This window comes from Trachurus trachurus (assembly GCF_905171665.1).
Source record: "Trachurus trachurus genome assembly, chromosome: 5".
Taxonomy (NCBI): domain Eukaryota; kingdom Metazoa; phylum Chordata; class Actinopteri; order Carangiformes; family Carangidae; genus Trachurus; species Trachurus trachurus.
Window position 1 is genome coordinate 436,871 of NC_139896.1, and position 72,089 is coordinate 508,959.

The 72,089-nt window shown below is 43.5% G+C and overlaps 2 protein-coding genes across 2 annotated transcripts; one reads left to right on the forward strand and one right to left on the reverse strand.

The window, feature by feature from the left end:
• Positions 1 to 354: 354 nt before the first annotated feature.
• LOC310986456 (sodium-dependent neutral amino acid transporter SLC6A17-like) lies at positions 355 to 28,132 on the reverse strand (the record flags this gene model as incomplete). Its single annotated transcript, XM_083972370.1, has 11 exons — positions 355 to 780; positions 3,177 to 3,339; positions 5,461 to 5,620; positions 6,480 to 6,672; positions 8,185 to 8,377; positions 9,903 to 10,144; positions 10,654 to 10,764; positions 11,422 to 11,603; positions 13,167 to 13,293; positions 17,109 to 17,266; positions 27,841 to 28,132. The coding sequence occupies 11 exons, from the start codon at positions 28,130 to 28,132 to the stop codon at positions 355 to 357; spliced, it is 2,247 nt and encodes a 748-aa protein (XP_083828496.1).
• A 27,324-nt stretch (positions 28,133 to 55,456) lies between these two features.
• LOC310985566 (RNA-binding protein 15-like) lies at positions 55,457 to 61,829 on the forward strand. Its single transcript, XM_083971181.1, has 3 exons — positions 55,457 to 55,670; positions 59,181 to 60,865; positions 60,999 to 61,829. Exons 1-3 carry the CDS (start codon positions 55,576 to 55,578, stop codon positions 61,499 to 61,501), a joined length of 2,283 nt encoding a protein of 760 aa, XP_083827307.1. The 5' UTR covers positions 55,457 to 55,575; the 3' UTR covers positions 61,502 to 61,829.
• Positions 61,830 to 72,089: the final 10,260 nt, after the last annotated feature.

The following is a 72,089-nucleotide window of genomic DNA, read 5'->3' on the forward strand; positions in this document are numbered from 1 at the left end:
GAATTAAAGTCAGAGGTTGGAAGACGATCACATACCGTCGTAGTTCCCACCATAAACGGAGATTCGGCGGCGTTATTCTCATGACTCGCCACGAAACCGAAAGTAAAGAAACGCTGGTTGGCTCGCCCAGCATTTCCACCACCACTAATAATAACAAAATAACCATAGAGACAAAACCATAGATTTATCTAAAATGGACCATTAACAAGTGGTAACGGAGATTCATCCACATTAATATCAGACTTTTTATTGTCGCGGAATTTTTCGTTCTGCCGATGGAGAAACTCCTGGTTGTCCCTTTAAGGTAAACTGTGCTACAGGACTTGATGATGGGGGGTCGGGGGGGTCGGGGGGTTAGGAGTCAGACTGTGGTGTTGTCGGTGTTGTGGGGCTGACGGCAGCGTTCTGGTAGCTCGTACCGTAGCAGCTGTGTGGAGACAGAGAGTTTGGGTCCAGGACTTTGTTCCCTCCGGGAGTCAGGTTGGCTCGGTGGGGGGTCGCCCCTGACGACGGCCCTGACGACGGCCCTGACGACGGCCCTGACGGCGGCCCTGACGACGGCTTGGCGGCCAGGATGGAGCGGGCCTCGTCCTCCTCCAGGTTGGACATGTCCTTCATCATGGTCTTGCGGTACGACACCGACAGCTTGTTGGAGCCGTCGGACATCAGGTGGAAGTGGCGGGCGACGAAGACCACGGGCAGAGGAAGCATCGCCACGGCGATCAGAGCAAAGCACATGCCCAGCGCCCATGGAGGGTAACTCTGGAAACGCTCCTGAGCCTAGACACACACACACACACACACACACACATGGAATATATCACATCATATGATATTTATCTGCTAAACACTGTGTGACTTTGGGTGTTGCACTTCTCACGGACACATTTCCCTTGTGGGACAAATAAAGTTAATTTGTCAGATGCTACATGAACTGATGAAGCCTCTTGGATGAAGGTGAAACATCTTCTAGACAAATAACTAAGTCCAGTTGCTTTCGATTTAACCTCCTTTGAAATACTATGACCTGGACAAATGAGAATATGCACCGGCAAAGTTCATTTGATTTGATTTGACTTCACTACATCACTCAGCTGTTTCACTTTGTTGGTTAAAACTTTAAAGGGACATTGTGTAGGAATTCCTCCCATCTAGTGTTGTGGTTGTATATCTGAAGCAACTCAGTCGTATTTTTCATGCTGCATTCAGGTGAAATTGGGCAGACGGCAGAGTAACAGCATAAACAAGCCTCTATGTAAACAAGAGGTCTGTCAGCACCAGGCAAAACAATACACGTGACAACATGTTGTCATGGCGATGTGGTATTGTTTTTCCGTCTTTCTCTGGACTTCTGTGACTAAAATGACATCTGGTTTGTTAGCGACGGCCGTCTGTCTGACTGCAGGTGAATGCAGCATCAGTGTAACGCTCCATTCCTCCTCACTGCGTTACCGCGGTGACTGAGCCGACAGCTCCGGTGTCTCCGCTGAGTTTCCGTGGTTTCCTACCGTCACCATGGAGACACCACATGGCCGCAGCACCGAGCTTACCCGCTCCATGGAGATATGTAATTTAAATGTCCCTTTAAATTAAAAACACACGTCGAGTGGTGCAGGACGTTAGGCAGGCGCCCCGGGTCGAATCATAGGACCACAATGGAAACAAGTCTTTGGGCTGCATTGTGTTTTTTATCCCTTTGAACACTTGTCTAATGTTGTTCAATAAAGTTTTCAATCAATCAATCAATCAATCAATCAATCAATCACGCATCGGGCGGCCCTTTCCTGCAGGTCATTCCCCCTCTCTCTACCTTCCTGTTTCCTGTCTCTCTCAACTGTTCTATTTAATAAAAAGGTGTGAAAAGCCAAAAGAAAACACATCATTTTATAAAATATGATGCTTTGTCATAGATTTAACCAACAGTAAATAAAGTTACTAAAATAGAAACGTTGCTTTGATCTTCACACATCTGTAATTATCAAAAAAAATACCATATAGGCTACAATAATATAACAATACAGTAATATGTATTATCAGTTTATGATATTATGGTATTAATCTCAGTAAAAAGTCTCAGTCTCTGTTTCTCTCAGTAGCACCTCTACTTCCTCCTATGCAGCAGCTCACTCTGCCATGACTCCTTTCTGACAGCAGGGGGCGCAGCTCTGAGGCTCAATCTCCCATTAACCCTTTCTAAGCCTGTCCTCCAGCCTTAGGTCACAGTAAACAATGGCAACTGGAAAACAAAAGCTTTTATTCCTTTTACTCCTGCTAACATTTCCATATTTCGCACATTCTGTGTCATAAACTATAAACTGTTTTCTTGTCTGTAACAACATCTCCGTCCTGGGTGATGATCCCTCCTCTGTTGCTCACCCTGAGCTTTCTCCTGGTTTTCCCTGTTAAAAGGGTTTTCTATGGAGTTTTTCCTGAGTGGATGTGAGGGTCTAAGGACAGAGGATGTTGTTATGATGGGATGTAAAGCCCTTTGAGACAAACTGGTGGTAAAAACGGGCTATACAAATAAAATTGCCTGGCCTTGCCTTTTATTGCAAATGTTGAAGCGCAGGCGACGAAGAAGGCAAGGCAAGGCAGTTTTATTTTTATAGCCCGTTTTTACCACCAGTTTGTCTCAAAGGGCTTTACATCCCATTATAACAACATCCTCTGTCCTTAGACCCTCACATCCACTGAGGAGAAACTCCATGGAAAACCCTTTTAACAGGGAAAACCAGGAGAAAGCTCAGGGTGAGCAACAGAGGAGGGATCATCACCCAGGACGGACAGACGGGACAGAGATGTTGTTACAGACAAGACAACAGATTACAGACAGAAGACGTCTGTCCGACCACTAAACCAGTCGAGGCTGAGAACGGGTGAATTTACCACACTGACGGACCAATCACAGTCCTTGTGGTTAGCGCCAACGCGTCGATGCAACGCATAGTCAGGAATTTCTGGAGGTGCACGTCAGGCTACGGCGTAGGGGTCCGCGTTGACGTTGCCGTAGTCAACGCGACGCAGAACCATAAACCAGGCTCAATACCCATCGACATCAGTAAGATTTTAAATGCAGGGCTTTTTTTTTAATGCAATTACAATTTGAATGTGTGGTACTGCTTTTTGTTGCTCTTGGCAACACAGACACACACACACACACACAGACAGTAACTGACCAGGTCCTGGACCCAGGCGTTGTACCCGGGGGGGACGATGACCATCTCTATGACGGTGGCTGAGATGAGGACGATGAGGCAGAACGGAGAGACGTACTTCCACAGGTAGAAGTAGATCATGTTCGGTCTGAAGCCCAACATGTCCTCCAGGTCCTGCATGAACCTGGTGCAGACACACGGACACAAGTCAGTCAGCCTGGTAGAAAGCTTTTTTATTTTTAATATCACCGTCTGGTACGGGCACTTGACCCAAGTAAACAAAAATAAACTCAATAGGCTCATCAACACGGCTGGGAAGATAGTTGGCCGTCAACAAAGATCACTAGACCACTAGACAGCCTCTATAACACCGCTGCACAAAGGAAAGCCCTGTCAGTAATCAGAGATGAGACTCAGCCCTACACAGTGAAGTTGAACTACTTCCCTCAGGGCGGCGCTATAGAGTTCCTCTAGCAAAGAAAAAGATCTACAAGGGCTCCTTTATCCCCAATGCCATCTACATAATAAACAAGACACAGTAAAGGGTATTTTATTTTATTTTATTTTACTATCTGTATGTGATGTGACCACTGTTGACTTTGCTTTGTCTCATGTAAGCCTTGCTGGCAAGCGTTTGTGTTCTGACTGTTCTGTCTAGAAGTGAGACCAAAGATGAATTTCCTGCCTTGGCGGGACAATAAAGTTTTTCTAAATTCTAAGTAAATTCAATTTATATAGCACTTTTCATAGATAAAATCACAAAGTGCTTTACAACAAGGATAAAATGCAATAAAATACAGCACAGAGATCACAACAAAAATAACAGCACAATTACAGGTAAACTTTACAGAGGCCCCACAACATCAACATCATGAAAGCCTGTCTAAAAAGATTTTAAAGGTTTTAAGTTCTTTCTTAAAACCTTCAGTGGACTCTACGCTGCGTAAGGTCGATGGTAGAGCGATGGTAGAGCGATGGTAGAGCACTGCAGAGGCCGAGGAGCTCAGGCCTGGAAGGAGCAGTCACCTCGTGTTTTAAAACCATCAAGCGTTTCTGGTCTGATGACCTTAGTGAACGTGAGGGGGAAGAGGGTCTCAGCAGAGATGGTCAGAGTACTCGACCCCAGTACTTGAGTAAGAGTACAAATACTACTGGTCAACATTTACTCCGTTACAAGTAAAAGTAGCTCAGTCCACATGTTACTGCAGTAAGAGTAAAAAAGTACTTGATTTTAAAGGTACTTAAGTATCCAAAAGTACATGCTTTTAAATGTACTGTAAGTCAAAGTCAGAGTCAGAGTAAATGTCTTATTCTTCACATCAATTAATGACTCTAATTGTTTGTAAATGAATGTAAGGAGCTTTTAACTCTTGTTAGTTAGAATGAACTCTTTGAAAGCAGCTGCACTGATGTGCTGCTTTTAGGGGTTAGGGTTTCCTTCTCTGACAAACACAGCTTGTGTTCCTACTAATTAACTCCAGTAAAAGTACTAATATTTGTCTTGGAAATGTATTCAAGTAAGAGTAATAAGTACCAAAGTTATCTAATACTCAAGTAAAGTACAAATCCTCTGGATATGTACTTAAGTACTCAAGTAAATTTACTCTGTTACTGTCCACCACTGGGTCTCAGCAGCTCAGTGATGTACGAGGGAGCGTGTTCATGGAGGGCTCTAAAAACAAGAACTAAAATCTTACAATGAATCCTAAAATTAACTGGTAACCAATGTAAGGAATATAAAATTGGGGTGATATGATCCCCTTTCTTAGATCCAGTTATGAGCCTTGCAGCTGCGTTCTGCACGGTTTGAAGGCGATTTACAGCCTTTTTGTTAAAACACATAAAAAGAGCATAGTAGTCAATGCGAGATGAAATGAAGGCATGAATTGGACCTCAGTTTCGCTATATTTCGCAGATGATAGAAACAATTTTTCACCAATTGTTTACAGTGGTGGTCCAGGGACATGTCCTTGTCAAAAACAACACCTAGGTTGCGTAGGCTTGGTTGGACAGAAAGACCCAACTGACCTAAATGCTGCTTTATGGGGGGAATGGCACTATCTGGGGCAATAATCAGTGTTTCAGTTTTAGCAGAGTTTAGTTGAAGAAGATTGCCATTTAGCCGTTTTTTGATGGCAGTCAAACAGGCAGTTAAATCGTCTAATTTATGTAGCTCATTCTGCTTGAAAGAGCAGTAGAGCTGAACATCATCAGCATATAGATGATAAGAGACGTCACAGTGGTTACAACCCCGAATACAGTTAATACCATGAATAAAGTTTATGATTCAACTTTCAGGATCTACCTTTTAGTGCCATAAATCCAAGCCACAGACACGTTCTCCAGGATGACCACGACGGTGAGCGGCAGCCCGGCGGAGTAATCATCGAACATGGTGACAAAGTAGTTCCCTGAGCGCTGGACGAACAGCAGACCACACAGGAAGGCCACGACACAACAACACACTGGGAAAGGACAAAACAAGAGCTTTCAGTGCACTCAGAGCAATAACACAAAGTCTAATGCTTCCATTCCCAAATGTCCTTTAATCCCTTCCAAGTGCTGAGTAATTACTTTCAGCAATACACCGAGTCGGTAACCAAGGAAACGCCACTTCCGGTCAGAGCCGTGGGGGAAAACAAACCGATTCCCCCGTAGACATACGTGTGAAAACGCAGCATTTTAAACCTTTGTCTAACGCTTGTCCTCTGTCATGCCTTAGTCTGAATCACTTGTATCTGCTGACAAAGAGCTAGATATTAAAAAACGCATCACGATCCGGGTCGATTGTTGTCCGTACATTTTAAAATATTGTCTCTTTCCCAGTCGGTCACATCCGTCTGTCTATGGAGGAAGTGTTTGTCTGACGTTTAGGTGGCGTTCCCTTGGTCTAGACACTCTGAGACGATGCCTAAGAGTTGTTGTTACCATTTTGCACCGCAAATAAACTGAAAAACCACAACCTGAACTTTTATATCTTTACCCAACCGTGTAACGGCTCTGACCGGAAGTGACGTTGCCTTGGTTACCGACTCGGTGTAGGCGAGATGTGACTGACTGTGAAAGAGCCAATATTTTAAAATGTACGGACAACAATGGACCCGGATCGTGATGAGTTTTTAATCTCTAGCTCTTTGTCAGCAGATACAAGTGATTCAAACTAAGACATGACAGCGGACAAGCGTTAGACAAAGGGTTAAAATGCTGCGTTTTCACATGTATGTCTATGAGGGAATCGGTTTGTTTTCCCCCACGGCTCTGACCGGAAGTGACGTTTCCTAGGTTACCGACTCAGTGTATAGAGGCCTAGTGGGGGGGTTTCACCTGTGAAGAGCTCCTTCTGGACCTTGTAGGTGTCGAGGACCGGCGTGGTGATGCCGGTCATGGTGCCGATCATGCTGCCGAGGCCGAGGTTGATGAGCATGAAGAAGAACATGACGGACCAGAACGGAGACGCAGGGAAGTGAGTCATCGCTTCTGTGAAGGCGATGAAGGCCAGACCGGTCCCCTGGACCGCCTGCAGACAGACAGAGAGACAGAGAGACAGAGAGACGAGTCCAGAGTCAAACTCAACACTGAAGCCATTGGAAACGCTGTACAAGCAAACCCTTAGAGTTTTGGACCAGAAACCGAACAGCTCACATCATTGCACCATCTTACACAAACAGAAGCTTCTGAGCTGGGAGGATATCATAAAATATAGGAACATCTGTCTGGTCTTTAAAATCCTGCATGGTTTAGCTCCTCCACCATGGAACTCATTCATAAACCAACACAACAACACTGGTCAGATCACTAGAAGCGCCACTCGTGGCGACTCAACAGTCCCATTCAGGAAAAGTACATTTGGCCAGCTATCGTTTTCTGTTAAAGCATCACAACACTGGAACTCACTTCCCACCCATATTAAAGAAATACATACATACTGTACTTTTACATCCAAACTAAAAACATGGCTCGCTCATAACTACACCTGTACCCACTAAGATATTGTGCTATTTGCGTCATGATCATGCTGCCTGTTTGTGTCCTGTCTACGTGATGTCAGCATGCAGCCCTGTCTGTCTGCATCCCAGAATGTGTAGTACAGTATGTGCTGATGTAGCCTATTGTGTGTGATTACTGGTATGTTGCATGTGCTGCTCTTGTATGTTTCTATGTGCTGTCTCTGCATGACTGTACTGATGCCTACCTGTTCTATCCCTATGCCTACTAACCCTAACCCTACTGATGCCTACCTGTACTGATGCCTACTAACCCTAACCCTGTTCTATCCCTAGTGGTTCTTTTTAATCATTGTGTTGTAATATATTGTTGTTGTTGTTGTTTTTTAGGGTGCCCATTGTCATCTGGCCGGGGACTACAGCAGGATATTAGCCCTGCTGGCTGTAGGAGCCAATATTATGTTAAAGAAAGTTGAGAGTTTTACTGTAGATTACAGCGTGTTTTATATTGGTTTTGGTTGTGTTATGACATTATTGCCTTTTATTGCATAGATGTCAAATTTACCACAGCACCTGAAGTAGGCGCTGCTCATGCGCATTGTCTTGTTTTGAAGAACTTGTGAAAAGTACAAGACGTGGATTAGCAGAGTGGTAATAGGTAGTTTACAGGGAAAAAAGGTTTTTTGACCGTCACTTTCAGATGTTACCGTTACGTTAAGATGTTGTGGACCGTTGTGAAAACCAAGAGAAGCTTGGAATGGTGTGTATTAATGGAAATACCTGGATTCTGCAACGAGAAATAAAACAACGAAACTACGACCTGACTCTCCGCTGGTTTGTGAGTAGTTAAGGAACACAAGACAGTAACATACGAGTCGAGCCAGCTGTACCAGCCTACTGCTAACTTTGGAATTAAAATCTACGTTTGCCACTACACTGGCTAAAGCCCTTTTTACTGTATTTGATGCAGTTGATTAATTGGGACTGTCCACGTACAATAAAACAATAAAATAAAAAATAAAAAAATAAAAAACACAGAAGAGAAGACACTGCAGAGATCCACGTCTACAGAACCAAAGCTTTGCCTTGTTGAGTTCGTCCTCCAGGAGACACGGCTGCAGTCCCAGCTGGTCGAAGCCGTCCTCTTTCACCGTCTTGATGACGCCGTACAGCTCAGCGTAGTCTGACGTGCTGAGATCGGAGAAGTTCACGTGTGGAGGGATGAGATCGTGACTCAAGACGTTGGAGTTGAGGTATCCCACGATCTTCTCAGCGTTTCTACGTGGTTAAAACATTAGAAACTAGAATTACTGCCTCAAAGAATCATCGTGTGAAATCATCAAACAAGTGTCTATTGTCTATTGTTAGGGTGAAAACTGTCTTAACACTGAATATTTACCTTTACTGACTGAGTGTGATATTGTGCCTTACTGATTACCATACAAACCATATAGATTTGTGTTGAGCTTAATTCATAATGCAATGAATACCAGTAACCTGTTTGATCGTTCAGAGGCAAAGCTGACCAATAAGAATTAATTACACACACATAGAGCAAAGTATTAAGAATGAATGTAACGCTTTTGTTTTGAGCAGATGACAGAGAATTCTGGCTCTCTTGGGATGGTGGTTGATTGGGATGGTTGTTGATTGGGCTGGTGGTTGATTGGGATGGTGTTTGATTGGTGGTTGATTGGGGTGGTGGTTGATTGGGATGGTGTTTGATTGGGATGGTGGTTGATTGGGATGGTGTTTGATTGGTGGTTGATTGGGATGGTGGTTGATTGGGATGGTGTTTGATTGGTGGTTGATTGGGATGGTGGATGATTGGGATGGTGATTGATTGGTGGTTGATTAGGATGGTGGTTGATTGGGATGGGGGTTGATTGGGATGGTGGTTGATTGGGATGGTGGTTGATTGGTGGTTGATTGGGATGGTGGTTGATTGGTGGTTGATTGGGATAGTGGCTGATTGGGATGTTGGTTGATTGGGATGATGGTTAATTGGGATGGTGGTTGATTGGTGGTTGATTGGGATGGTGGTTGATAGGGATGGGGGTTGATTGGGATGGTGTTTGATTGGTGGTTGATTGGGATGGTGGTTGATTGGGATGATGGTTGATTGGGATGATGGTTGATTGGGATGATGGTTGATTGGGATGGTGGTTGATTGGGATGTTGGTTGATTGGGATGATGGTTGATAGGAATGGGGGTTGATTGGGATGGTGGTTGATTGGTGGTTGATTGGGATGGTGGTTGATAGGGATGGTGGTTGATTGGTGGTTGATTGGGATGGTGTTTGATTGGGATGGTGGTTGATTGGGATGGTGGTTGATTGGTGGTTGATTGGGATGGTGTTTGATTGGGATGGTGGTTGATAGGGATGGTGGTTGATTGGGATGGTGGTTGATTGGTGGTTGATTGGGATGGTGTTTGATTGGGATGGTGGTTGATAGGGATGGTGGTTGATTGGGATGGTGGTTGATTGGTGGTTGATTGGGATGGTGTTTGATTGGGATGGTGTTTGATTGGGATGGTGGTTGATAGGGATGGTGGTTGCAGCTAACTGCTTGCAGACTGCCATTTCCTGAACAGGAGAGTTTCTTGTATCTGATAGTTAACTGGAACGTCGTTGTTTGTCCTCTCTTGGAATAAACGAACACGCATGTCAGTTTTACTGTTTTTTCACCCTGACACTATTAAGATCAGTGTTTGTTCACATTCTTGTTTCCAGTTTTTGTTGAGAGATCGTATGATCCTCATGCAGCGACTGGCGCTTGAGGATAAAACTGTTGAACTCACTCAGTGACACACTTTTCATTCATGATGTTGGCTTTGAAGCCCAGCACGGCGAACACCACCAGCGTGGCCAGGATGGAGGTGAGGAAGTTGATGACGGAGACGAGCACGGCGTCGAAGTGACAGTTGTTGTCGATCTTATTGTAACTGGAGAAGGCGATGACTCCTCCAAAGCCCAGACCCAGAGCGAAGAAGACCTGCGTGGCCGCTTCCCTCCACACCTGAGGCTCCAGCATCTTCTCCAGCTGCAACACAATAGATTGGTGTTAGGTATATGATATTATACAGTTTATATATATACTGTATATATTTAAAGGGACAACGAGGAGTTTCTCCATCGGCAGAACGAAAAATTCCGTGACAATAAAAAAGTCTCATATTAATGTGGATGAATCTACGTCACCACTTGTTAATGGCTCCATTTTAGATAAATCTATGGTTTTGTCTCTATGGTTATTTTGTTATTATTAGTGGTGGTGGAAATGCTGGGCGAGCCGACCAGCGTTTCTTTACTTTCGGTTTCGTGGCGAGTCATGAGAATAACGCCGCCGAATCTCCGTTTATGGTGGGAACTACGACGGTATGTGATCGTCTTCCAACCTCTGACTTTAATTCTTGATGAATGAAAACATGAGTCTGTCTTGCACCGGTCAAAGAATTTCACGGTGCGGAGGCTCATAAATGTAGTGTGGAAACACTTCACTTTTACAAAACTCCTCGTTGTCCCTTTAATATTCAGCCTGATCAGTCTCACTTTGGGGGTGAACATGTGAGCGATACCGTCCACGGATCCTTTCAGCATTAACCCCCGCACCAGGAAACAGAACAGCACCACGTAGGGGAACAGAGAGCTGAAGTACATCACCTGTAGATGGAGGGAGGGAAAACTCATTTAGAAAACCACTACATTAAAACTTAAAGGGATAGTTCAACATTTAGTCAAACTGGCCCATTGCCATAATCCCTATAGTCATAGCAGTAGGTTCGTTACCTTTAATTGTCGGTGCAAGCTGGAAATTCATGCAAAACCACTGATGCACATTGCCTTCAGGGACAGTTTTTCATCAAGCAGTCTCTTGGTAGTGAGAGCAGGTAGTAGTAGGCGTTGTGGAGTTGTTGGATTGTGTATTTGATGAGTTTGATGAGGGAAACCAAGAAATCCCATAATGAGCCTCTGTAGCGTAGCTCTGAGCAGCTCACGGCTCTGCTCCACCGTTCTAAAAATAGCTTGCACCGACAATTGTGTGATGTGTAAAGTACAGTTACTGCCGTAGGCTATTTTATATATTTTTCTATCCTTGAAATGTTTTTTTATGTGTCATTATGTGTTCTGTTGCTGTGAGACATGTCTATGTTGGTGAAACCAAAGAGGAATTTCCACTCTGTGGATTATAAAGTTTTCGTATCGTAATTTAAAGCAACAAACCTACTGCTATGACTATAGGGATTATGGCAATGGGCCAGTTTGACTAAATGTTGAACTATCCCTTTAATCCCTTTCTTTCCTCGTATAACCCTGTACCTTCCCAGACGAAGCGATTCCTTTGATGACAGCCAGACAGACGATGATCCAGGCCACGAACAGCGACAGCGTCATCTTGAGGTTGAGGCCACCGCTCTCGCCGATGCTGCTGGTCGTGTTCAGAGTCTGACGGTACCAGAAGTACGTCGTGGCCGAGCTCTTCTCACACTCCGGCTCCACAACTGGAGGTTCACAGCCAGACAGACAGAGATGGATTAGTGTTTAGTCTGGGTGGTGGTGATGCTGTTGCATGAGGAGATGCAGCTGTGAGGTTTGGATGAAATCTAACGAGATCCAGAAGGCAAGACAAGGCAGTTTTATTATTTGTATATCCCGTTTTTACCACCAGTTTGTCTCAAAGGGCTTTACATCCCATCATAACAACATCCTCTGTCCTTAGACCCTCACATCCACTGAGGAAAAACTCCATGGAAAACCCTTTTAACAGGGAAAACCAGGAGAAAGCTCAGGGTGAGCAACAGAGGAGGGATCATCACCCAGGACAGAGATGTTGTTACAGACAAGAAAACAGTTTACAGAAGGTTTCTCTGTGTCGATGTCTCGGCTCTCAGCTGGTTTACACCCGTCAGACCGATGTCAGTGAGCTGAACGAGGTCGTCTGAGTCGTTGGTGTAATATATGCAGAGCGTCAACCTCCACTTCACACCACTGAGATGTTTATCACAGCACACAGTTCATTCTTCTGCTGCCTTGGGGAAATGATAAATACTGTGTGTGGCTGAGTTTAGACTTCACATTAAATCACAGGATGGTGCTGATTTACATAGATGTTTATAAATGTGTGAAAATCTAAAGTTGACACATCATCTGCTAAATTCAGTGTTAATGCATCAGGTTCCAGCTTTGCTCTGTCAGACTGGACGCAGGACGATGAGAAGCAGAGATGCAGCGTCTCTGCTGCTGTCCTTCAGGACTAACGACCTTCAGGCAGACAGGCTGAATCTCTTCTCTCTACAGCAGTTTCATAACGAGCCGTGCTGAGTCACACACACACACCCAGAGAGTCTGTTCTGCCCCGGGGGGTCACGCTGTTATCACCACTAATCAAACTCCAGAGGGTTTTAATCTGGATTATGTCTGTGAAGTTGTGGAGAAAGGTAACTCCATTTGTCTGATCTGCTGAGGTGAGTCATTATGGAGGTGGTGAGGCTGAAGAGATTAAAGAAGGTTGACTGTTTAGTTTTCTTGTGTTGTGTTACTGTATTACAGTAACTAAACCGTAATGTGACTCAATCAATCAATTTGTTTATTTCGGGCATGTCAATTAAATCATCATCATCACACTTCATCTTAGTTCAAATAATACAATAGGGTTGTGGGTTAAAATTGTCTGTTCTTATTTTGTTTGTCTGCGTCTGTTTTGCCTTGATATTGTCAGTCTGTGCTCTGACTTGTAATTGTCTATTGTATGACTTGTCATCACAAGGTTTTAAAGTCTTCTGTGTTATGTTTTTTAGAAACCTGCCTTGGGACTGCGGCTGAAATTTAGCAGTTGTGCTAAGTCCGGCACATTTACACTGATGCTTAATGCGTCAGTGTTGATGAATGTGCACTGTCCCAATTCAATAAATAAAGAAATGAAAATGAAAAAAATACACATGGCCGAAAGGGAAAGCGGGAGAAGCAAAAGCTGATCTAGTCCCGCCCCCGTTACCCACAGAATAAAATCTTTATCGTGATCTTTTCTTTTCTTTTGCTTTTTACATTTTGACATAAATACTCACTCGCCAGCGTCCCGTTCCTCCTGATGGGACATTCGCTCCAGGGAAGAGGGAACTGGAACGACTGGAAGAAGTAGAAGATGCTCCAACCGATGATCACGTTGTAGTACAGACCCACGAAGCCACACACCTGATTGATAGATAGATAGATAGATAGATAGATAGATAGATAGATAGATAGATAGATAGATAGATAGATAGATAGATAGATAGATAGATAGATAGATAGATAGATAGATAGATAGATGGATTTTAACATAAGCTCATGTTTTCTGTACAGAGTGCAGAGGGAAATGAGGCGACACGCTGTGTAGCTGTCGGTCTTGTGAGTCTCTTACGAGTCTCTGGACTTTCAGGATCTAAATCCGGTCGAGTTGATGAAAACATGAATAATTAACGTGTTCTCTTTTCAGCAGAGATCTTCTGTGAGATATTTATAGCTACTTCTGCGCCGACCGCACAAGAAAAGGCTGCATTTCACTCTGACACGTCGATACCTCCCATCCACCCAGGAGAACCTGAAGGTTGTCGTGACCTCATCTTCCATCCTGCATCATACCACTATATTTATATATGTTCACATACAACAGTGTTTAGGTCACAGAGAGACAGACAGGCTGCAGACAGACATGAGGACGAACGGTGGAATAATTCACCTCTTTCAGTTTGTTCTTCAGCCTCCATTAACATCTTCAAAACGCTTCAAACCCTCTCTTCTCCTCAGCATCTGATCAGACATAGGACTAATACTCCCTAGTCTTTATGTTATTATACCAACTGTTTTCAATTCTTCTATTATTATTCTATTGTTACTGTTGTTATTGAAGCCGGTGCATATTCTCATTTGTCCAGGTCATAGTATCTCAAAGGAGTTTAAGTCAAAAGCAACTGGACTTAGTTATTTGTCTAGGAAGACGTTTCACCTTCATCCAAGAGGCTTCATCAGTTCATGTAGCATCTGACCAGGCTGGGACTGGTCCAACTATCTGGTGTTGTTGTTCTTGTTTTTGCACATAATTGTAAAGCACTTTGGTCAACATTTGTTGTTTTTAAATGTGCTCTAAAACTAAAGCTGACTTGAGTTTTAGGGTGTATTCACACCAGGCTCGTTTGGTCCAATTCAAACAGACTTTTCCTCTGGTGCGGACCTTTTGGGGAGGTGTTAACAGGGGCGCAACTACCTACTTTCTGGGGGGTATGCAGACATATCACAGCCCCCCCCCCCCTCCGTGGGCGAACAATCTCTTGGCGCCCCACCAACAAACAAACACAAGAATATATTATATTATTTGTGTTATTTTATTATAAAGCCTACAATCAGTGTTGGGAGGATTACTTGTAAAATGTATTCCCCTACAGATTACTGATTACAGAATCTGTTATTTGGATGACTCAAAGTAATGTATTCTGAATAGGCTACTTATTGGATTACTTCTTACTTCAAAATCGCCTGCCTGGGCGCCAGGGCCGGTTCTAGGCAGGCATATATGAGGGGGCAGTCAGAAATGTGAAGGGGGCATCATGTGAACACATCATGCTCCAGCACTTTTTTTTCTCCGTGCTGATAGTAACAGTGTTTTCTTCATTGAATTGGGTTGTTGGCTATGTGTCCAACCTACATATCCTACATATACTGTACCTGAAGATGCATTGCAAACCCAGAGGGGGTGAAAAAGGTGAGTAGCTAAACCCCTGTAGGGGGGTCTGGGGGCATCCCCCCCCAGAAAAATTTTGTGATTTTAACATGTGAGTGAAGCATTCTGGTGTACTCTGAGATGGGGGGGGGGGGGGGTTCTACTATGGTCAAGATTTACAAAACGGAAAGCTAGTCTTACGAATACTAAAGGAAAAAAAAGAACAGAACATTTTAGAACAGGACAGTGTCCCTTTTTCGGCGGATTTTTGTGCTACTGCAGATAATTTTTGTCAACTTGTAATGTACACATTTTTTGAGTAGGCCTATATAAAAATGTGCTTTCTCAACTTCTAAAATTTGGATTTGAGTGGGCAAAAAAACATTTATTTGAGGGGGCGCTGCCCCCTCTTGCCCCTGCGTGAAGCCGGCCCTGCTGGGCGCCTTTAACACTGAATTTAATCTTACACATGATCTTGTAGGCTACAGTGGCTCCTTTAAATTAAATAATATTTAAATGATTTTTTAAATAGCCAATTAGGCTTAGGTTATTAAAGCTGGGCAGCTTTCTCTGCTCACAGTCTAGACTACAGCCTCTGAACCTCTAATACAAGAATAGGTCTACCCTAAAAAAAATACACAATTTAAAATAGGTTTTGTTTGTGAGTGTAGGGCCAGCAACATGATATTTTGAAAATAAAGCAATGACAGGAGCCACTCTAAAAACGTACTGTACCTAAACTCACTTCTCTGCTGAAGTCGGTGTGGTTTTGGAAACAGCGTGACGTTGCGGTTAAACTACGCTCATTATAAACATCATGACAGTCCAGGATCCGTTTAACAACGTGGTCCTGTTGCAGTTCATTCATGTTGTTTACCAGAGACCGGACACTGAAGAGGAAGAAGAGGAATATTGCTGGGCATCCCATAGCTACATTACCAAAATGAAACCAACTTCAGCGGAGACGGGCGAGGAGTTTAGCGCTTAACCCTCCTTTCTTTCCCTGCATGAGAGCCCTCGGCCGGCGGAGCATCCGACGTGAGACTCTGATACAACCTCAGCAGTCGCAAGTTGATCCCCCGCCCCCGCCCCCCCCCCCCCCCCCCCCCCCCCCCCCCAACCCCTTGCTTCTTCTGACACACACACACACACACACACACAACATGACTCTCAGCAGCAAGGTGGCATAGGGCGCCCACTCCACTAACTTGACGTGGAAATGAGCGGTAGTTAAGAAAACTGGCGAGTTTTTGTTTTTTTTGGAGAGCGCTCGTGCGCCCTCACAACCGTTGCGCCCTGGGCCCATATTGCCCATAGCTAAAACCGGCCCTGAGAGGAGGGGGGGTGAGGGAGGGGAGGGGCGCCTAACTAGTGACATGCCTCTCTGTTATTGATCATATCATTTACACATGCACAAACAGCTGTTAAATACAGAAAATGCCGACTCAAAATCATTTTTCCCCCATCGCTTTGGCGCCCCCTCTAGCGCGGCGCCCCTATGCGCCGCATATAGTGCATACCCACTTTTTGCGCCACTGGGTGTTAATACAGACTACCGGACTCTGGTGCGGATCAAACCAGTGGACCGAGACCACTTCTGCAGCTGGGACTCGGTTCACTTGTTTGATCCGCACCAGAGTCCCAAACGAACCCTGGTGCGTTTCACGTACAGTGTGAACGCAAACCGAACCTTTCCCGAACCAAATGCAAAATCCAAGTGCCTTTTTGGATTCAACAGGCTTCCGTTGTTAAATGATCAACAACGAGTCGTGGGTCGACATGGAGCACAGATAGACACGCTGCCTCCTTGATATCTGGTCAGAGGAAAACATTGATCAGATGCTGGAGAGGATGCACCCGTCGCTGTTAAGGATGCACATTGTTCATATGTTTTTTAACTGATAACAGAAAGTCTTTATCCGATTAATAACCGTTAACAGAAATAAATGTGACTAGGCTTATGCCGATCGGCAACGCTGCATCCTGAGAGAATCATTATGTTTTTTTTGGGTTTTTTTTTTAGCACCATCCTTCAGATGCACATGCAGACGTCTGTTTGTTGTCTGACCATCGTCACGGGGACGGCTGCATAACGGCCACATGGCCTCCACGTGATGAATAAGCACAGGACAGCTGCAACTGGAAAAAGGCAGCAAGAAACACATCCATGACCTCCATTGTGTACATCAAGTACAAAAGAAAGTAGTCCGCACCAAAGCAAGTGAACTATGGGACTTTCCTGGTGTGAATTTGCCCTTAAAGACTCACAGTCATAGAAACGACAGATGAGGATAACGACTGCTCCTCCTACCATCAGACTGGACATCCCGATCCCGCCCAGACGAGGACACACGTAGTTCCACACTCCGATGCTCCCACGCCGGACCTTCTGCCCCACGGCCAGCTCCAGGAAGAAGAGCGGGATGCCGATGATGATGAGGAGGATGAAGTAGGGAACCAGATAGGCACCTGGGAACAGAGAGGTGAAGCTGAGCTCACACGTTACAGTGGATGAGGAGTTTCATGGAAAACAGACCAACACAGGCCTGTAGAGTTTCAGGATACATCTTGAACTTGCATAATGTGACGTAGTGGTTCAGTGAGATATATAAGAAACTGTAGTTCATGGAGTATATTCTGGATTCTGTATTTTGTGTCTTGATGTAGGGCTTTAGTATTTCATGTTGATACTGGATGAGTATTATATTATCTATAGAGGGAGCTACTTCACTGTGCTGATGAGCTCTGTCTCCTTCTATTATAATGGCTGACCACTGCACTTTTTAATTGTTCTATTTACCTTTGTATTTACCTATGATATTTGAGATGTCTGGGTTTTTTGAATATTTGTTATATTTTTCTACATATTGTTGTATTTTTCTACATATTTCTATTTTTCTTTTTTTTTTGCTCCAAGTCTTTTTATTTATATTTGTACATACAAAGATAATGTACAGAATACATAAATTCAAAAGTATAAATGATCAGGAGTAATACAAATATAAACAACAACCCCCACCCACCCCACCCCCACCCGCTCCAACGGAGCCCCATCCCTGCAACAATATTACTGCACCATTTTCACAATCTTGCGTTGAGTTGGTATGCAATTACTTGTATTACATGCATCACATACATATCAATATTTATATAAATAAAAAAGTGACACAATTAGAATAGTAAGAAAAATAGTCGTTAATTAAACCAAAACAGCATGATAAACAAGTAAATGAAAGAAAATAAATAATAAATAAAAAAATCAACAAGTGATTGAGAGTGGTCCTTATGGGTTTCAAATTGTACATAATACAGTATCAGTCATATAAAACACCAAAATTAGTGACATCTTATTTCTCTATATAACTTAAAAACGGTCTCCATGTAGCATGAAATTTTTGAATACATCCTCTTGTAGAGTAACGAATCTTCTCTAGTACCAAATGATGTAGAAGGTCATTAATCCACATCTTAAAGGTTGGGGGAAGTTTCTCCTTCCACTTAAAAAGTATTAATCGCCTAGCTATAAGAGATGCAAAAGCTATCATATTCTGTGCCTGGCGGTTAAGGTGAGAATCTTGTTGAGTTATTCCAAATATGGCAGTAATGGCAGAAAGTTCAATAGGTACTTGTAAAACATCTGAAAAAGTTTTAAATATTGACTGCCAGAAGTTGACTAGTTTTGAACAAAACCAGAACATATGCGAGAGGGTAGCTGGTGCTTGCCTGCATCGATCACAAATGGGATCGACGTCAGGTGCAAACTTTGCTAGTCTCACTTTAGACCAATGAAGACGATGCATGACCTTGAACTGGATAACTGTGTGTCGTAAGCAGATTGAAGAGGAATGTATTCTATCTAAAGCTCTTTCCCAAATCTCCTCAGGAAGTTCAAACCCCAAATCGTCCTCCCACTGAATCTTTAATGATGTCAAAGGTTCCAAATTATATGTATTTAGTAAGGAATATACGTTCCCAATATTCCCTTTGGAACCTGAATTAAGCTTAAGAATGGAATTTAGGAGGGTATTGGGTGGTTGGGATGGGAAGTGAGTAAATGATGTTGATATGAAACTACGGAGCTGCAAAAATCTAAAAAGATGGGAGTTTGGGATGTTAAATTTTAATTTTAATTGATCAAAAGATGCAAAAATATTATCAATAAATAGATTCTCTATTGTGGCAACTCCTCTATTAGCCCATTCATGAAAAGCACCGTCTATGATTGATGGCATGAACTGGTGGTTTTTTGTTATAGGAGCACAAGTGGGCAGGTCCTTGAGAGAAAAACTCCGTCTGAACTGTGTCAGAATTTTAAAAGATTGTTTCACAATTGGATTTAAGGTGAATTTAGATATGGAATCCAAAAGAGGAAGTTTTGAGCATAGAAGTGAGTGTAAAGAAGCATGAAGACAAGAGGAGTTTTCCATTCGTAACCACTCAGGGGTGGTGTCACCATATGGAGAGTCTTTCCAAAACAACATAGACCTAATATTGGCAGCCCAATAGTAAAACTGGAAGTTAGGGAGGGATAGTCCTCCATGTTTACGATGTTGTTGTAAGATCTTTTTCCGTATTCGGGGGTTTTTCTTGTTCCATATAAATCCCGACACCAAATTGTCCACTGACATGAAAAAGGATTTAGATAGGTATAGGGGAATGCACTGAAATATGTACAGGAATTTGGGCAAAACATTCATTTTAATTATGTTAATTCTGCCTCCTAGTGACAGGGGGAGTAGACTCCAACGTTCCATATCTCGCTTAAGGTTAGCTAATAATGGTGAAAAATTTGCTTTGAATATGTCTTTAAAGGCATGTGTTATCCAGATTCCTAAATATTTAAATTTTTGTGGACTGACTCTAAGCGGGAATAAACTAAAGTCAATTTGCTTAGCTGCTATATTCACTGGCATAATTTCACACTTCTGTAGGTTAATTTTATATCCTGATATTTTGCCGAATTCTTCAAGCAGGTTGAGAGTATTTGGTAGGCTAGTTAAAGGATGAGAGAGATATAAAAGCATATCATCAGCATATAAGGATACCTTATTATCCGAGTCATATCTCCGAATTCCCTTTATATTGATTTCACCACGTAACGCTAGAGCCAGTGGCTCAATCGCAATAGCGAACAGGAGTGGCGACAGAGGACAACCCTGTCGGGTGCCACGGTGGAGAGGGAAGTAGGAGGAGAGGTTATTGTTTGTTCGAACAGCCGCAAGTGGAGACGAATACAGAACTTTAATCCAGGAAATTAATTTTTCACCAAAACCAAATTGTTTTAGAGTGTAGAAGAGATAATCCCACTCCACCCGATCAAACGCCTTCTCTGCGTCAAGTGATAGTAATATTTCTGGAATGTCGGGTGGAGTGGGACCATAAAGAATATTAAATAGGCGTCTAATGTTAAAAAAGGAGTGGCGACCTTTAATAAAGCCAGTTTGGTCATCGGCTACAATTGAGGGCAAGACCGCTTCTAAGCGGCAGGCCAGCATTTTGGAAAGGATTTTACTGTCTACATTTAAGAGTGAAATGGGACGATATGAGCCACAATCTAGAAGGTTTTTATCTTTTTTAGGAATAAGGGAGATGGTCGCTTGTCGCATAGTTAGAGGAAGAGAACCAGTGGCAAGTGACTCCTCGAATACAGAAAGCAGGATAGGAGACAGCTGGTCTGCAAATTTTTTAAAGAATTCGCTCGGGAACCCATCGGGTCCTGGGGACTTTCCAGCTTGCATGAGCTTAATTGCATTCATAAGTTCCTGTACAGAAAATGGTTTATCTAGCTCGGATGCAGTATTGTTATTAATTGTGGGGACATTTATTTTCCTGAAAAATGAATCAAGTAGGACATGGTCGTCAAGAGATTCACTATCATACAGCTTGGAGTAAAATCTATGAAAACATGAATTAATTTCAGAGTGATCTATATGCTTAGTGCCCGATTCATCATTTATCTCAGCTATAGTTCTATCCACAGTTTTCTGGTGGAGCTGATGGGCTAGAATCTTCCCTATCTTTTCACCACATTCGTATGTTTTACTCTGTGATTTATTTATTAGGTTTTCAATTTGTCTTGTTGATAGCAGATTGAACTCTGTTTGAAGAGTCAATCGCAGTTTGAATAAATCATCAGATGGGGTGACAGCAAGTGTAGCATCTAATTTGAGAATATCATTTGTTAGCTGTTCAAGTTTCATATTGTGACGTTTTCTTTGTTGTGCGCTATATGATATTATTTGACCCCTCAGGTACGCCTTCATGGATTCCCACACTATTAAAGGAGACATTCCTGGAGTCTGGTTATGCTCGAGGAAGAAAGTTATTTCAGAAGAGATACATTTAATAAAGTCTTCATCTGAAAGTAATAAAGTATTAAGACGCCAGGGGTGATAGTTGGCATGGGAAATTGGTATACATAAAGTCATCAACAGGGGAGCGTGATCTGAGATAATTATGGCTTGATACTCACACTTTCTTATTAATGGAAGAAGCCTTTTATCCAAAAAGAAATAATCTATGCGCGAGTATGTTCCGTGGACCGGTGAAAAGAAGGAATAGCTTCTAGCCGTAGGATTTTGAAAGCGCCATGTATCAACTATACCATTCGTATTAAGAAAAAGCTGCAGTTGAGACGCTGCACTGGATTTGGACGCAGTCCTAGGCGAGCTACGGTCCAGAGTAGGTGATAATGTGCAGTTCATATCCCCTCCGAGGATAAGATGATGTGTGTCCATGTTGGGGATATGAGCAAATAAGTTTATAAAAAAAGAACTGTCATCCCAATGTGGTGCGTATACGTTCGCTAGTACAACTGGTGTATTATACAGTCTGCCCACCACAATTACATAACGCCCTGAGGAGTCTGTTTCAACCTTTGACATAACAAATGGGATGTTCTTATCAACAAGGATGGCCACACCTCTAGATTTGGAATGAAAATTAGAATGATATGATTGCCCAATCCATCCTCCCCTGAGTCGAAAATGGTCAAAGGTTCGGAGATGCGTCTCCTGGAGAAAGGCAATTCCCACTTTTAATTTTCTCAAATGAGTCAATACTTTCTTTCGTTTAGTGGGGTGGTTCAAGGATTTTACATTCCAGCTTATAAAGGTTACGTCACAATTAGTTGATTTGTTTGAAAAGTCTGTGTTAGTCGTAGCCATATTCAAAATAGGGAAAGATTAGCGATGCACTAAGTCTGCCTGTATTTATAGTTTCAAAAATGTTGAAAGGACCTTTACAATATAAGTAAACATGACCAATGGACCAAGAGAAAAAGAAAAGAAAACCGATTGTAAACCCAGGTACAGCAAATCCCCAACCCTCACCTGAAAGAACTAGGTGACTCCCAAACCCCTCGCAACAGTATCTACACATTTAAGTGCTTGTATGAGGATACACTAGCTCTAAAAGAACAAACTCTGCTGTAGAACATAGTTTTGTATAAGGCACCTTAGAAAATGTTTTAAATTCAAAAGTTTTTTTTTTTCTTTTCTTTTTTTTTTTCCTTTAAAGATAAAAAAAAAATATTTCTTCTGTTGTCTAAGTGCTGAGTAAACAGAAAAGAAAATGATACTGACAGTGACACAACAGTATACTGACCATTCAAATTATTATCTGTTGTAAACAAAACAAAAGAGTGAAAAACAGCACAGTTTTGATACCTTGGGTCTTCATCTGGAACAAACTGGAGCAATTTGGCTCTGTAGAGTGTATCAGTCAAGGTGATGTGTTTGCGTGACAGGATGGACAGCACCAACCTTATTCAGACGTAGAATTTAGCTATTCTCACTCATTTCAAGTCCTGGTCAGTCTTTGGAAGAGTCCGGTAGGATTCTGGTTTTCACATAGGTCATGGCTTCTCCCGCGTTTTGAAACTGCTTCTCAGTTCCGTTATGCGTGATCCGGAGCCGTGCTGGGTAGAGAAGACCGTATTTAACACCGTCTCGTCCACGTAGTAGTCGTCTCACCTCGCTGAAGGCGGATCTGGCCTGCACGACGCTCGGGGGGTAGTCCGGGAAGATGGAGATGTCGGTCCCTTTGAACCGGAGCGGCCCGGGCTCCCTGGCGCGGCGGAGGATGTCAGCACAATCTTGGTAGTAGTGGACTTTTGCCACGATGACACGGGGTTTACCGTCTTGGTTTCTCGGCTGTAGACCCCTGTGGGACCGATCGATCAGGACTTCTTTGTCTATTTTTAGCACTTCTTTTAATAATTTGGAGACAGCTGCCGGTGTGCTTGAGCCTGGAGTCTCCGGGACATTTAGTATGCGGATGTTAGAGCGTCTCATTCTTCCTTCCATATCAAGACATTTCTCCCGCAGGCTGCCGACCTCTGTCTCGAGTTTCCCCACTTTTGTTAACAATGTAGTCACGTCGTCTGAGCATGACGAGAGCCCCTGCTCCATGTGTGCCACTGTTGTTTTCATCGTCTCCACGTCGGAGCGAATAGCCGCGGTGTTGTTTGCTAGCTCCGTTTTTACTGCCTGTAGCTCGTACTTAATGTTTTCAAAATCTTCGGCCAGAGCGGTCTTGAGTTCCGACCTGAGCAGCATAGCTATGTCCATTTTCAACTCTGTGAGGATTTCTGCTTTCAGGTCCGCGGCATCCATTTGGTCTTCAGGCTCAGGTGTGTTACACCTGGGTGGTGAATCACTCTGGCTTGAGGCTTTGGGCCCAGTTGCGTTAGCTCCTCTGGTGAACTCAAATTTTCGCAGATTGTAGGCCATTCGCGCTGCGGCGTCACAATAAAAATGATTTACTGAAAAATAATTAACTCAGAACGATGTGTCGTAGTTTTCTGTTGGTATAAGGTGCCTAAAAAATAACTTTTAACCGAAATTCAGCAGAGCATGTTGCTTGTGCTGCCTACTCCATTGCCTGCTCGCTAGCGCCCCATATTTCTATTTTTCTAATGTCTGTGCATTGTTCATTTGTTGTTTCTCTTGAATATTAATACTTGTCAACCAAGTGATTAACTACAGCTGTGAGTATTTAAATGCATCACTTCCTGTTGAATGTTGCACCCTGAGGAAGACGTTGTCCAAACCGGTCTGTGTGTGTTAAGCACCGACGCAGTTTGCAACAAAGGACAATGAGAAGGACACGAGTGCTGCTGGCCTTTCTCTTGTTTCTTTATATATAAGAAACCAACCACCAGCACCAGCTGCGGCTCCACCCACAAATATTCTTTGGATTTCATTTCAATTTACATGGAAGTCTAAATTTGTCTCTTTGCAGCTTAATCCAGAGGCGCATAATCAGGATGCAAGTGTTTTTTATGCATCATCCAGGATATAAAGACTTATAGCAGGAAAACATGTACTACTATTAATACATCAGAAGGAGGAATTACATTCAGGGGCACGCAGCATGTTTCATATCGGTGGAGTAACGAGGCAGCAGAGAGACTAAATCCAGAAGGCCTCTGCTGACAAACACTGAACCACTTCATCACAGGTTATTTAGAGTGGAGCCACTTCTAGATTCATCACAGTCAGGGGCATAAAGATGTGACTATAGAGGGAGATGTGACGCTGCACAGTGATAACTACTAACAACACAGACCTTTAATGTGTCTGTAATTGGCTGCCAGACAGTGAGAAATGGCCTCGTGCCCGGCTGCACAACCACAACCTGGCTGGTCTACGCTCAGTAAATCCTGCATGTTGGTCCAGTCATTTTATTAAAAAAGGTTGAACAAGTTGCAACAGAATCAAACTCAACTGGTTTTGTATCCTCAACATGTCCTGAATGAGGGAGAAAAAGCCCAGAAGAATCCCATTAGGGGAAAGTTTAGAAAAAGACCCAAATATAGCCCATTCATACGTGAATAGGGTAACATTTTTAACCTTTAGATATCTCCATGAAAATTACTGAGTTGATTACTTACATTAAGACAAACAAAAAATGTATTACAAGTTTTTTGAAATTCTTTGTCAACATGAGCAAATTGCATAAATTCCACCGTTTTGACGGCACATTTCTATATAAAGGTGCTGTGGTACCAGCATGAAAACTGGGATGAGTTGACTAATAGTTGAGTTGAAACATAATTAATAGGCGTATGAATGGGCTATATTTGGGTCTTTTTCTAAACTTTCCCCTAATGGGATTCTTCAGGGCTTTTTTCCCTCACTCAGGACATGTTGAGGAGACAAAACCAGTTGAGTTTGATTCTGTTGCAGTTTGTTCAACGTTGACCCCTTTTTAGGCTTAAAATGACTGGACTATGTCTGCAGTAAAACAGCTGGAGCCAGTGGAAGCAGCAGCATGTCTGACAAGGTGTTTTCACAGGTTTACAGGTTTACAGGTTTACAGGTTTACAGGTTTACACCGTGTTGTCACCGTGTTGTCTTCACATTACATTCATCTGCACCAGAATCAGCCTCATCATCTCTGGAGTGTCATCTGAGCCAGCTGCTCTGCTGGCCGAGGGAATCGATGCTGCAGCTATATTTAGATGCTGCTGCTTTCTACACAATACAGCTGCTAGCTCTGCACACGCCCGTCCTGGTGGGATGCAGTGTGTACTATGGGATGGCCGGGGGGGTCACTGAAGCTGAATGTGGTTCGGGATGAGCTCGATTGACTGGAAACTTTAAGCTACTAAACCCTGATGTCAAACAGGGCTGGGCTGCAATGTTAAAGTCAAGATAACAGTAATTCAATAAGAACCTGAAAAAGCACAAAACCGTTTGATGGTTTTTAATAACAACTAATATATAAATAATGAATGTGGGAAAACGAAACAATGAGTATTATCTTTCTATCAGACGGCGCCACATCTGAGTCTGAGCCTATTAGTTAGAATCAGAATCAGAAAACCTTTATTGTCCTCTGCAAAAAGCAGTGGACATTTTTCTTAGACGTGTGCATAAAAGAACCATAAGTTAAGAAAAACACAATTTAACATAACATAAAACAAACAACAAATAGATACAGAATGACACCAGTAAATACAGTATAAAACCTTAAAAGAACATTAAAAGATTTCATAGTGAGTTGTTGATGATGTTGATGGCGGATGAGGTGAATCTCTGACTGACTGACCAGACAGCAGTTGGGTTGCATTGTGGATAATGTAAATGGAATAAGGAATAATAGGACTACAGGCATATGCTGAGTACAAATATAAACTGATGGATGTTTTCAGTTAATTAAATGTTAAATTTAAAGGGACATTGTGTAACTTCTCCTGTTATCTCTTCATTGAGGAGGAATGGAGCGTTACACTGATGCTGCATTCACCTGCAGTCGGGCAGACGGCTGTCGCTGACAAACCAGTCCTTTTAGTCACAGAAGTCCAGAGAAAGACGGTAAAACAATACCACATCGCCATGACAACATGTTGTCACGTGTACTGTTTTGCCTCGTGCTGACGGACCACTTGTTTACATAGAGGCTTGTTTATGCCGTTACGTGCAGCGGCTGTCGTCCGTCTGCCATCTGCCCAATTTCACCTGAATGCAGCATGAAAAATACGACTCAGTTGCTTCAGACATACAACCACAACACTAGATGGAGGAATTCCTACACAATTTAGCTTTAAAGGGATATTCCGGCGTAAGTTTAACCCATGGTCCAACGCACCATAACACCGAGTTAGACCCCCCCTCGAGAGATGAAGTCTGCTAGCCGCTAGCTTCTCCAGTTGTAGCAACGTTAGCAATGACCGCACCATAACAAACAGTGCAGTATACGGATCCACTAGCCACCGATCAAAAAGCCACTTACAGCCACAAATAATGCTCAGAACAGCACCAAACATCATCAACAGTACAAACAGGGTCCCATCCCATAATACGAGGCATCAAACATCTGTTAGCTTAGCCTGGTTTCTATTGAAACGAGACGAAAACAACTCACCCACTCTGCTCCAGTTATACGCTATGCAGCAACTTTCCGTGTCCAGCACAGAGTCCAGGCACTGACAACACACGTCAGAGGCCGACTGGCAGCACAAACATCTGGTTTCAGCACAAACATCTGGTTTCAGCATAAACATCTGGTTTCAGCACAAACATCTGGTTTCAGCATAAACATCTGGTTTCAGCACAGACATCTGGTTTCAGCACAAACATCTGGTTTCAGCACAAACATCTGGTTTCAGTGGCCACCGACAGCACAAACATCATGTTTCAGCGGCCACCAACAGGCAGTGACCACTTGATTCCCCCAGGTCCAGCACATAGACCGGCTCTCTCCCTCTGTCACATTTAGCCTGTTAGTGGTCAGTGTGGTGGGCACTGCCTGTCGGTGGCCGCTGAAACCAGATGTTTGTGCTGAAACCAGATGTTTGTGCTGAAACCAGATGTTTGTGCTGAAACCAGATGTTTGTGCTGAAACCAGATGTTTATGCTGAAACCAGATGTTTGTGCTGTCGGCCGCTGAAACCAGATGTTTGTGCTGAAACCAGATGTTTGTGCTGAAACCAGATGTCTGTGCTGAAACCAGATGTTTATGCTGAAACCAGATGTTTGTGCTGTCGGCCGCTGAAACCAGATGTTTGTGCTGAAACCAGATGTTTGTGCTGAAACCAGATGTCTGTGCTGAAACCAGATGTTTATGCTGAAACCAGATGTCTGTGCTGAAACCAGATGTTTATGCTGAAACCAGATGTTTGTGCTGAAACCAGATGTTTGTGCTGAAACCAGATATTTGTGCTGAAACCAGATGTTTGTGCTGAAACCAGATGTTTGTGCTGAAACCAGATGTTTGTGCTGAAACCAGATGTCTGTGCTGAAACCAGATGTTTATGCTGAAACCAGATGATTGTGCTGAAACCAGATGTTTGTGCTGCCAGTCGGCCTCGGACGTGTGTTGTCAGTGCCTGGACTCTGTGCTGGACACGGAAACTTGCTGCATAGCGTATAACTGGAGCAGAGTGGGTGAGTTGTTTTAGTCTCTTTTCAATAGAAACCAGGCTAAGCTAACAGATGTATTATGGGATGGGACCCTGTTTGTACTTGACTACATTAACATCTTAATGGAGCTACATATAAAATCTCTTATTGATGTTTCTGTCGTGTGTTTCTCACCTCCTCCGTTCTTCTGGCAGAGGTACGGGAAGCGCCAGACGTTGCCGAGGCCGACGGAGAAGCCGACCTGGGCCAGGATGTACTGCAGCTTGCTGTTCCATGCCGGACGGCCGTCGCCGTCGGGAACGTCGGGAAGCTCCAGCCGTGGAGCCTTCCCCCCCCCGGCCCCCCCGACGCTCAGAGAGCTGCTCTGGTAGTCCAGCGGCGCCTCGTGGGCCAGAAGGTCGGCCACCGACTCTGTGACGGGCTCATGGCTCTGCTCGCGCTGCGTCGCCGTGCTGGTCTTAGGCATCAGGGAGACTGAGGGGGGGAGGGGGTGGGGGGGGAGAAACCCAGCAAGACAAAGACGAGGCTCAGAGGAGAGGAGGGACAGAGACCAGAGGCTCAGGCTGAGAGAGGAGAAGAGATGGATGATGATGAAGATCCAAGGGAGAGGACGAAGAGCGACAGCTGGACTTCAGGCCTCGGTCCTGCAGCAACAAAACAGGAAACAGTGAAAACAGAAAGTTTTATTTCAAGGCCGTCGTCCAAATGACTAAAACTCTATTATTATTCCATTTCCATTAATAGAAAAAGTCCCATAAATACAGTTTTCTTCTAAGAAAGAGCTGGTTCTCTGATGAACAGTCAGTCTGAGCTTTAAATAACTATAAACACAGTCACTCCTCCATTTACTGCCTGGTTCAGACACTGGGGGATGTTAACCACTGCAAACTGGAGGTGTCTCTTCCTGGATTTGAACAATATGTTAAGTGTGGCACTCGAGACAGTAGAGTGTTGGACAAATGCTATGGAAATATAAAGAATGCATACAGTGCCAGACCAAACCCCCCCCTGTCTAACTCAGACCATAACACAGTCCACCTGATACCCACCTATAAGACGGTTTTAAAGAGCAGCAAACCACTAACCAAGACTGTGACTGTATGGTCTAAGGACAGTATAGAGACACTGAAGGGCTCGTTCCTCTGTACGGACTGGGACATTTTTCATGGTTTAGGTATTGATGAAGCCACGGACACAATTACAGAGTATATTAAACGTTGTGTGGATTGTGTGGTTACTAGGAAGGTTATCACAATCTATTCTAACAATAAGCCATACATCACCAAGGAGCTAAAGGACTGTATCAACCGGAAGAAATTAGCTTTTAGGAATCAGGACAGAATGGGGTTAAAATCAGTGCAAAGGGAACTTAATCAGTCTTTAAGGGAAGCAAGAAGAAAACACAGGGATGTTATTGAACAGAAGTTTGCCTCTATGGACTCTAAGAAACTCTGGGTCTCCATCAAAGCTGCTACTAACATGACAACACATAGGAAGTGCCTCACAACATGAGCTGAGCAAAGCTAATGAACTTAAAGCAGAAGTGAGTGATATATTTGTGTTAATATAAGTCTTAAATAGTTATATCTTCCGACAGCAATCACTTACATAGAGTGTTTGGACTGAAACACGGGTCTGTCAGTCACTCTGCTCTGCTCTGAGCCGAGGAGAAAACATTTATCGTATCCTACAGTTTTTATCCAATGAGGAGAGAGAACGGCATGCAGGGCTGTGTGTGCAGCCAAGGAACGCCGTGAATGTGGCGACGTAGCGACGAGGACTGTTATGGTGCGTTCAAGGAAACTCGTATTTTTCCGACCTGTGAAGTGGTACCAGTTCGATCTGGTACGAGTTCACCGGTCGGAAGTTACGAGTGGCCGTTATAGTGACTTTCACCGGTAAAACAGGTCGGAAAAACACGAGTGGGTTGCCTGGAACGCTACAAAGTCGTAAGTTGTGACTTGAAGCTGTAATTTACGATTTCAAAAGCCTGCCTGGAACGCAGCATTAGCAAAAACGACCGGATCACTCACTTCTGCTTTAACGATTTATTTCTCAGATTTGATATACATGATTTTTCTCTGGAATGCAATACTGTACTGCAGTCAATTACAACTGACCCCTGTTCAAGGTTAGTAGTTGACCCTTTCCAAATTCAGTCACTTTTCAGCCACGTATGTAAAAAGAAGTCTGCAGGCCCCGATGGCATCTCTGCTTTCCTATTGAACACCTTTGCAGCAGAGCTAACTCCAGCATGGTGCCCTGTGTTCCAGAAATCTGCAGACTCTCATTTAGTTCCTGCCCTCTGGAAAAGAGCATTGTTCCCATCCCAAAGAAATCTTGTCCCACAGAAAACAATGATTTTAGACCGGTGGCTTTAACTTCTATTGTCATGAAATGTTTTGAAAAATATATGGTATCCATGCTTAAATGTGACGTTAAATCAGAACTAGACCCACTACAGTTTGCCTATAGGCAGGGGAGGAGCACGGACGATGCAATTAACAGCATCACCCATCTGACTCTCAGGCACCTGGAAGATCCCAAGGCCTTTGCACGCCTTTTGTTTGTTGATTTTAGCTCAGCTTTTAACACACTGCAGCCTCACCTGCTCCTACAGAAACTGACCCAGATGAATGTTAATCCCTTTATTATTAAATGGTTTTATTATTTTTTAACAGATAGAACCCAAAATGTCAGAATTAACGACTCAATCTCTGAATCCAAATGCATTAATACAGGTGCACCACAGGGCTGCGTAAGTTCACCGGTCCTGTTTACACTGTATACAAATGACTGCACTAACTCTCTTCCCGGCAACATGTTTTTTACATTTTCAGACGACACAGCCATTCTCAGCCTGCTCCACCAGAACTCAGACCCCTCATCATACTTCACAGAAGTGAACTAATTCATTCAGTGGTGTGATGAGAACTACCTCATCATCAACACCAAAAAAACTGAGGAGGTGCTGGACCCCCGGTCAGTGGGGGATCATACCCCACTGACCATACACGGGGAGGAAATGAAACAGGTCACATCCTACAGGTACCTGGGCATCCAGATGGATAACCTCTTCAGCTGGAGTGATCATGTTGATTTGGTCTGTTGTCGCTTACAGCAAAGGCTGTATTTTCTACGTAGGCTGAGGGTGTTTGGGGTCAGTCAACACATTATGTTTCTTTTTTATCAGGCAGTAATAGAGAGCGTTATTAGATATGGCATAACAGCGTGGTATGGTAACCTCTCTGCACAGTCTAAAGCCAAGCTGCAGCGCCTGGTCCCTTCCCTCTATGAGCAGTCTGTAGTCAGGCAGGCATGGAGGGTTTTGTCAGACCCGTCCCACATCCTTCTAGAAAACTACGAGCTCTTGCCTTCCTGTAGAAGGTATAGACTCCCTAAATGCAGACTGAATCGTTTTAAATTCTCTTTCGTACCCACCTCCATCAAACGTTTGAATAGCTCTGTAGATGGTGTATTTTCCCTTGTGGGACATTAAAGTTTATTCTATCTATTAGATGGCAACACATGGTTGTGCTGCACAATAACACACACACACACACACACACACACACACACACACACACACACACACACACACACACACACACACACACACACACACACACACACACTCAGTGCAGAGCCTCGGTCATATGATTCTTCTCATGCAGTGACTTTGGTTCCAAAAAATTCCCAATCCTGCAAATTGTTCTATTTAATTTCCCTGTTCTGCAAAGCTTAACTTTCCCTGTAAATCCTCTAATCCTCCGGAGCGTCGCAGCATCAACACCCCTCTGTCAGGACGGGAATGGTTCGACCCAAAACCTAATGGAGGAAGTGAACATGACACGATGCTCTGGATGAAGTGCTGTCATGTGTTCCCCTGATCCGTGTGTGTGTGTGTGTGTGTGTGTGTGTGTGTGTGTGTGTGTGTGTGTGTGTGTGTGTGTGTGTGTGTGTTCATTACTTATTGAGAGAATGGGTTTTCTCTCTCTGTTATAAAAGTCTGACATGCGCTAAAATGCAAAGCTGCCAAAGCTTCCACACACAGTTTCCCAACTGGACCAGAGCAGAAAGATGATGAAAGAGTTTAAATCTCACAAGAGTTAAAACCCTGAGAGGAACTAGATGCTGATGCTGCAGCAGCGATGCTCATCTCCATCGTCATAACAACGCCCATCGCTCACGTCAGCCACAAACAAACTCTGAGTTACAATCTGCAGATTCTCCACAAACTCTGTCACAACAAAGACACAAACACTCAGGACGCTGACAGTGTGTGTGTGTTTGCTTTACTTGTTGTTTATTCATGTTCCATCCCATAATACTGTAGATTTCCCTCCATGTGCATGCTGTCTAGATGAGCCTGTGATGTAATAATCCTGTGTGCATTAACTGTAAAGCTTTTCTGTCTTGTCATCCAGTCCCACGCTACAGTTTTTATTCCAGACACGTCACATCAACCAGCAGCTGCTTCGTCCAGCCAGAACACATCTACTCACACATCCCATAATACCAGAACACACATCTACTCACCCATCCCATAATACCAGAACACACATCTACTCACCCATCCCATAATAATCCTGCTGGGAAACACCACACAGATGAAACGACTTCAGCTGCTGCTGTAGGAACATGTCTGAAGCAGCGTTCCCGTCCTCTAATGTAAATATCTAGCAGGGTTTTATCTGTCAGGACCTTCAGGGATTCAACATCCTCTAATGTAAATATCTAGCAGGGTTTTATCTGTCAGGACCTTCAGGGATTCAACATCCTCTAATGTAAATATCTAGCAGGGTTTTATCTGTCAGGACCTTCAGTAAATATCTAGCAGGGTTTTATCTGTCAGGACCTTCAGTAAATATCTAGCAGGGTTTTATCTGTCGGGACCTTCAGGGATTCAACATCACAATAAGAGATAAAACATGTGATACAGTCACGTGTAAAACTGTGTAAAACTGTGTATTTCCTCCAGTAAAGTAGTAAAGACAGAGGTCACATCAGCAGCAGAGGAGGGTTAGAGGTTATAGAGGTTACAGAGGTTATAGAGGTTATAGAGGTTATAGAGGTTATGGGATGGAGCTGTTCACTATGAGATAATATGTAGGCCTGTGCATATTCTCATTTGCCCAGGTCATAGTATTTCAAAAGAGGTTAAATCGAAAGCAACTGGAGACAAATAACTAAGTCCAGTTGCTTACGATTTAACCTCCTTTGAAAAAGAGATAATATGTAGTTTCACTAGTTAATAACCGTGTGTATCAGCTTTAGAGAAGGTTGCATCATCATCATCATCATCATCATCATCATCATCATCATCATCATCATCACCTTCATCATCATCATCATCATCATCATCATCATCATCATCATGTAGCTGATAAATGAACTGGTGGTAAAATGTAAAATGTGAAACCAACACTTTATATAAATAAATCACAGTGGTAACCAACGACGACCAGCACCAACAAGGTCACAAGTTGAACACAAGATTTAAAAACACAAGCAGAGTCTGAAACATCCCATAGTCAGAAACATCCCATAGTCAGAAACATCCCAGAGTCTGAAACATCCCATAGTCTGAAACATCCCAGAGTCTGAAACATCCCATAGTCAGACACATCCCATAGTCAGACACATCCCATAGTCATGACAACGTGAAGCTCTGATAAAGACTGAAACTGAACCAAACAGCTGCTGCTCTCATCAGTCTCACTTAGAGGTCTGACTGCTCAGTAATAGATTACTGATGGGAGCAGTAATAGATTACTGGTTGGAGCAGTGAGGACCAGCCTGTTTAAAGCTCTAAGCCACTGATGTTGTTATTATGGGATGTAAAGCTCTTTGAGACAAACTGGTGGTAAAAACGGGCTACACTAACAAAACTGCCTTGATGCTTCACAACCACAAAGAGACAAACTACACAGATGTTCCCATGGTGATGACACATCATCTTCATCATCATCATCATCTCCATCATCATCATCTCCATCATCATCTTCATCTTCATCACCACCAGAGCTGCTCCAGCTTCAACACAACCAAGGTCACTGGACTGTCCTCTGATCTCCATGGAAACTACACAACTACAACTACACAACTACACAACTAGAGCTGCACAGTTTTATTCACTAAACTGACGTCACGTGACCCGGTTCAAACTCTGTCAGCTGCACGTGCACTTCAGAAGACACGTCAACAACCAACAATCAACAACCAACAACCAACCAGACAAACAGATACAAACAGGTAGATAGACAGACTGACAGATGTTTAGAGGTGAGTGTGTTAATGTGTGAGTGTGAAGCCTCGTGAAGCCTCGTGTCTCACCGTGAGTCTCCAGCAGCTCCCGGTCCCGGTGAGGAAGAGGAGGAGGAGGAGGAGGAAGATGAAGAGGAAGATGATGAAGAGGACAGAGTCATGGAAACATCCTGTCTGGCTGCACGCGCCTGTCGGACTGGAGCTCAGACCGGGACCACGGAGCGCGTGACGCAGAGCGACCAGCTGATCTGCTGCTCCGCTCCGCGCGGGAAACAGAGAGAGAGAGAGAGGGGAGGGGGAGGGGGGAGAGAGAGAGGGGGGGGGGGAAGGGGGGGAGGGGGGGGGAGGGGGGGGAAGAGAGAGAGAGGGGGGAGAGAGAAAGAGGGGGGAGGGGGGGAGAAACTGAGAGAGAGGTTGGTCAAGGTGACTCTCTCTCTCTCTCTCTCTCTGACGCAGCTTCTCCTCATTGATGAAACATAGTAGAGTTTCGTCAGGGACAGTTTTTCATCAACAGTCTCTGTATTTCCCTCTAAAACAACTCTGTGTGGTAACGTTGTGTTATTATCTCATAGCGTGGTGAATGTGCAGCTCACAACTTGTCCACCAGAGCGTTGTGGAGTTGTTGGATTGTGTATTTGATGAGTTTGATGATAAGGGAAACCAAGAAATCCCATAATGAGCCTCCGTAGCGTAGCTCTGAGCAGCTCACGGCTCTGCTCCGCCGTTCTAAAAACAGCTTGCACCGACAATTAAAGGTAACGAACCTACTGCTATGACTATAGGGATTATGGTGATGGGCCAATTTGACTAAATGTTGAACTGTCCCTTTTACAGTGAACAAAGAATGTGAATTTAGTTGTCTCATGATTTACACTGGAGTTAATCTGTGTTGAGCTGTAAACTCAAACAGATCATATAATAATATAATATAATAATACTCATGATTGATAGAAGGAGGATGTTTTGTGCTGTAAGATGATGTGATGTTTATTTAGGCAGGAATGTAAATGTAATGTCAAACCTTTTACTCTAGTTGAAGCAGCTGCTTGTGTTCATTCAAGGTTTTATTTATATTTCACTCTAATATTCCCTGACTGACAGTTTCATCTTCCTCATCACTGGGCGGTCGTTTCTCTGCTGAGATATTGAACAGGCGATCTGACTGCAGCAAGGGACCATTAATCAACCACCGTCCATCCAGATGAGTTTTCTCTTGATGCCACCGAGACGGAGCAGGAAGATGTTTATCCAGAGGCCATTTCTCATCCTGACTGTGTGGATTTATTTAGTCCAACACTCTGAAGTCTCATCAAGGCTTCATCAGCAGCACATTCTGCTGTAACTTAAAAAAATCAACACTTGCTCCCGCACTCACTTGAAGCTCTTTTATTTAGTCATTTAGTCATTAACGTTTGGGTCTATTGACCTTCATCAGGACCCAGTATTTACTTCTGTTGTGTGACTTCCTTTTAAAAACCAATCACACTCATGCAGTAACTGATCACAGGTGTGTGTGGTTGTCGGAGGAAGTGACATCGTTAAAGACCGGGAGAGAAACATAATCCATTAATGGACCAAAGTCTTAATCAGATGTTTCACCACCGGCTTCTCCTTGTTCCTCCACATTCCTCCTCGTCCTCATCTGGAGTGATGATACGTAACACCAGCGAGTAAACATGAGGAATGGGCTCTATGCACAGCTCCACTACTTCCTGAATTTAAGGCAGCTCCTTTATTTCCTGTCTTACATTATTGGACCAACTGATTAATCCAGGTGTGTCTGAGTAGTCACAATGGTCAGACAAACCTGGATTAATCAGTTTGTCCAATAATGTAAGACAGGAAATAAAGGAGCTGCCTTAAATTCAGAAAGTAGTGGAGCTGTGCATAGAGCCCATTACGTGACTTTAAACTCTGTGAGCGAGTGGAAGCTCAAAATCCTGTTTATTAAGTATTAGTACAGTTTGGACCAACTCCAGATGGCAAAGTATAACCCTGCACAACATTTAAATCACAGTTCATAATATATAAATATATCTATACAGTATATATATAAATATATACACTATATAGATATACTATATGCAGTGGGATGTTGTTCAGACGGAGGTGGAAGGAAACAGATCGCAGCTTCTCCTGGTCTTCGCTCTGTGACGGTCTTGATGCACCTTCTTCCAGCTGACCACTGGGAGCCGTTGCCACAGCAACCCCAGGATCATATGACTGATCTCTTGCTCTCTGCATCCATCCCATAATAACTTGTTTCATTGAAACAAAACACTGCATTCACATGAGAGCTGCTCGGCTGCCTCAGGTCCGTCCTCTGAAGTTTCTATGGGAGCTGAAAGAGACGGGAAAATGTTTTTAACTATATCTGAATCATAATACCCACCATACCATAATACTCACCATACCATAATACTATACCATATCATATACCTCTCTAACACCATGGGTTTCTGTTCAGCGCTTCCACAGACTCCTCTCAACTGGAAACAGTGCATCTCTCCCACTCTCTCCCAACTTTCCATCAAAGACAGTCATTTAAACGACTGTCGTTATAACAACATAGGGCACTAACGAAGTCGAAACCAACTTTCCACCAAAGACAGTCATTTAAACGACTGTCGTTATAACAACATAGGGCACTAACGAAGTCGAAACCAACTTTCCATCAAAGACAGTCATTTAAACGACTGTCGTTATAACAACACAGGGCACTAACGAAGTCGAAACCAACTTTCCATCAAAGGCAGTCATTTAAACGACTGTCGTTATAACAACATAGGGCACTAACGAAGTCGAAACCAACTTTCCATCAAAGACAGTCCTTTAAACGACTGTCGTTACAACAACATAGGGCACTAACGAAGTCGAAACCAACTTTCCATCAAAGACAGTCATTTAAACGACTGTCGTTATAACAACATAGGGCACTAACGAAGCCGAAACCAACTTTCCATCAAAGACAGTCATTTAAACGACTGTCGTTATAACAACATAGGGCACTAACGAAGTCGAAACCAACTTTCCACCAAAGACAGTCATTTAAACGACTGTCGTTATAACAACATAGGGCACTAACGAAGTCGAAACCAACTTTCCATCAAAGACAGTCATTTAAACGACTGTCGTTATAACAACGTAGGGCACTAACGAAGTCGAAACCAACTTTCCATCAAAGACAGTCCTTTAAACGACTGTCGTTATAACAACGTAGGGCACTAACGAAGTCGAAACCAACTTTCCATCAAAGACAGTCATTTAAACGACTGTCGTTATAACAACATAGGGCACTAACGAAGTCGAAACCAACTTTCCATCAAAGACAGTCATTTAAACGACTGTCGTTATAACAACATAGGGCACTAACGAAGTCGAAACCAACTTTCCATCAAAGACAGTCATTTAAACGACTGTCGTTATAACAACATAGGGCACTAACGAAGTCGAAACCAACTTTCCATCAAAGACAGTCATTTAAACGACTGTCGTTATAACAACATAGGGCACTAACGAAGTCGAAACCAACTTTCCATCAAAGACAGTCCTTTAAACGACTGTCGTTATAACAACACAGGGCACTAACGAAGTCGAAACCAACTTTCCATCAAAGACAGTCATTTAAACGACTGTCGTTATAACAACATAGGGCACTAACGAAGTCGAAACCAACTTTCCATCAAAGACAGTCATTTAAACGACTGTCGTTATAACAACATAGGGCACTAACGAAGTCGAAACCAACTTTCCATCAAAGACAGTCATTTAAACGACTGTCGTTATAACAACATAGGGCACTAACGAAGTCGAAACCAACTTTCCATCAAAGACAGTCATTTAAACGACTGTCGTTATAACAACACAGGGCACTAACGAAGTCGAAACCAACTTTCCATCAAAGACAGTCATTTAAACGACTGTCGTTATAACAACACAGGGCACTAACGAAGTCGAAACCAACTTTCCATCAAAGACAGTCATTTAAACGACTGTCGTTATAACAACACAGGGCACTAACGAAGTCGAAACCAACTTTCCATCAAAGACAGTCATTTAAACGACTGTCGTTATAACAACATAGGGCACTAACGAAGTCGAAACCAACTTTCCATCAAAGACAGTCCTTTAAACGACTGTCGTTATAACAACACAGGGCACTAACGAAGTCCAAACCAACTTTCCATCAAAGACAGTCCTTTAAACGACTGTCGTTATAACAACATAGGGCACTAACGAAGTCCAAACCAACTTTCCATCAAAGACAGTCATTTAAACGACTGTCGTTATAACAACATAGGGCACTAACGAAGTCCAAACCAACTTTCCATCAAAGACAGTCCTTTAAACGACTGTCGTTATAACAACACAGGGCACTAACGAAGTCCAAACCAACTTTCCATCAAAGACAGTCCTTTAAACGACTGTCGTTATAACAACATAGGGCACTAACGAAGTCCAAACCAACTTTCCATCAAAGACAGTCATTTAAACGACTGTCGTTATAACAACACAGGGCACTAACGAAGTCGAAACCAACTTTCCATCAAAGACAGTCCTTTAAACGACTGTCGTTATAACAACATAGGGCACTAACGAAGTCGAAACCAACTTTCCATCAAAGACAGTCATTTAAACGACTGTCGTTATAACAACACAGGGCACTAACGAAGTCCAAACCAACTTTCCATCAAAGACAGTCATTTAAACGACTGTCGTTATAACAACATAGGGCACTAACGAAGTCGAAACCAACTTTCCATCAAAGACAGTCACTTAAACGACTGTCGTTATAACAACATAGGGCACTAACGAAGTCGAAACCAACTTTCCATCAAAGACAGTCCTTTAAACGACTGTCGTTATAACAACATAGGGCACTAACGAAGTCGAAACCAACTTTCCATCAAAGACAGTCATTTAAACGACTGTCGTTATAACAACATAGGGCACTAACGAAGTCGAAACAAACTTTCCATCAAAGACAGTCATTTAAACGACTGTCGTTATAACAACATAGGGCACTAACGAAGTCGAAACAAACTTTCCATCAAAGGCAGTCCTTTAAACGACTGTCGTTATAACAACATAGGGCACTAACGAAGTCGAAACCAACTTTCCATCAAAGGCAGTCATTTAAACGACTGTCGTTATAACAACATAGGGCACTAACGAAGTCCAAACCAACTTTCCATCAAAGGCAGTCATTTAAACGACTGTCGTTATAACAACATAGGGCACTAACGAAGTCGAAACCAACTTTCCATCAAAGGCAGTCATTTAAACGACTGTCGTTATAACAACATAGGGCACTAACGAAGTCGAAACCAACTTTCCATCAAAGGCAGTCATTTAAACGACTGTCGTTATAACAACATAGGGCACTAACGAAGTCGAAACCAACTTTCCATCAAAGACAGTCATTTAAACGACTGTCGTTATAACAACATAGGGCACTAACGAAGTCGAAACCAACTTTCCATCAAAGGCAGTCCTTTAAACGACTGTCGTTATAACAACATAGGGCACTAACGAAGTCGAAACCAACTTTCCATCAAAGACAGTCATTTAAACGACTGTCGTTATAACAACATAGGGCACTAACGAAGTCGAACCCAACTTTCCATCAAAGACAGTCATTTAAACGACTGTCGTTATAACAACATAGGGCACTAACGAAGTCGAAACCAACTTTCCATCAAAGACAGTCATTTAAACGACTGTCGTTATAACAACACAGGGCACTAACGAAGTCCAAACCAACTTTCCATCAAAGACAGTCATTTAAACGACTGTCGTTATAACAACATAGGGCACTAACGAAGTCGAAACCAACTTTCCATCAAAGACAGTCATTTAAACGACTGTCGTTATAACAACATAGGGCACTAACGAAGTCGAAACCAACTTTCCATCAAAGACAGTCATTTAAACGACTGTCGTTATAACAACATAGGGCACTAACGAAGTCGAAACCAACTTTCCATCAAAGGCAGTCCTTTAAACGACTGTCGTTATAACAACATAGGGCACTAACGAAGTCGAAACCAACTTTCCATCAAAGACAGTCATTTAAACGACTGTCGTTATAACAACATAGGGCACTAACGAAGTCGAAACCAACTTTCCATCAAAGACAGTCATTTAAACGACTGTCGTTATAACAACACAGGGCACTAACGAAGAAACCAACTTTCCATCAAAGACAGTCATTTAAACGACTGTCGTTATAACAACATAGGGCACTAACGAAGTCGAACCCAACTTTCCATCAAAGACAGTCATTTAAACGACTGTCGTTATAACAACACAGGGCACTAACGAAGAAACCAACTTTCCATCAAAGACAGTCATTTAAACGACTGTCGTTATAACAACATAGGGCACTAACGAAGTCGAAACCAACTTTCCATCAAAGACAGTCACTTAAACGACTGTCGTTATAACAACATAGGGCACTAACGAAGTCGAAACAAACTTTCCATCAAAGACAGTCATTTAAACGACTGTCGTTATAACAACATAGGGCACTAACGAAGTCGAAACAAACTTTCCATCAAAGACAGTCATTTAAACGACTGTCGTTATAACAACATAGGGCACTAACGAAGTCGAAACAAACTTTCCATCAAAGACAGTCATTTAAACGACTGTCGTTATAACAACATAGGGCACTAACGAAGTCGAAACCAACTTTCCATCAAAGACAGTCATTTAAACGACTGTCGTTATAACAACGTAGGGCACTAACGAAGTCGAAACCAACTCTCCACCAAAGACAGTCCTTTAAACGACTGTCGTTATAACAACATAGGGCACTAACGAAGTCGAACCCAACTTTCCATCAAAGACAGTCATTTAAACGACTGTCGTTAAAACAACATAGGGCATTAACGAAGTCTAAACCAACTTTCCATCAAAGACAGTCATTTAAACGACTGTCGTTATAACAACATAGGGCACTAACGAAGTCGAAACCAACTTTCTATCAAAGACAGTCATTTAAACGACTGTCGTTATAACAACATAGGGCACTAACGAAGTCGAAACCAACTTTCTATCAAAGACAGTCATTTAAACGACTGTCGTTATAACAACATAGGGCACTAACGAAGTCCAAACCAACTTTCCATCAAAGACAGTCCTTTAAACGACTGTCGTTATAACAACATAGGGCACTAACGAAGTCGAAACCAACTTTCCATCAAAGACAGTCATTTAAACGACTGTCGTTATAACAACATAGGGCACTAACGAAGTGGAAACCAACTTTCCATCAAAGACAGTCCTTTAAACGACTGTCGTTATAACAACATAGGGCACTAACGAAGTCGAAACCAACTTTCCATCAAAGACAGTCATTTAAACGACTGTCGTTATAACAACATAGGGCACTAACGAAGTCGAAACCAACTTTCCATCAACGACAGTCCTTTAAACGACTGTCGTTATAACAACATAGGGCACTAACGAAGTCCAAACCAACTTTCCATCAAAGGCAGTCATTTAAACGACTGTCGTTATAACAACATAGGGCACTAACGAAGTCGAAACCAACTTTCCATCAAAGACAGTCATTTAAACGACTGTCGTTATAACAACACAGGGCACTAACGAAGTCGAAACCAACTTTCCATCAAAGACAGTCCTTTAAACGACTGTCGTTATAACAACACAGGGCACTAACGAAGTCGAAACCAACTTTCCATCAAAGACAGTCATTTAAACGACTGTCGTTATAACAACATAGGGCACTAACGAAGTCGAAACCAACTTTCCATCAAAGACAGTCCTTTAAACGACTGTCGTTATAACAACACAGGGCACTAACGAAGTCGAAACCAACTTTCCATCAAAGACAGTCATTTAAACGACTGTCGTTATAACAACACAGGGCACTAACGAAGTGGAAACCAACTTTCCATCAAAGACAGTCCTTTAAACGACTGTCGTTATAACAACATAGGGCACTAACGAAGTCGAAACCAACTTTCCATCAAAGACAGTCATTTAAACGACTGTCGTTATAACAACATAGGGCACTAACGAAGTCGAAACCAACTTTCCATCAAAGACAGTCCTTTAAACGACTGTCGTTATAACAACATAGGGCACTAACGAAGTCGAAACCAACTTTCCATCAAAGACAGTCATTTAAACGACTGTCGTTATAACAACACAGGGCACTAACGAAGTGGAAACCAACTTTCCATCAAAGACAGTCCTTTAAACGACTGTCGTTATAACAACATAGGGCACTAACGAAGTCGAAACCAACTTTCCATCAACGACAGTCCTTTAAACGACTGTCGTTATAACAACATAGGGCACTAACGAAGTCGAAACCAACTTTCCATCAAGACAGTCACTTAAACGACTGTCGTTATAACAACATAGGGCACTAACGAAGTCGAAACAAACTTTCCATCAAAGACAGTCCTTTAAACGACTGTCGTTATAACAACATAGGGCACTAACGAAGTCCAAACCAACTTTCCATCAAAGGCAGTCATTTAAACGACTGTCGTTATAACAACACAGGGCACTAACGAAGTCGAAACCAACTTTCCATCAAAGACAGTCATTTAAACGACTGTCGTTATAACAACATAGGGCACTAACGAAGTCCAAACCAACTTTCCATCAAAGGCAGTCATTTAAACGACTGTCGTTATAACAACATAGGGCACTAACGAAGTCGAAACCAACTTTCCATCAAAGACAGTCATTTAAACGACCGTCGTTATAACAACATAGGACACTAACGAAGTCGAAACCAACTTTCCATCAAAGACAGTCATTTAAACGACTGTCGTTGGCACTTGGAGCACAAAAGGGAACCAGTGACATCATCACCCTTGTGAACGCCCACACAAGAGGTTAAATAGTGAGTCTCCACACCAGATAGTTGGACCAGTCCCAGCCTGGTCAGCTGCTACATGAACTGATGAAGCCTCTTGGATGAAGGTGAAACGTCTTCTAGACAAATAACTAAGTCCAGTTGCTTTACATTGAAAATTTCTTTGGGGATGCTAACATGCTAACAGTAACAATGACATCATGCTGGTGGCTGTAAAGGTCTAAAGTCCTGGAGACAGTGAAGGTTTGACCTGATGATGGTGTTAGATGAAACATTTACTTCATGGCATCTTATCACGTTGGCATTGGAGGAAATGGAGGATCACCAGGATCAATGCAGTCGACCTTCTGGACCATGAACGTCTGTTTAAATCTCTGTACTAATCTATAGTACAATAGTTATTCAGATGTGTGAGACCTTGATCCATGCTGTTAGCACGGCTGATAGCAGAAATGTGAATTATAACATGATGTTTTTTTAAAGCTTTTCTGGCTGTTTTTGCTGTTGGATGTGAAGTCGTACAGTTTTTCTCTTTCTCAGGTCAGTTGTGTCGATGTGGTTTCTCTGTGTCGTCCTTCTGCACTCGTTCATTCTCTCCTCGTCTTCCTGAGATCTTTCCCGTGTGCGTCCTCTCTGGGTTTAGTCGTCGTATCTCTGACGTCAGCCGTTCACCTTCAGCTGCCTCTAACTTCACATCGTCTCCGTGCTGCTTTTCTTCTTTTCTTTCTGCTTCCCAACGCTCATGCATTCTGCATCTGCATCTGCAGCGCCACATCCGCCACATCCGCCACATCCGCCCAGTACTTTTCCTCCTTCTCTCCCGTCTCATTTATATTCCTCCCTCCCCATCCCATTTTCTTCTCACTCACCCCTTCCCTCCCTCTCCTCTGTTTCTCCTCTCATGTGTTGTGCTGTCTGGGTCACTGCAGCTGCTCTGGGATCAGTTTGCTGCTTATCAAGTCTCTTAGTGGAGTAGCTACAACGTCTCACTAAAACAGGTGAAGGGAAACAGATGTGAATGGATGAAGCTGCAGATGTTTCAGCTCACATGCAGGACGTTGCTATTTGTGATCAATGCACTGATTTGTTGTCTCTTGTAGCCAAGGGGCTGGATGTTACATAATGTCAGGCAGCATCTTTAAAAACAAACTGTGATTGCAATGGAACAGACAAAAGATCTGATTCTAAAGGACAAATAAACAAGGACGTTTCAACTTTAAAGGGATAGTATAATTTTTTTTAAAGTGTGGTTGTATGATCTCCAAATAGCCCCTAAGTACTTTAATTGCAGTAGAAGACTCTCTGCACTCCTCCCGTTAGCAACGCCAGCCCATAATAGCCCTGCCCAGAGATTTACAACATACAGTGTTGTGAACAGACCCAAAGAAACGGCCTATTTTCACGGCCTAAAAGAGGTTTTACCTGAAAAAAATACACAGTTCCATTGTTCGCTATAATATAATTTTTTCCAGCCCTTCAAAGTGCAGGAAAAACACAGTTTTTATTTGGACCTAACCAACTCACGTATCCCTCCGCCCAGGGTTAGCGCCCGCCAGGTAAAACCTCTTTTAGGCCGTGAAAATAGGCCGTTTCTTTGGGTCTGTTCACAACACTGTATGTTGTAAATCTCTGGGCAGGGCTATTATGGGCTGGCGTTGCTAACGGGAGGAGTGCAGAGAGTCTTCTACTGCAATTAAAGTACTTAGGGGCTATTTGGAGATCATACAACCACACTTTTAAAAAAATGATACTATCCCTTTAACATATTTGGGTTTGGGTTTATCAAGTAGTTTTATGTATTTCACATGCACTCTACTCTACTTGTCAGTGCACGCTCACACTGTTACAGCAGCTGCTTGTTTCCAGACGGCATCGCTGTGTGTGTGTGTGTGTGTGTGTGTGTGTGTGTGTGTAGGTGTGTGTATGTGTGTGTGTGTGTGTGTGTGTGTGTGTGTGTGTGTGTGTGTGTGTGCTGGTGTTGTGCAGGTGCTCAGCGATGGAGAAAGTGGGTCACGCTGGGCTGCAGTGCTCCAAGATGGTGTGTGTGTCTTCGCACAAAGCGTTGTGTGTTTGTATCAGGAGTTTGTCCTAGTTTGAAAAATATGAAAAACATCTTTAAGAACATTAAAGTTTGGTTGCTTGAGTTTCAGATTCGTCCCTCTACTTCTGCTGCTCAGCTGCAGGCGACAGGCGACACAGGTGAAACACCGGTTGTCTGTTGGCTGAGTGATGACGGATCTACACCAACACATCTGTCAGTAAACATCTGTCACACTAAGAGAGCAGGGTGCACTGGGTCAGGCTGTTCACCTTAATGCCACACACAGAAATAGAAACTCATTAAAACCTCCCCCCTCCCTCTAATCCTTGGCAGATTCCCCCTTTAACGGCTCATTAACAGAAACTCTGGCATCGCGCTCTGTTGTTGATGGAGACGCCGATCGGTTTCATAACAGCTGTGAATTCATCACAGCAGCATAACCGACGTTGCACCGCAAAAACTCTAAATCTTACCAAGAATATTTGTCTTATTTCTAGTCAAAACTAATCTCATTCTACTAAAAATCAGACTCATCACATAAAAAGCAGCTTGTTTTTAGACACTTTTTACTTCTTTCAAGCAGATTTTCACTTGAAATAAGTAGAAAAATCTGATAGTGGAGCAAGTTTTTCTTTCTTATTACAAACACAAAAAACTTGCTTTCACTGGCAGATTTTTCTACTTATTTCAAGTGAAAATTAGTTTGAAACTAGAAACAGCATTTCCTAACGGAACATGCGTGTGAATGGTGAAAGCCATTGCTGAATCATGCTGTGACCTTGGGGTTGGCAAGCGGCCACCTTACCTCCTACACTACAGTGAAGTTGTGAAGAAGAGAGGTTGAGACTTTGATGAATGTGAGATTTTTCAATGATGCTTAAAAAAAAAGAAATGAGCCACAACGAGTAAGTAGAGGACCTTTTTGTGACTTGTGACTCTTTTTTGATGAAATCAAACAAAGTATAATGCCCATTCCAGTGAATTACAAAGTTGAGCTCCTTCTCCTGTGCTGTGAAAAAAATGCATTGGGCTCAATGGCAGAGAGAGAGCACCCAGGCTACATTTAAAAAATATTTTAAATTATTCTCTGAGTCTCTGTGCATTTTTGACGGCATTGTGAGACAGAAGACAAGTGTGGCTACAAACTGTTTCCAAAATCATGAGTGTAGAGTGTCATTTGTAGCTTTGCTGGCAGTTTCAGAAGAAAAGTTCCAGTCGCTTTTTTGGATCTCCTGCACTCTACAATGACGTCACCCACTCTGACCAAACCCCATACACACTCATTGAAAAGTGTGAAATTTGTCAGAAATCCTCATGTGCTTTTAAAGGATTTATCTCAAAAACGGTACAAGCTATGAAAAAGTTGTACACACAGGATGATTACATTAGAAGTTTGTCTACAGCTCAGAATTTGAATGAAGTCTCTAGCAGAAAGTATGGTGAAGCTTTAGTGGCTGAAGAAGTAAGAAGATTTGAAGAGTTTGGAGACTGTTCCAATGCATTCTCTATGGGGGAAAAAAAAATCAGAAAAAGTTAAATATTTGAAAAAGTATAAAAAGTATGAAAAATTTGAATACATCCGATAAAGTCCAGAAAAAGCTGCACATTTTGATATATGAATTGTTGAAATAGCACAAAGTATGAAGGACTAGAAGAAGACCATAAAAAGGCGGAAGAAAATGGCCGAACAGAAGAACAATAGTGTGAATGCTTTCAGCATTCACACTATGCACTATGCTTTCAGCATTCACACTAACAAGTGAAAATGATCTAAAAACAAGTTAATTTTTAGGTGATGAGTCTTATTTTAAGTGGAAAGAGATTAGTTTTGACTAGAAATGAGACATTTTGACTAGAAATGAGACAAATATTCTTGGAAAGATTTTGAGTTTTTGCAGTGTAAATACATGTGTTTTTTTATTCACTGTCAATGCAAGATGGTGCATTGTTTTCAGATGGTTCTACACATAACAGCTCAGTTTAATGCGTTTGCTCGTCGCTGCAGAGAACTGTGTGTTCATGTGGCTCCATAAGAGCAGCGCGACCAGCCGACCTGGATGTGGGATACGACGTTTAAAGCTGGAACAAAACAAATCCTGTCTCACATCATCTCCATAGAAACACCGTCGGCCATTTTTTTACTAAGTGGGAGGCAGATCACCGTGCTGCTGCGCCTACACACAGACACACACAGACACACACAGACACACGTGACGTCTATAGAAGAACTCAACCAGATGGTCTCAGACGAGGCCGGTCCAGCTCAGGGTGCAGGGCAGAGCTCACGTCCACGTTCATTTGGACGACATAATCCTTTAAAAAACCCTGCAGCAAAGCACACAGGAAGTATTGTTGGTTGATGCAACAAATAACAGGCTGGGAGTCACGACGCTAAACATAGGTCGAGATTAGAACGCAATGATGTCCTTTATTATTATTATTATTATTATTATTATTATTATTATTATTATTATGTCTATATGTATATTAGGTGAACATGAGCTTCTCATCAGACAGCAACGTTATCAGAAAGAAGTCTTTACTTTTTAGGAAAACCATTTCACTGCAAAAACTCAAAGTCTTTCCAAGAATATTTGTCTCATTTCTAGTCAAAACTAATCTCTTTCCACTTAAAATAAGACTCATCACCTAAAAATGAACTTGTTTTTAGATCATTTTCACTTGTTTCAAACTAATTTTCACTTGAAATAAGTAGAAAAATCTGCCAGTGAAAGCAAGTTTTTTGTGCTTGTAATAAGAAAGAAAAACTTGCTCCACTATCAGATTTTTCTACTTATTTCAAGTGAAAATCTGCTTGAAAGAAGTAAAAAGTGTCTAAAAACAAGCTGCTTTTAATGTGAGGAGTCCCTATAATGAGATTTGTTTTGACTAAAAATGACATTTTGACTAGAAATAAGACAAATATTCTTGGTAAGATTTTGAGTTTTTGCAACAGTAGTTTTGTTGGATAATTATGACATTTGTTTCATGAGTTTTGCATCTATAAAAAAAGGGGGAAATAGACGTTTGTGAATCTCTGTAAAACAATAAAGTGCACTAAGTGGATGACCACCTCTCATCCTGCTGAGTCGCCGGGTGTAATCCTCCTCCGCGTGGGCGCTGCCCTACATTCATGCTTCAGCTGTTTTATTCCTGTGTATCATCAATAATAACAAGAGAGCGTCGTCACACATCCTCACATAATGGTATTGTGTGTGTGTGTGTGTGTGTGTGTGTGTGTGTGTGTGTGTGTGTGTGCATATAGAATAATCAAGAAAATGTAAAGTATATTACTGTGATGAACCAGGACATGGATTACATAGAAGATAATGAAATGTATTTCAACATTATATAACACTGTAGCAGCTGCTGCTGTGGGGAGTTTGCGGCCTTTTGGACGCAGTGAAGTCATGAATGTGTTGCTGTTACAGTACAGACGGTTTACAAGGTTATTTCTCTTTCTGTGTTTGGAAATAAAACTTTAATGTTTGTTGGACACTGACTGGTTTTCATGTTTTACACTGATGGAACCAGAGGCGGTCCTGGCTAGTTTTACGCCCTGGGTGAAACCATCCCTTGGTGCCCCCCCCCCCCCCCCAAAAAAAAAACAAAAAAAAAACAACAACTCACCAACGAACAAACACAGGAATATATTATAATCAGTGTTGGGGGGGTTTCTTTTAAAATGTATTCCCCTACAGATTACTGACTACATGTCCCAAAATCTGTCATCTGTAATGCATTTGGATTACTCAAGTAAAGTAATACTAATAGTCTTGGTAGTCAGCCAACAACAACAGCTGGATACATCCAGCACAGTAACAAATAAACACATGAAATACAATAACACATGAAATACACAAATGACTTGAAATACAACATTACAATATCATACAACATCTGCGGTTTCACTGTAGCTCAAAGTTCACCTGAAGATGCTCTGGTTCAAGATATCCACTGCAGACGTTACCATTACATTACCAAAATGAAGCCAACTTCAGGGCGAGGAGTTTAGCGCTTCACCCTCCTTTCTTTCCCCGCATGAGAGCTCTCTGGGCCGGCGGAGCATCCGACGTGAGACCTCAGCAGTCGCGAGTTGATCCCCCCCCCCCCCCTCCCCCCTTGCCTCTCCTGACACACACAACCTGTAGTAGGCCTACATGACTCTCAGCAGCAAGTTGACGTAACACAGGGGCGCCCCAGCGACCACTCCACTAACTTGACGGCGAGTTTTGTTTTGTCTTTTTTTTTTTTTTTTTTTTGGAGAGCGCTCGTGCGCCCTCATAAAGATTGCGCCCCGGGCGGTCGCCCATATTGCCCATAGCTAAAACCGGCCCTGGATGGAACAACATCCAGTAGGAATGTGGTAACAGACAGACGGACGGAGGTTTCAGTCAGTTTATTCTCACACAGAGAAACTCTTTCTCCTTCAGAGGTTTAAACCGTTGACGGTCCATATGATTCATTCATTCATTCATTCATTCATTCATTCATTCATTCATTCATTCATCCCAGTGTTGTTTTCGTCAACGATGACGATGACGAAATCATTTCGTTGACGACACTTTTTTTCATGACGATAACGAGACGGTGACGAGACGAACATGGCTCTCTGATGACGAAAACATGACGAGACGTGTGTGAGTTTTCGTTGACGAGACGAGAATGGACGAAAATGTTAGTGGGTGATCTGTCAGACGTTTAAAATGCATGACATTTCTGCTTATTGTGTGTGTCAATTAAAACCTAAAAATATCTGCTGCTGCTGCCTGCAGCTGGCTGCTGCATTCTATCCTTGTTTGGTCACGCCCACCACCTGGCGTGCAGCGCACAACGTGCTCAACACGTCACACTGTTGTTACTCATCAGACAATGGACCATGATGGCGGCGGCAGTTTCAACACAGGGGCTCGGTGGTCGCAAACGTAGAGACGACATATGGGTGTATTTTAAATATAACCCAGCAGATAATAAAACAGAGTGTATTGTGAAGGAAGACGGTGACAAATGTGGCCACAAAGTATGCGGAAAAAATACGACCAACCTTAAGCGGCACCTTAAGGCTCGCCACAAGGATATTTTTTCGAAGGTAAGTTACAAATGCTGTTAACATAATAATTTCATAGTAAGCTAATACATTAGTACGTTTTCCACATACTCCTGGCGCAAATGGGCTGCTAACTTCAGGCTAAAGTTAGCTTTTGTTACGCTAACGTCAATTCATCATGTGTGTGTTACTTTAGCAGCATGTTTAGCCATGTTTACATTCAGTGACGGTGTGGTTATCTCTTTGTGTGTACGTTCTGTCAGCAGCACGTAACTTGATATGTTAAACAGGTCGAGTTACTGTTATACGTAGAGTCCGCTAGCTTTAGCCTAAAAGCCACAAGTGACGTTGTGCAGCCCTAACCAGGACCTGTGCGCTTACAGTAAAGTTGGGACACAGGCACACACACGCACGCACGCGCACACACACACACGCACGCGCGCACACACACGCGCACACACACACGCACACACACACACGCACACACACACACGCACACACACACACACACACACACAGTACAGAATGAAAGATCAAGCTTTAGTACAGGGTCAGTTAATATGCTATGTATTTTTGTTCTGCTTGTTTGATAGTTAAGACCATACTATTTTCTTAACATGGTAGTATTTTGAGTATTTTTATGGTATACATTTGATTGTTTTGTATTCACCTGTAAATCTTTACAGGAGGTGTACGTTGTATACAGAGATAGAGTAATTGTATCCCTTCTTTGTTTTTTCCTCAACCAGATCCCAGAGACCAGAACTACTAAAGAGAAACCTGGTGGTCCAAATAACAACAGGGCACAGTCATCTATCCCAGCAGCCTTCGCCGCAGCATCCAAATATAAGTCAGACTCCCTGGAACAACGTGCCAAAGAACAGGCGATTGCTCTTTGGATCGGACGTACTGGTCTACCTGCTTGCACAGTTGAGGATGAAGATTTCATCCTCATGATGGAGACCTTTGATAAGAGGCTCACCCTACCCAAAAGAACAAAAATAAACAACTTAGTTGACAAGATGTTTGATGATGAAAAACAAAAGTACAAAGAGAGGCTTGCCACAGCACGCAAAATAACAATTGGGCTGGACATATGGACCAAAAAAGGACTTACAGCATCATTTCTGGGAATTAGTGCATGCTTTTTTTGCACTGTGGAAAACAAAGCAAAGCACATATTGTTGAGACTTGACCAGATCACCCACCCACACACTGCAGAATGTATAAAAACCAGTGTTGACCGATGCACAGAGGACTGGGGAATACCACAACACAAAATTCTGACAGTCATAACAGATAATGGAAGCAACATGATTGCAGCGTTCAAACCTAATGAATCGGATGCATCAGCCAGCTCCGAGGAAGAATCCTCCGAGACAAGTGACACTGAAGACTCTGAGGTGGTTGAAGACCAAAGGTAAATTATTTCAGTTTGCTGTTAATTAACAATTTCAGAATGTCAGTCTCATTGAGTTATGCTAGGTTATAGTCACTTATAGCTATTGTTTATTGTATTGCATGGTATTGTTCATGGCAATTTTACTAAATTTCCTATATAAGATTAATAAAGTGTCTTATTCTCTGTGTTTTTGTCTTATCTATCTAGGTTTGGACACAGGACTCCCTGTGTTGTACACACACTGCAACTCGTGGTGAACATGATCCAGAAAGATGCAAGTGTCAGCCGACTGCTGGGCAAAGTTAGAGCGCTTGTCAAGCTCTTCCGCAAGTCATCGGTGGCAACTGAGCGACTGCTGCAGCTGTGTCAACTAACTCTGGTCAAAGACTGCCCTACTAGATGGTCCAGCACATATCTGATGATATCACGGCTTCTTCAGATCAAGGACTCAGTAGTTCAAGTTGCAGATGGGATGAGCTGGGACTATCTACTTCCAAGTGAGTGGCAGAGGCTGACTGCTCTAAGAGATTTACTCCTCCCCTTCACTGAGCATACCCAGATGCTCCAGAGCGACACACAGTCTTTATCCCTTGTTGTGCCTGCCCTTCTGGACCTGCAGGGTCATCTGTCTGAGTTCCCCCATGCCCAGGGTTCTAGCTTCAAGGACCTAGCTTCCCTGGCAAAGAAGATGAAGGCAAACATGGACAAGCGGTTCAGTTGCTTTCTTGATCACACTGACTCTAAGTTTTCACCGCTTGCTGCTGCTGCATGCTTTCTCGACCCAACAGTTTCACCTGAAGCACTCCTTGAAAATGATGATGAGCAAATTACAACGCTTCTGGAAAAAGCAGAAGAGTACATTGCTCATTTGGTGCCACCAGTTGTACGGGAAGAGGAGGTTGAACATGAGGACCCAGAGGAGGAAGAAAAGGAAGAGAGACCACAAAGAAAGCGGCCCAGATTCAAATTCTTGTCAAAAGCAAGCCGGCCATCCAGGTCTAGCTGCTCAAAGCCATGTGTCAAGGAGGAAATGAAGAAATTCAAGGAGCAGCTGTCACAGCCTACAAACGAAGAGAGTGAGACTGCCCTTGAATTTTGGGCTGCACAGGGAGATTCTGTTTATCCAAGCCTAAAACCTATCGCCTTAGATCTTCTGGCCATGCCAGCATCTCAAGCATTTGCTGAGAGAGTGTTTAGCATTACAGGTGACCTCACTCGTGGCCGTCGAAACAGAGCAAGAGCCATTTTAGAGCGAAGCGCTTTTCTGAAACTAAATCGAGGTCAGTAGGCTAATTTTGCTAACAGGAAGTTGTTACTATTATTAGTACAGATACAGATATGTGATTGTGATATTATGTTTGTTCTTGTTCTGAGACAGGCCCTCCTCTAATTCATATTAAACACTGTTGTTGTTGTTTTTATTTATTGAATTTACTACAGTGTTTACAGTATTTACAGGGTGGTCTATTTTGTTCCAAAAACTTAAAGCAGAAGTGAGTGATCCGGTCGTTTTCGCTAATGCTGCGTTCCAGGCAGGATTTTGAAATCGTAAATTACAGCTTCAAGTCACAACTTACGACTTTGTAGCATTTCAGGCAACCCACTCGTGTTTCTCCGACCTGTTTTACCTGTGAAAGTCACTATAACGGCCACTCGTAACTTCCGACCGGTGAACTCGTACCAGATCGAACTGGTACCACTTCACGGTCGGAAAAATACGAGTTTCCTTGAACGCACCATAACAGTCCTCGTAGCTACGTCACCACATTCACAGCGTTCCTTGGCTGCACACACAGCCCTGCATGCCGTTCTCTCTCCTCATTGGATAAAAACTGTAGGATACGATAAATGTTTTCTCTTCGGCTTGAGCAAATGTGTTCCTCATCCATCACTCATATTTTGGGCATGTGTATGTTCATTGTACTGTAACAAATTCTGAGAAATAAAGCCACAATTGCTGAAGTAGAATGTTTTTGTTTTTTGACTTTTTTGGAGTAATGAACATTGATTCCACTGTTACCACTTTATCTGTGTGTAATACACAATCCTTAGATCAGAAATTTGCCGTTGGGTGGAAACCTTATATGTCTAAAACCATTCCTTTATTATTGTTATTATTTGTGAAAATAGCAGATCTGCAAGCTTACAATGTGTTGAACTTATAGATCTGCTGCTATTTTCACAACTTATGTGTGACACTGCCCAACAGCAATCTCCAATACTTATTGACCTAAATTAATTTGTTAAAAGACTATACTTATTTTTTCTCTTTTTTTTTGACTAAGACTAGACTAAAACCTTTTTGAGTTTTCGTCGACTAAAACTAGACTAAAACCCTTTTGAGTTTTCGTCGACTAAAACTGGACTAAAACTATCACATATAGTAGTGACTAAAATGTGACTAAAACTAATAAGCATTTTAGTCCAAAAGACTAAGACTAAGACTAAATCTAAGATGGTTGTCAAAAACAACACTGATTCATCCACCTTCTTGTTTCATCATGGAGCTGCAGCTGTTAGAGGAGCGACTCTGACCTCTGCTGGTGGAAAAGAGGAAACAAACTATCAGTGCAACTTCCAACAGAAACAGCTCATATTATGAAAATGACTTCAACGTATTAAATTATTACTTTGATTTTTTTTTTAAACATGAAATATTCTTTTTTTTTTAATCAGGGAGAAACATACAACGTTATTTCAGTACCGTTACACACATACAGAGCAAAACAAAAACATGTATTTGGACTTTTTTTTTTTTTTTTTTTTTTTTTGTATTTGTATTTTTTTTTGTATTTGTATTTGGACAATTGTGTTAACATGTTCTCCAAGCTATTACTCTCCCTTTCATTTTACAATGTTTTAAATAGGAACATTTGAACAAAATAAGTCACGTTTACTCATGTTTCCATCAAGATTAATAGACTGCTACTTCAAGCCATTTACTGTAATAGAGGAACTTAAAGCAGTTCTTATTTATCTGATCCACTTGGACCAACTCTTACATTTAAACATGAAATATTCTATATAACTTTCTGTGGTTGTATAAAAACATTTATCAACTACCAAAAGTAAAAATAGTTTATAACTTATAGGCCTATTTAACATAATATTGTAGTGCTGGATTTTAATGATTGAAGTGTTAATGTTGCAGCTGGTAAACGTGGAGCGTCTTATCTCACTGAATGAGCTGCACGGGAATAAAACCAGAGTAAATGTTCTTTAACTGGTGGTGGTGTTTTATAAGCTTTAGCATGTTTGTTTTGGTGCATAAATGTGCATTATCTAGCTATTTAATGTGCATGGGGTTTGTTATGTGTAACTATACAAGTTTATTTAAGTAGCCTATCGTATGCAGTTTATATAATTGTTTCTGTAACAAATCAGGCAAAAGAAAATCAGCAGAAGTAGATGTTGCTTTAAAAATAAATGCATGTAAATAATGTTTGAAAACAACTATGATAATGTTTATTGTGTATTATTCTAATATGATTAGAACAACAGCAGTAATGTAAAGTTACTAATAAATACAGTAGATTAAAAAGTGCAATATTTCCCTCTGGTGAGTGTAATGAAGTTGAGACGTAGTGTAGCTACAAATAGAAATACTTGAGTTAAGTATGAGAATCCAAGTAAATGTTCTTAGTTACTTTCCACCATCGGTCCAGACAAAGTAATATTATAGTAATCTATTACTTGCACCCTGCTGGGTCGAGTCCTGGCCCAGACAGGAAGTAAATGTTCACATAAATGTACAAGGACTTTATAATAAAAAGTGAATAATGTCTTAGTCAATACACTGACCTTATACTTCAAGGACAAAGTGTAAAATACTTGATTTAACCATTTCATGTTCATTCAGCTCTGTTAGTGAGTAAATCAACTAAACTGCTTCTTTTGTTCATAGATTTTCACTTGATATTTAATATAATGAATGTCAGACTTGTGTTTCCATCTTTCCCTGCTCGGTCCCAGTTTCCGGACTCTGATCCCTGACTCTACAGACCAAAGTACAGACCATAATAAAACTGACTACAGTCTGTGTGGCCGCACCCTGCCTCGGCCGCTGATTGGCCGACGCTGCGTTGTTGTTGACGACGACGCGCGGCTCGGCCAATCAGCTTCGAGTAGCGTCACTTCCCGTCACAGTGGAGCAACTAGATCCAACATGGCGCCCACGCTGCTGCTGCTGCTGCGCTGAGAGAGAAGCTGAGAGAAGCTGAAAGAAGCTGGAAGAAGCTGGAAGAAGCTGAAAGTTCAGAGAGTTCAGATAGAACCGAGCTGTGACCGGGGCGATGAGAGACGGAGAGCCGGGGAAGAGGCGCTGCCGGCCGGCGGAGGACCGAGCTAGAGCCCGGGGAGGAGGAGGAGGAGGAAGCGGGAAGAGCAGGTGACAACTTACAACACAAACATCTCGTATTATGAAAATGACTTCAACGTAGTAAATTATTACTTTGATTTTTTTAAAACATGAAATATTCTATATAACTTTATAAGTTAAATATCTGTGGTTGTATAAAAACTAACTTATAGACCGAATCTCCTTGTTGTTTACATTCTACTTCCGGGTAGAAAACCAGTTGTAATGTGAATGAGATCAATAGTAACGAACGAGAGTTTAGCTATATATCATATTTTTCACGCCCTATCACCGTTTAGACAAATCTGAAATGATTGAAGAAACATTACTATTTCTGTGTGTGTGTTTTGTGTTGCTGTGTGTTGTATTTATTCAGTTTGGGGGAATCACAGGCTGTATTCGAAACCGCATACTATACTGCTAGTACGTACTGATTTGGCCAAAATGTAGTATGTAGTATGTAGTATGCAAACAAAAGCAAAATCTGCAGTATGCGAAAAGTTCCCGGATGTCGTACTGATTCGGAAATATTTCCAGTATGCATCTGACCAGTCTACATCGCGTACTGTATCCCACAATGCAATGCGCCCCTGACGTCCTAACCGTAACCAGAGCGTAACCAAAGACGGTAGTGTAGCCGTGTACCGTAACTATAGTTTAATAAAATAAAACTTAATGCAGACTGATCGGTTCATTGTAAAATATTTATTTATTTTTTGTGAATGTGTTGATTTCTGTACGTAACGTTTAGGCTCCAGAGCCCCGAGGCAGCGCTGCTCTTCTGTCCAATACACACAGGAAGCTTCACTTTACATTCGAACAAACTAATGCTACTGCCACAATTGAGATTTCATCAATGAGACCAAAATTTATCTCCTTGAAATTATTTAACCAGCCGGTGGTAAACCTCTAAAAACCTGTGGGTAAGTTAATTAGCGATGGTTTTCTCCCCCGGGATGAGGACGGAGGTTGGCCGGCCGAGCAGCTCTGCAGACCGGCTGCTGCCTCTGTGATGTCCCGGTCGCTGCAGAGCTTCACTTCTCTGAAAAACATCGGAGCAAACTTCTAAACAGCCGTCGTTTGGATAAACTGGCCGTAGATTTGGGGTCTTAACAGTTACTTTCTCACATGAAAACATATTAAAACTTTATAAAGTTACATAATAACGGCGCTAGAGCGGGAAATAAAACAGGTTTTAGCCTGTTTACAGCTACTGCTACCGGTTGCCGTGAAATGCATTCTGGGAAACTCGTATACTGCATACTGCGATGATAACGGCGTCGGTCTGCTGAAGTAGCATACTGAATCCCACATTCAGTATGCAGTATACAGTACATATAACGCAGTATGTAGTAGGCAGTACGGTAGTATGCGGTTTAGAAAACAGCCACAGTGTCTAGAAAGCATCAGTGGCTCAGCTGACAGGGACAGCTAACGACAGCAGCTAAGCTAACAGCGGTAGCTAAGCTAATGGCAGTAGTTAACGGTGGTAGCTAAGCTAACGGCGGTAGCTAAGCTAACAGCAGCAGCTAAGCTAACAGCGGCAGCTAAGCTAACGGCGGTAGCTAAGCTAACGGCGGTAGCTAAGCTAACAGCAGCTAAGCTAACAGCAGCAGCTAAGCTAACAGCAGGACGTCAGCTGTTAAAACCCTCCCGTTGTGGGACACCACATGAAACTACTCCAGTTAGCTCAGTCATGTTGGAACTCAGATATCCGCTGGAGAAAATATTTTTTCATGGAGCGTTTATTGAGTCACTGAGTTATTAAAGTTAAACAGGTAGCTAACCGTTAGCCCGGCTAACCTATGATAACCATAACTAATTACAAAAATGTGCACACGTAAATAGTAGCTAATGTTTGTCCAATCATTGGTTTTATAAACTTTACAAACATCAGATTAGTCTAAACGGTGAAATAGTGACATGAAAAATTTGATACAGCGAAACTCTCGTCCGTCACTATTGTTCTCATTCTGGTTTTCTACCCGGAAGTAGTTGTAAACAACAAGGAGATTCGTCCTATATCATCAAATGTCCAGCAAAAACTCCTGTACAAGTTACTTCTCTTGGCTCGGAGATGCATTTTATTTCCCCATCGGTTAACCAGTGGTATAGAGAGATATTTAAAGTTCTGCCAGTGGAGCGTCTGAGTTCAGTTTTAAAGGGGAACGAGAGTTACTTTGATAAGTTGTGGGCTCCCTTCTTGAACCGCCTAGCGGGTGATGTAGCAGACTCAGTCTGTAGAGGCCGCGGTAATGTAGATTGGCCACCCCCTTGCACCTCTGTATCTCCCTGACTGTGCGTTCACACCAAAAGCTTCCAAAGCCTCAAAACGCCGGAAGTCAATTCATTTTCAATGAGAGCCTGGCGACACTGAGCGACCAAAGCATCAACAGGCGTCGCCGCGCTTCCAAAGCTTCCAAAGCGTCCAAAACTTCCAAAGCATCAACAAGCGTCGCCGCGCTTCCAAAGCTTCCAAAGTGTCCAAAGCTTCCAAAGCGTCCAAAGCTTCCAAAGCGTCCAAAGCGTCAACAGGCGTCGCCGCGCTTCCAAAGCTTCCAAAGCGTCCAAAACTTCCAAAGTGTCCAAAGCTTCCAAAGCGTCCAAAGCTTCCAAAGCATCAACAGGCGTCGCCGCGCTTCCAAAGCGTCCAAAGCTTCCAAAGCTTCCAAAACGTCCAAAGCTTCCAAAGCTTCCAAAGCTTCCAAAGCTTCCAAAACGTCCAAAGCTTCCAAAGCTTCCAAAGCTTCCAAAGCTTCCAAAGCTTCCAAAACGTCCAAAGCTTCCAAAGCTTCCAAAACGTCCAAAGCTTCCAAAGCTTCCAAAGCTTCCAAAGCGTCCAAAGCTTCCAAAGCGTCCAAAGCGTCCAAAGCGTCCAAAGCTTCCAAAGTGTCAACAGGCGTCGCCGCGCGTCCAAAGCTTCCAAAGCTTCCAAAGCTTCCAAAGTGTCCAAAGCATCCAAAGCTTCCAAAGCGTCCAAAGCTTCCAAAGCGTCCAAAGCTTCCAAAGCGTCCAAAGCGTCAACAGGCGTCGCCGCGCTTCCAAAGCTTCCAAAGCGTCCAAAACTTCCAAAGTGTCCAAAGCTTCCAAAGCGTCCAAAGCTTCCAAAGCATCAACAGGCGTCGCCGCGCTTCCAAAGCGTCCAAAGCTTCCAAAGCTTCCAAAACGTCCAAAGCTTCCAAAGCTTCCAAAGCTTCCAAAGCTTCCAAAACGTCCAAAGCTTCCAAAGCTTCCAAAGCTTCCAAAGCTTCCAAAACGTCCAAAGCTTCCAAAGCTTCCAAAGCGTCCAAAGCTTCCAAAGCGTCCAAAGCTTCCAAAGCGTCCAAAGCTTCCAAAGTGTCAACAGGCGTCGCCGCGCGTCCAAAGCTTCCAAAGCTTCCAAAGCTTCCAAAGTGTCCAAAGCATCCAAAGCTTCCAAAGCGTCCAAAGCCTTCACCTAACCCTGACACCCACCCTCGAGCGTATTTGACGCTTTGGAAGCTTTTGGTGTGAACGCACAGTGATGCTCTCTCTCAAGTGTTGATTCTGCCTTATTGACAGCTCCAGCTCCGGCCGCAGCGGCGCTTCCTCCCGGAGGAGTTCACACGGAGACTACGGAGCCGTGGAGCCGTCCCGGTCCCGGTCCGGGAGCGGCGAGGAGATGACATCACGCGGCAATGAGCCGGTGACGTCACGCAGCAGCAGCGAGTACCGCAGCCTGAGGATCCGCGGGCTGGGGGGGCAGCTGAGCGACGCGGCCGTGGAGGACGGACTCTTCCACGAGTTCAAGCGCTTCGGTGACGTCAGCGTGAAGGTCGGCCGCGGGGACGACGAGCGAGTGGCGTTGGTGAACTTCCGGAGGAGCGAGGACGCCCGCGCGGCGAAGCACGCCCGCGGAAAACTGGTCCTGTACGACCGACCGCTGGAGATAGAGACGGTTTACCTCACCCCCCCCGCCGTCGCCATGGAGATGTTGCCCCCGGCGCTCCGGCTGCAGCAGCTCGCCATGGGCCGCCCGGCGCTGCCACCCGCCAGAGACAGAGACTTCTCCAGGTTCGAGTCCCGCTCCAGACCCGCCTTCGTCCCGGAGTGCGCGGCCGGTTTCCGCGGCGACGAGGAGCTGCTGAGCCGGGACGCCCCCGACCGGAACAACCACGACGACGCCAGCGCCAACCGGACGCTGTTCCTAGGCAACCTGGACGTGTGCGTGGCGGAGAGCGAGCTGCGCCGGGCGTTCGGCCGCTTCGGCGCGGTGACGGAGGTCGACATCAAGCCGGCGCCGCGCGGCCACGGCGCCACGTACGGCTTCGTCAAGTTCGAGAACCCGGACATGGCGCGGCGGGCCAAGGCGGCGCTGGCGGGCAGCGTGCTGGGCCGCGGCGCCGTGCGGATCGGCTACGGGAAGCCGACGCCCACCACGCGGCTGTGGGTCGGCGGCCTCGGGCCCTGGGCGCCGCTCGCCGCCGTCGCCAAGGAGTTCCTCCGCTTCGGGCCGATCCGCAGCATCGACTACCGCGGCGCCGAGGCGGCCGCCTACGTCCAGTACGAGAGTCTGGACGCGGCGGCGGCGGCGTGCGGCGCCATGAGGGGCTTCCCGCTGGGCGGGCCGGACCGCCGGCTCAGGGTCGACTTCGCCGACACGGAGCAGCGCCACCAGCCGGAGATATCACTGCCCCTCCCCCTCCCCCGCTACGACCCGGTAGCTAGGGACCGGTCGCCACCGCCCCGCTACGACCCGGTAGCTAGGGACCGGTCGCCGCCGCCCCGCTACGACCCGGTAGCTAGGGACCGGTCGCCACCGCCCCGCTACGACCCGGTAGCTAGGGACCGGTCGCCGCCGGCGGCCGCTCGCTTCAGGGACAGAGACCTCTACGCCGAGCGGTCCGGCCACAACGGGATGCGAGGTGCCGGGTTCGATCCCCTGGAGCGGCGGCCGTGTGGCGCCTGGTCTCCGGACCCGAGCCGCAAGAGGCGACACGCTGACGATGGCTGGCGGCCGGACCGCTGCCCCGACGCCAACGGCTACGGCGCACGGCGGCGGCATGGTGGCGGCTCGCTGGAGCGCAGCCCCGCGGCGAGCCGCCGGGACACGGAGCGGCCGCCGCGGCCGGACCGCCACGACTCTGACAAGAGAAGAAGAACTCCGAGTCCGGCCGACGGACGGCGAGCCGGCGACTCGTCGAGGAGCACGGCGGCGAGGAAGGAGCAGCTCTCCTCCTCCTCCAGCTCCAACCAGACGGCGGCGGGTTAGTCAGATTATTATTTCATCTCTTCATCAGTTTCTTCTCTTAACTCACCGTAGTTCCAACAGTTTCTTCAGCTCCTTCAGCTCCTTCAGCAGCTTTCACCTGTTTCCTTCAGGATTCTCTCTGGGCGGAGCAGCAGCAGCAGCAGCAGCAGCGCGGCGGCGGCTGTGGAGCGGCGTTCTGCTGCTGAAGAACAGCTGCTTCCCGGCGGCGCTGCACCTGCTGCACGGCGACGCGGCGCTGGCGTCCGGCGTGTTGCTAGGCGACCAGCTGAAGATCAGCCAGCGGCTGCGTCTGGACCGGACCAAGATGGACGACGTGTCGCGGCGCATCGAGGCGGCCGGCGCCGGCGGCCACGCCGTCCTGTTGGCGCTGCCGCGGACCGACGGAGCGGCGGCGGCGGTGGCGGACGGCAGCTCGGCGGCTTCGCGGCCGCTGAAGAACCTGGTGACGTATCTGAAGCAGAAAGACGCCGCCGGCATCATCACCGTTCCCATGGCGACCGGCGGCGGCGGCAGCGTGCTGCACGTGTTCCCGCCCGGCGAGTTCACTCAGCAGTTCTTGGATCCGTCGGCCGTCGGCCAATCAGAGGACGAGTTCCTGGTGATGGTGATAATCAGAGGAGCGTCGTCATGACAACGGACTTGGTTTTATGTTTAAATGTTTAATCACTGAAACAGAAACGTTTTTGTTTTGTTTTCATATATTTTTCAGCTTTTTGAATCTAAAACGTTCCAGTGAATCAGTCTCTCGTTCTTCAGGTTCATTATTATTCAATCAAACAAATTTTCATTAAAATGTCTTTGATTATGCAACGACTTCTATTTGCTCTGAAGCTTTGAACCCTCCAGATGATCAAACTCTGAGTTGGTTTAAAACGACAGGAAAACGTTTGTTCCAGCGACAGTGAATTTATTAATGAGTCGTCCTGGTGTTTAACAACCCGAGTAGATCTGATCCACATCTGGAGGTGAAATGAATCTGTTTTCAACATCTGGAGGTGAAATTAATCTGTATTCAACGTGCTGCTCTGACGTTTATCTTGTTAGTTCAGATTCAGCAGCGATTCAGCTTCCACTTCTTCTCTCGTTTGTTCTGTTCAACAGCTGAAATCTTTAATCACTTTGTTTCAAATTCATGACGACAGAAGAAAAGAGAACGAGAAAAACAAACAAAAAAAAACTGTTGCATCAAAGTGTTTTTGTTGAAATCGACAGCGCTGATTATTGATTATTGATTGATTATTGATCGTTAGTGGAGCTGAAGGAAGTCGACGTCATGAAGAAAAACTGTTTTATGGGTTTTAGTTCAGTCATTTTATTAAAAAAGGTTGAACAAACTGCAACAGAATCAAACTCAACTGGTTTTGTTTCCTCAACATGTCCTGAGTGAAGAAGAATCCCATTAGGGGAAAGTTTAGAAAAAGACCCGAATATAGCCCATAATACGCCTATTCATTATGTTTCTCATGTGAATAGGGTAACATTTTGAACCTTTAGATATCTCCATGAAAATTACTGAGTTGATTACTTACATTAAGACAAACAAAAAATGTATTACAAGTTTTTTGAAATTCTTTGTTAACATGAGAAAATTTGCATAAATCCCACGGTTTTGACAGCAAGGTGCTGTGGTACCGGCATGAAAACTGGAGTGAGTTGACTCCATCGGTCAACCGACAAGAAACCACTTTAAATTTCAAGATGACTGCCACGGCCACATCCTTAGTAGAGCAGGTATGACATTACGTGGCTAATTTGCATTCATACCAACACCTGATCTAAACATTGGGTATAGCAGGTGGAAATGTCTCGTTCAGTCTTGTGAACATATTACAGTTAAAAAACTTCATATTAAGGTCTGAATGGAACCAATTTAGTCTGTCAGGTGTTTATATTTGGGTCTTTTTCTAAACTTTCCCCTAATGGGATTCTTCTGGGCTTTTTCCCCTAATCACTCAGGACATGTTGAGGAAACAAAACCAGTTGAGTTTGATTCTGTTGCAGTTTGTTCAACGTTTTGACCCTTTTTTTGGCCTAAAGTGACTGGACTATTTTGTTTCTTGTGTTTTTGTTTTTTATTCCTATCAGGTTTAATTTGGTCAAACGGTAAATGTTTCTCTTTTTCTTTCCTGTTTTATAATTCACTAAGAAACTGAAACTACCCCAACGAAGCCTGTACTGTTGAAGACGATGATGTAACCTAGAATTTCAGCGTTCTGTGTAAACTGCACATTTCTACCAGGATGGACTCAGGCCTTCTCCTCTGTTGCTTTGTTCTGTTTGATTTGAGTTCTGTGTTCCAACTGGAAAGAGAAACGATCTGTTGTGTAAACTCAGGATGTCTGGAGACGTTGCCGTGGAGACGGGACGTTGCCGTGGAGACCGTAGACTCACTGTCACTGTGCAGCAGCTGTAGCTGCAGCAGCTTCATAGATTGTGTCTCAATAATAAATTTACTCTTTCGTGGGAAACGAGTTCCTTGAGGAAGAAGCTTTGTGACGTTTTCTGTTCTTGGAGTTTTACTACGTATACTATCCAAACTCAGCCTCCGTCGCCGTGACGATGGCCTCCTCCGCTCTGTGTTTGATGTTGTTCTTCATTTGTCCACTGGAGAGCGTTTCACGTGAATCTCACTAGAGTATGTTCCTCTGAGGCAGAACGAGGAGAAGCTCATCTCCTCGCTGCTGCAGAACGAGGAGTCAGGCTGTTCCCAGGAGAAGCTCATCACCGCTCTGTCGCCTCGCTGCTCTACTCTTCACCTCTTCACCTCCTCGTCGCCTCGCTGCTCTTCATCGACCGACCGGCTGAGAGTCGGTGGAGGAGTTGAGGTGTTTGTGTGTTTAGGTGCGTGTTGTTGGAGAAGCTGTTTCTCTGACGTGGACAAGGCCGAAGACCAGGAGAAACTCATCATCATCGCTCTGTCGCCTCGTCGCCTCGCTGCTCTTCTCTGCTCTTCTCTTCTCTTCACCTCGCCACCGTGGCCGACTCTCATCCGAGCGGCTGAGAGTCGGTCTGGCGTCTCGGCGTCTCGGCCTGAGGAGTTGAAGTGTTTGTGTGTTTAGGTGTGTGTTGTGTTTGCGTTGAGCCGGACGGACGAGGAGACCAGACAGATTCAGACCTGTAGTTGATGTGTTGTTGTTTCTGTGAAGAGGATGTGTTTCATCGTCGTCAGGACAACGCTGCTCCTCTCCATCGCTGCAGCAGCAGCAGCTCCATCTGAAGGAGGAGGAGCTTCTCTCTGCAGCGGCGGCTCAGAGCCACAGTCCTGGTTCTGGTTCTGGTTCTGGTCCACAGGTAAAGTACTGAGACGCCCAGACAGACTCAGGTATGTTCTGCAGTGAAGCTGAGACATGAACACCACAGTGACGGAGCGTCGTGTCTCTGGACCCGTCGACTGACTCCTGGTTTTTAGGACTTTGTACATAGACGACAAAAACTCTACATCTTTCCAAGAATATTTGTCTTATTTCTTGTCAAAATGTCTCATTTCTAGTCAAAACTAATCTCTTTCCACTTAAAATAAGACTCATCACCTAAAAATGAACTTGTTTTTAGATCATTTTCACTTGTTTCAAACTAATTTTCACTTGAAATAAGTAGAAAAATCTGCCAGTGAAAACAAGTTTTTTGTGTTTGTAATAAGAAAGAAAAACTTGCTCCACTATCAGATTTTTCTACTTATTTCAAGTGAAAATCTGCTTGAAAGACGTAAAAAGTGTCTAAAAACAAGTTCATTTTGAGGTGATGAGTCTGATTTTAAGTAGAATGAGATTTGTTTTGACTAGAAATGAGACAAATATTCTTGGATAGATGTAGAGTTTTTGCAGTGAACACGTCAGATGAACGTAGAAGAGTAAAACTATATTTTCTTAGAGCAGTAAATCATGACGTTGTGTCTTTAGTTCCATGTGTCACACAAGTTACACCTCCATGAGAAAAGACGACACAGTTTTTAGTTGATGAGAATCAGTGAAAGAAGCTTTAGAGAGAAGACCAACAGTTTGTTTAGACGACGACGTCCACGTGGATTCATGTCAAATATAAAAACTACAGAAAAATAAAAACCTGCTGACAGAATCTCACCAGATGTTCAGATCTGATGTTGAGTCCAAACTATTGTAAAGTCATTTAGTTATTCAGACAATCCAGATGTTGACAGCACAGAAGCTGCTGGTTGTAGTGTTTAGAGATAATCAGCAGATATATTTTATTTTTAACAGTTAAATCATTTCTTTCTTTATTTCTCTCAGGTTTTAACTGTTGATTAAACTTTCCTGTTGTTAAACTCTAGTTTTCCTGCTGCGACCGGACCAGACCGGACCGGACCAGACCGGACCGGACTGGACCGGACCGGTGAGGACACGACAGGTTTGTACTGGTCATATTAATACCTGCAGTCTTCTGTATGAGTATTGAATGTGTGGTTAAATAAAGACAGATGTTTTAATAAAGAACAACGTGGCTGCGTCTTTATTCCGTCCGGTCTCAGAGAAAACCTGACTCTCAGTATTTATCTGAAGTAATTATGGGATATTCAGTATATATATATAACCCTGATATAGATAGTAACCACCAGAGGGCAGTGTCCTATAGTGGTGGTGTATTGTAAGACCTGACATCAGCTTCAGCCTGTTCGGTTTGGTTCTTTTTTAAGTTAAACGAATATTTTCTATTACACTGTGTAATTTAAATGACCTGACCGAAATAAACATTTTTCATTCATTCATTCATTCATTCATTCAAAACACTTAGAGAATAAAGTGTCCTAATGAAAACATGACGAAGCCATGTGACTGTGTTGTTCATAACGATGAGTCAGGACTTCTCATGTTGACACTGACAGCTTCATACATTAAAGCAGAAGTAAGGTGAATGTGTGTGTTAATCTAAGTCTTAAATAGTTATATCTTCCGACAGCAATCACTTCTATAGAGTGTTTGGTCTGAAACACGGGTCTGTCAGTCACTCTGCTCTGCTCTGAGCCCAGGAGAAAACTTTCCTTGTATCCTACAACCTTTATCCAATGAGGAGAGAGAACGGCATAAAGGGGCAGTCCTCTCTGTGTGTGCAGCCAAGGGATGCGCCTGAATGTGGTGACGTAGCGACGAGGACCAATAGATCCATGACGAGGGCGGGGGCTGCTAACTCCATCTGCTGACAGGAAGTTAGACAAAACCATCGCGTCACCACATTCAGGCGCATCGCTTGGCTTTCATTCACATTCACCTGACTTCTGCTTTAAGTTCAGGAAGTAGTGGAGCTGTGCATAGAGGCCAGAGTGGTGTGAGTTCAGCTGTAGCTCTGGTAGAAGCAGAGAGTCCGTGTGGCCACTAGGGGCCAGCAGAGAGCCCGTGTGGCCACTAGGGGGCAGCAGAGAGTCCGTGTGGCCACTAGGAGGCAGCAGAGAGTCCGTGTGGCCACTAGGGGGCAACAGAGAGTCTGTGTGGCCACTAGGGGGCAGCAGAGAGTCTGTGTGGCCACTAGGGGGCAGCAGAGAGTCCGTGTGGCCACTAGGAGGCAGCAGAGAGTCCGTGTGGCCACTAGGGGGCAGCAGAGAGTCCGTGTGGCCACTAGGAGGCAGCAGAGAGTCCGTGTGGCCACTAGGGGGCAGCAGAGAGTCCGTGTGGCCACTAGGGGGCAGCAGAGAGTCCGTGTGGCCACTAGGAGGCAGCAGAGAGTCCGTGTGGCCACTAGGGGGCAGCAGAGAGTCCGTGTGGCCACTAGGAGGCAACAGAGAGTCCGTGTGGCCACTAGGGGGCAGCAGAGAGTCCGTGTGGCCACTAGGAGGCAGCAGAGAGTCCGTGTGGCCACTAGGGGGCAACAGAGAGTCTGTGTGGCCACTAGGGGGCAGCAGAGAGTCTGTGTGGCCACTAGGGGGCAGCAGAGAGTCCGTGTGGCCACTAGGGGGCAGCAGAGAGTCCGTGTGGCCACTAGGGGGCAGCAGACTGAGCAGCAGAGCAGTGGATGAGTCATCTCACTCAGAGTTCAGCCTCTAACTCACAGTCACAGTCGGTCACTCACTCATCGTCATGGCGCTGACTTCTATTCTCATCGTCATGGCGCTGAGCTTTTCTTCAGGCTGCTGCACTGGTTCTAATTATAAACCTGTGGTTTAAAATCCAAGAGGAGGCTTTGGAGACTATGGAGGCTTCGGCCACAGTAAGAGAACGACTCACACAAGACTCCCTGCAAAACCGAACAAAACTCAAACCCGAACATATTTGCCAGCTTCTGCATTTGTGCCTGAACACCACATACTTCCAGTTCAACGGCAAATTTTACAGACAAAAACACGGCTGTGCCATGGGTTCACCAGTATCCCCTATTGTGGCAAATCTGTACATGGAGGAGGTAGAGAACAAGGCTTTAAACTCCTTTGAAGGAACAACACCGAGCCACTGGTTCAGGTATGTGGACGACACATGGGTTAAAATCAAAACCAAAGAGGTGCAAGCTTTTACCGAACACATCAACTCAGTGGACAAAAACATCAAGTTCACCAGAGAGGATGTCAAGGACAATAGTCTGCCTTTCTTAGATTGTGACGTCCATATGAAAAAGGACAGGAGCCTCCACATTGGGGTATACAGAAAACCCACACATACAGACCAATATCTACTTTTCGACTCTCACCACCCTCTGGAACATAAGCTTGGTGTTATCAGAACTTTGCAACACAGAGCTGATAACGTGCCCACCAGCTCACAGGCCCAAGGGGCAGAACACAAGCACCTGAGAGGCGCCCTCACAACTTGTGGTTACCCTAACTGGACCTTTGTGAAAACTGCAGCTGCTTCCAGAAAGAAAACCAGCAAAGTGGTTGAGAAAGAAAGACAAAACAAGAGAAACAACATAGTCATTCCATATGTGGCTGGAGTATCAGAAAAACTCAGGAGGATCTTTAACAAACACCGTATCCCTGTGTATTTCAAACCCAGCAACACACTCAGACAGAGACTGGTACATCCCAAGGACAGAACACCACACACCCACAAAAGCAATCTGGTGTATGCAGTCCAATGCAACGAGGAATGCAAAGACCTCTACATTGGAGAAACAAAACAACCACTGCATAAACGCATGGCCCAACACAGGAGAACAAACTCCTCAGGACTGGACTCTGCTGTCCATTTACATCTCAAGGAGAAAGCCCACTCCTTTGAGGACAGCAATGTTCAAATCCTAGACAGAGAGGACAGATGGTTTGAAAGAGGAGTTAAAGAAGCCATTTTTGTAAAAATAGAGAAACCATCCCTCAACAGGGGAGGAGGTCTGAGACACCACCTATCTCCAATTTACAATGCTGCCCTTTCATCCCTTCCCAGGAGACTCAACCATCTAGCCTCAAAGAACAACCACTGTTCACAAGTGGCAAGTGACTCCACGACTGTCGTTAGAACACAATAGGGCACTAACGAAGTCGAAACCAACTTCCCACCAACGACTGTCACTCCAACGACCGTCGTTGGCACTTGGAGCACAAAAGGGAACCAGTGACATCATCACCCTTGTGAACGCCCACACAAGAGGTTAAATAGTGAGTCTCCACACCAGATAGTTGGACCAGTCCCAGCCTGGTCAGATGCTACATGAACTGATGAAGCCTCTTGGATGAGAGGTGAAACGTCTTCTAGACAAATAACTAAGTCCAGTTGCTTTCGATTTAACCTCCTTTGAAATACTATGACCTGGACAAATGAGAATATGCACCGGCTCAATCCAAGAGGAGGTGTCACTCAGAAACACACAGATCAGTAATTCATTATTAGTGTGAATGCTGAAGGCATCACATCTTCTACTTTTAAATATATTCTCAGCCATTGCTTCGGCTATGTTAGTGCTGGTTCATCAGTTGTCCTTCCTGTCAGGTTAGCTGCAGATTTCAACTATTTAACCATTACATTTAAACATGCAGGATTTCAATGTTTTCTTCTCCCTTTAGCATTTCTACTGCTTTTTACCTTTAAAAAGGCATTCATCTCACACTACAAGTTACATGTTTCAGCTTTTTCCCTCCTAGGGATGAATAAAGTATTCCTCTACTCTACTCTACTCTACTCTACTCTACTCTACTCTACTCCACTCTACTCTAGCATTAGTCTTTTCAACATTGCTTTAGCAGTTTCGTCAACTAATTTAGCATTGATTCAACAATTTCTTCAGCTCATTCAGCATTGCTTCAGCAACATCGTTCAGCTGCTTTCAGCATTCACACGCATTTTCTGCAGGAAATGCTATCTTTTTCTAGTTAACCCTTCTGGAGCTGCTTTAGAGAGCACTGGCCCTTTAAACTCTGCTGCTGCATTGTTGTTCAAACACCGGCTGCTGTCACATTGTGTGTAAACATGGAAACATGAGGCTGCAGCTCCTGAAACATGAAACATGAGACGATTCAGTCGTTCAGCAGCTGCAGTTTGTTTGACTGCACTGGAGTTAAAGGAGGTGTACGTAGCTCCACAACGTGTTCATTAACCACTGCACTGGAGTTAAAGGAGGTGTACGTAGCTCCACAACGTGTTCATTAACCACGGCACTGGAGTTAAAGGAGGTGTACGTAGCTCCACAACGTGTTCATTAACCACTGCACTGGAGTTAAAGGAGGTGTACGTAGCTCCACAACGTGTTCATTAACCACTGCACTGGAGTTAAAGGAGGTGGAGAACACAACAATTTGAAATTTAATCTGTTTCCAATGTGAACATCTTCCAAACATGTGTGTTTATGTATAAGTGATGTATATCTATCTCATGATCTGCCATTTAGTTTCCAGAATGTTTTTAAGTTTTCTTCAGACATTCATTTATATCAGACAAGACACTCAAAGGACTTTCACCTTCCCTTTTGTCGGACTTCATACAATCAACACTTTAACATACAGAGGACCGTCCTTATGGAAGAAACTACCTACATCACTCTCATTTTTCTATGTTAACTTGTCTTTCTTTTTTCCTTGTTTTTCTTTCTTTTCTGTTGTATTGTCTTCCTACTCTGAAGACCACCACTGTTGTTGTTAAAAGCCTTTTTTGGCTTCTACCTCTCCGGCACAATGTTTAATTTGACTATTTTCATTGTTTATACAGGTTTTACAATGTGCAAATAAAAAAACTAAAAACTAAAACTAAAAAACATGTTCATTAACCAGCTGTTATCTTCACTATGTAACGTGACCGTGAAGATTTTGTGACAATAAACTTAGTAATGACAATATAAACATGCTAACACTGAGCTCTTAGTGCATATATGCACTATAGAAGCTCTTCTTTCTGAACTTACTGGGACAGTTGCCAGGTAACATTAGAAGAATGATTCTGCATAAATATTGTTCTCTGCCCCATGAAGACATGAGATGCAGTTTCCTGCTACAAATACACAACATGAGGAGCTTTTAAACTGAAATGTGAGAGACTATTATAATAGTGATGTAGAGTTCCCTCTGCTCAGATCAATGAGCCAGAGGAGAGAAGAGGAGAGAAGCTACTGTAGGAACAGGTGCAGTAAATACGACTCCACTTCCTGCTCTCCGGTTTCACCCTCATGTCAACACAACCGTGTCGTTAGTGTAACACACAAACACAAACCATCTGTCACACCGAGCAGCTTTCATACGTCCAACTTAGTCCAGTCATTTTAAGCCAAAGGGGTCAACGTTGAACAAACTGCAACAGAATCAAACTCAACTGGTTTTGTTTCCTCAACATCCCAGTTTTCATGCTGGTACCACAGCACCTTTAAACATGTGCCGTCAAAATGGTGGAATTTACGTTAACGTTAATGTGAATTTCAAAAAACTTGTAATACATTTTTTGTTTGTCTTAATGTCAGTAATCAACTCAGTCATTTTCATGGAGATATCTAAAGGTTAAAAATTTTACCCTATTCATGTGAGAAACATAATGAATAGGCGTATTATGGGCTATATTTGGGTCTTTTTCTAAACTTTCCCCTAATGGGATTCTTCTGGGCTTTTTCTCCCTCATTCAGGACATGTTGAGGAAACAAAACCAGTTGAGTTTGCTTCTGTTGCAGTTTGTTCAACCTTTTTTAATAAAATGACTGGACTAACTGAGCTGCAATGAATTCTGGGTCAAAATAAAACATGGCCGACAGAGGAACTGCATCAAACTGCTCAACTTTACTCAGGCAGATTACAATAAAACAAAGTCCAACTCTGAATTCACTGACTTCATCCATTTGTGTCTGAAACAGATGAAAACCGACAGGACACAGGCACATCATCATAATAATAATAATATTAATAATAATAATAATAACATTACATCCTTCAGTCTTTGTTTTCATGTTTGTAGTTTATGAAACGCAGCAACGACACATGAACACACAAGACACAATACAACATGTGATCAAATACAACAGGTCAAACAGGATTGCATATATTCAAATCACAGTTTGTGGCTTGACACAGAAACACAGAAACACGGTCGTGACCTCGACAGACTAACGACGATAATAATAATAATAATACAACTGTACTGACTGAACACTCAACATGTAGGATACTAACTGTCTTTGGTTATAAGAGTTATATCATCATCAGCATAGAGTAGATACGTGTCCCTCAGCTACGTTATGACACTATTACACAATGCTCACAGTGTACAGATGGTTTTCAGAATAAAAGCTTCATATAGACAGATGGTTTTCAGAATAAAAGCTTCATATAGACATTTAGTTAAAAAGCACCATGAGAACTGAAAGAACAGAGAGTTGTTGTTATTGAACCTAAAGCTACGTGAGCTGTTGCTACATGAGCTATTATCTGGACGGTGTGTGTTTTATTATTATCTGGACGGTGTGTGTCGCTCTGCAGTTTATTATTATTATCTAACACTTGACTTGACAACACATTCATAAGAGCTTCCATAAGGCGTTCGTAATGCTTCATAAGGCATGACTCAGCATGACTCAGCATGACTCAGCATTCTTACATCGGTTACATTGCTATGGAATAACGACCTGCACACCCACCCGTCCAGTAAAGTGTTAGTGATTATCTTTATATTATAGTTTATATTATATTCTAATAAGCCTCAGTTCATGAGTAAAACATTTCAGTTGGATATTATGTGTGAAAACCACCACTTTGTTCAAGTTTTAATCTCAACTTCTAAAATCAACTATTTCTAATGTGATGAGAATGAAGACGTGTCTGAGCCTCGTCTATATTTACATTTCAGCTGTGTGTGTCTGTGTGTTGGCCGAGC

What these genes read in the sequence shown, in the direction of transcription:
- LOC310985566 (XM_083971181.1), top strand. Translation starts at nt 55,576, where the DNA reads ATGAGAGACGGAGAGCCGGGGAAGAGGCGCTGCCGGCCGGCGGAGGAC. An exon ending in GGAGGAAGCGGGAAGAGCAG is followed by an intron (nt 55,671 to 59,180) that starts GTGACAACTTAC and finishes CCTTATTGACAG; the next exon opens with CTCCAGCTCCGGCCGCAGCG. An exon ending in CTCCAACCAGACGGCGGCGG is followed by an intron (nt 60,866 to 60,998) that starts GTTAGTCAGATT and finishes CTCTGGGCGGAG; the next exon opens with CAGCAGCAGCAGCAGCAGCA.